Source organism: Triticum urartu, chromosome 7A, assembly GCF_056163025.1.
Source record: "Triticum urartu cultivar PI428250 chromosome 7A, HENAU_Tu73, whole genome shotgun sequence".
Classification (NCBI taxonomy): domain Eukaryota; kingdom Viridiplantae; phylum Streptophyta; class Magnoliopsida; order Poales; family Poaceae; genus Triticum; species Triticum urartu.
In genome coordinates this window covers 187159481-187231569 of record NC_141879.1, presented here as the reverse complement: position 1 = coordinate 187231569, position 72089 = coordinate 187159481, and the positions used below count along the sequence as shown (strand labels likewise).

The 72089-nt window shown below is 44.4% G+C and overlaps 2 protein-coding genes and 1 long non-coding RNA gene across 6 annotated transcripts; all 3 read right to left on the bottom strand.

The window, feature by feature from the left end:
* Positions 1-33959: 33959 nt before the first annotated feature.
* On the bottom strand, positions 33960-39843 carry LOC125524521 (uncharacterized). Its single transcript, XM_087532363.1, has 4 exons — positions 39427-39843; positions 35823-36246; positions 35068-35358; positions 33960-34214 (listed from the first exon to the last, which is right to left on the bottom strand). Exons 1-3 carry the CDS (start codon positions 39841-39843, stop codon positions 35351-35353), a joined length of 849 nt encoding a protein of 282 aa, XP_087388489.1. The 3' UTR covers positions 33960-34214; positions 35068-35350.
* Positions 39844-62420: 22577 nt separating this feature from the next.
* LOC125528768 (uncharacterized) lies at positions 62421-67384 on the bottom strand. Of its 4 annotated transcripts, none has more exons than XR_007292469.2 (6): positions 66930-67384; positions 66268-66344; positions 65876-66070; positions 64681-64765; positions 64110-64208; positions 62421-63975 (listed from the first exon to the last, which is right to left on the bottom strand). It is a non-coding gene; the product is annotated as an uncharacterized LOC125528768 (long non-coding RNA). The 4 variants fall into 4 exon arrangements; XR_007292468.2 differs by lacking the exon at positions 64110-64208 and having other exon boundaries at positions 62421-62983; positions 63897-63975; positions 66930-67382; XR_007292467.2 differs by lacking the exon at positions 64110-64208 and having other exon boundaries at positions 62421-62906; positions 63897-63975; positions 66930-67382.
* A 926-nt stretch (positions 67385-68310) lies between these two features.
* On the bottom strand, positions 68311-70066 carry LOC125528767 (3-ketoacyl-CoA synthase 5). The gene has a single exon (XM_048693206.2). It carries the CDS (start codon positions 69968-69970, stop codon positions 68507-68509), a length of 1464 nt encoding a protein of 487 aa, XP_048549163.1. The 5' UTR covers positions 69971-70066; the 3' UTR covers positions 68311-68506.
* Between the last annotated feature and the right edge of the window lie 2023 nt (positions 70067-72089).

The following is a 72089-nucleotide window of genomic DNA, read 5'->3' as shown; positions in this document are numbered from 1 at the left end:
CCCTGGCTTGTCACCGCGAAGATGCAGCCTAGATGGCGCACGGCGTCTTCGAACGTGTAGGGGTACAAATCTGCCACCGCCAACATGCGCCAGCCTCTGCCGTTACTGCCTCTTGCATTGATGGCAATCCTTATGTCGAACACCGCGATGAGATAGTAATCATCGTAGCCGCGTTGCTTTGTCGGCGGGTCCGCAATTGCTATCTTCTTCAATCTCATGTAGGCATCATCATACGTATTCAAGCCCAGCCAGTCCGGAAGGCCGATCCCAATGGTGGAGAAGGGGTCTAGCCGAACGGCCACACTGCTGTGGATGTTGTGCAAAATGATGGTGGTATCCGGTCGGAGGTATGCAAGCCAATCTTCGTTGGCACCAACCCAGACCTATATATAAGATGGCGGGCAATGGAGAAATTATGGGATGGAAATGGAATAACTAAGTACTACATGATCAAACTCCATTACTAACCTGCTCATCGGACAAAATCCGACTACCTCTCAACGTCGGCAACTCTAGTGGAGTCAACGTGCAACCATGGCCAGGAGTGGTGGACTGTTCGAAGGATTGTCCCATAGAAGAACCTTCTCCTCGAGGACACATGGAAGACCAACAAGCATGGCCTTTTCCCAAACCTTTTTAAGCACCGTCTTGAAAAAGTTGGTGCAGGAAGCACCGAGTCTTGCGGCGGTGAGGACTTTGGAGCGGCGTGCGATTTCTCCCAGAGGATCGTCGTCCAAGGTCTCCCAGCCCTGCCGAGGAGGAGAACCGCCTGGCAAATCCATGGGAGCAGCGACGAACTGCCTTCTCTTCAGGGGGAGGGGAACTGGCGAGGAGGAGATAAGAGCGTCCGCAGGGCCTCGTCCCTTCCAACTATAGATCGTTCCTTAGCGAAGGGGTGAGTCTATTATTTACTACTAGTACTAGCATTATGGGACATTATGGGATTGCATTATGCTATAAATAATAGCACTAGTAAGAAATTTTTGGCACTAGCTAGTAGTTTTTGGCGTGGATTAAGAATTTTTTGGTATGTTCTTGCTATTTTTTGTACACGCCAACTAGTGTCAAAAAACGTCTTACATTATGTGACGGAGGACTGCGTACTCGTACTGTAGCAGTACTAGTACTACTTTCTCAACTAGTAGTGTGATGTACTGTACTTCTAGTATAGTGCACTAGTTTTGAACTCTTGAATCTCAGGGCCAAGGAGCTATAGTTGGAAGTGGAGGGTACTATGTACTGTTCTCTAGAACCATCGTTGTTCTATCAATGCAGCGAAAGTACACCTACATAGTGGCCTAGTGGGTACTCTCGGTGCTCTATTCAGCCGCTCCTCTCACGTAGCTGGCCTACTCAGCTGCTCCTCTAATGCACACACTAGTAGCCTGCTTATCAGTGACGGTTATTGCGGGGGCAGAACATTTGAGTTATTTGATACAGCGAGACTAGGCTTTTCGCTTCCATTTGTGGAGGTGTAATGGATCTCATCAAACTTTGTTAGTAGTTCCTTCTTTATGAATGAGATGAAGCAAAGCTTTTGCCTCCGTTTCAAAAAAACACATCAAGAGGAATTTCTTTTATAGTAGAGCCGATAATGGAGTGAAGTCCATGCGTGCAACGCCACAAGCTACAGAGTAGTAGTAGAGTACTTTACGTACATAGCCATATTTCACAGTTCCCAATGCCTCGCCAGGCTTTTCTGGCTCCTCGGGCTTAATTGGGAGGCGCTAGTTTAAATATGCTACTAGCTGATGAGGAACCTGCAAGCGAGGTGCGGCTAGGGCGAGCACGCGAGCCACGAGATGCTGGGGAGTGAAGGAAAACCCGCTCGCATGGCTAGGCTATCCAGTGCACCCAGATTGTGGTGTCGCACATCCGTTTGACTTCAAAACTCAAACTACCCGTGTAAAATATTGGCTTTCTGCGAAGTTACTATTTTAAAAAAAGGCCACCATGCGTTCGGCCGGGATCGAACCCACAAAACGAGGTATACACTCCCGCGACCACTGGTAGTACTCGTTGGAGTACAACGCAACCTAGAATCGCCTTTTGTCGCTAGTAGTACATTTTTCCTTACAAGAAACCCCTAATAATGCAAGAAACCACTAATAATGCCAAGAAACTACTACTACCACTTGCATACGTGGCAGACTTAAGATAAGACTACCTTATCAACCATTGTACATGCTCTTAACAACCAGCCCTACTAAGAAACGACTACTCTACAAAGTGCCGTTATAGGCACGTTTCACCCCATGGCCCTGTTTGGATACATTTGTTGTCAATCTAACCCTGCCATCCAAACACCACTTTGGTTAGAGTTAGTTCAGGGTTAGAATCTAACTCTAACCTCTGACTTAGAGTATCCAAACAGGGCCCATGTCGCCCATTAAGTCAACGCCTTCTATTCGACCGGGCGTTATGACTTGTGGGACCTACATGTCAATCTACACAAAAATCCCCGAGTAACCTCCTACCTACGGCCCGTCCACCTAGTCATCCTCGGCCATGGGATGCAGGCATGATGCTACCGCCACCGGCAAAAGGCGAGGTCAAAACCGCCAGCGGTGTGGAGCCCATCTTGCGGCAGCCCGGATGCCAGCTCCGTCCGGCGCTCGCAGCCGCTAGCTAGCCAAGATAGCTCCGTCCAGCTGCTTGTCTGCAAGGTTTGCTAGCTAGATTGGCACGGCGGCGCGGCGGCTTGCTCGCACATGCCGCGCTAAGGCCAGCCATCTGGCTTGAGCGAAGGCCAGCGCGGCGGCTTGCTCGCTCGTGAGTCACGCTCGGGCCAGCCTGCCAACCCGTACGGAGGCCAGCGCGGCGTCTGGCCCGTCCGGCGGAGCGGCGGCCAACTCGCTCATCACCGGCGCCACCGACGAACACGCATCAGTACTATTTGAAGTAATGTTTAGGAAAAATAATGATTTGAGGGGGAATAACAGGATAGTAAGGTCAGATGTGGGTCCCTCGTGTAAACGGCCAAACAAAATGTGTTGGTTTAAGCTACCTCGTCAGCACGGACGTGTGGGCCAACCCTGTCATAAATGGGTTTAAACTAACCTAATCGGTACCCCCTCTGTCCCATAATATAAGATGTTTTTGCAAGCTAAACTAGCTTGCAAAAACGTCTTACATTATGGGACGGAGGGAGTACTGGGTAGTAGTTTTTGGCATGGATTAAGAAATTTTGGGTATGTTTTTGCTATTTTTTGTACAATAGATTCTTCCTAGGGCTGGTTGAAAGTGGTAGTTTTTTTTGTTAAATACTCTACATATTGTAAGTAGGAGTGAAAGTTAAGCTTTGGAACCCAATAAGCAAGGCTAGTTACATAGTGCATATGTGTACATGATTGAAAGTAAATATCAACCATGAGTGACTAATATCTTGATGGAAAACTCGAAACTATGGAATACTAGGAAAAAATTGCATGGTTGGAAATACTAGCAAAGTTCATGTGCGTTGCAACGAATCATAATTAGAATAATACTTATTCAAAAACTTGATAGAAAACACTCTTAATTTTGATATACATATATCACTAGAGATATATTATGTTTCAATTAGAATATATTCCTTGGGCTGTTTTGGTGAGGTCAGGGAGGGATGTGGTTGGTTTAAGATACTAATTATGGGTTTTTCTGCAAATTGGTAGACAAGTGGGATGTTGGTGAGAAAAGGCAACAACTTACCTCACAGTCGTTAGATGTAGATCTAATGGTCACAAACGACGGATGGCAAACACACCATCATCACCAACTTAGTCTTCTGTAGGAGTACTAGCAAGATTCATGCATTGCACGGAACATCAAGATGCATTTTTTTATAAAAGACTTGTTGTGATTGACCCATGCGGGAGTAATCCCATGTGTAAAAACTAATGATATCTCAAGAAATAGGAGATAAGGTGAAGAGGAGTGGGGCGTGGTGGTGATTGGTGGTCGGACTGAGCGGAGGCATGGGGATTGACGACGCCGGCAGCGGCCACCAGGCTAGTTTGTTCTAGAGGCTTCCTTTCTTAATTTCTCAACAATGAGGTTGTTGGAGATAAGGATGAACGAGGGAAGGCCTTGTCTGCAAATGTGGAGAGGGGTGCGGGTATCTATTAGTTTAATTTCCATCTGTCAGATATAGATCAGATGGTCTATATTGCTAGATGGCACGTGTACCATCATCACGAACTCGGTTTTTTTATAAGAGAAGAAATATAAGTATGGAGATACAAACGTATTATCGATACTTGTTTCCGTAAACTAGCAGCTACATTCTATTCAACGCCTTAGCATGTGAGGCCTTAGCACATGACTTCTCGACTGTGTAAAATAAAGGTTTTTCCCGTCGCTGATAAGGAGGGGGTGACGGCGGCACGCTTTTTGGCTTGCTCTAGTCCTAGTAGTCATACTAGGTGGTCTAAGCACGTGTAGATTTAATCTTTTTCACGTCTCGTGTTTGCCATACTGCCACGACTGTTGATTAATATATAGACGGTAAGTTATTCACGGGGAAACCCTTGTTAAGCGTGTTTGCGAGAGAGAGAGAGAGAGAGAGAGAGAGAGAGACAGTGTGCGTGTGTGATATGTCTAGAGGCTGAGGATAGAGAGAGATATGTACATGGGGCTTTGTGTTGTGTAACGTGGAGACACATATACATAATTAGAGAGTGAGTGTGTGAGATACACATGCGGACATGGGGAGAGATGAGGATCCAGATTAATGGGTGTTTGTGCGTGTCTGTGTGTGTTTGTGCGCGCATTTGTGTGTGAGAGGGAGTGTGTGTATGTGGAGTAGAGAGACCACTAATGATGTAAACCTAGTATAAGGGAAGGGGGAATGGTGTGACATGTGTAGTAGCGGGATAGCATGGGTGCGGGCGGGGGAGCAGACTATTTGGAAGAGTCATCGAGTGTGTGTGGGAGAGGGGTGTGAGAGCGAGCGAGAGAGAGAGAGAGAGAGAGCTAGCGACAGAGAGAGAGAGGAAGAGAGAGGGAGTTTGTGTCCATAAATGGCGTATAGATAGGGAGACAATGTTGATGTTGTTTGAAATTGGCCTATGTACGGAGACGCAAGGGAAGCGAGTCATCCTATGTGTGATAGGGACTTCATGAGAGATCTAGAATAGATGGTGTAGAGAACAATGTGCGAGATCAAGAACGATGATACATTAGGGAGCTATGGAAAGAGTCACGACATATATGTATGCATGGAGGAGCTGGGGCGGGTCCGCATGTGGGAGAGATAGAAAGAGGAGAGTGGTGCAAAAGGAGACAAAGTGTGCTTGTTTGCAGTGGGGGTGGTGTGTGAGGTGAGTGTGCGAGAACCACATAACTAGGGAGATAGACGTTTGGGGGCGACATTTTGTGTGTATGGGAAAGATACACTCTACATAGTGTGTGTGCTTGGGAAAGAGAGATGCCGGGAGACCTAGATAGAGAGTGGGGGAAGAGATGTGTGCATGCCCAAGAGACAAAGTGATAGAGACCTATATTGGGGTCCGGACTTTAGAAGAGAGAGGGGTGTTAATGTGCTTGTGTGTTGGTGTTTGGGGGAGAGAACGATTTCTCCGTGTGTGGGGGTGGCTTCAGATAAAGATTAGGTGTCTATATTTGAGGGACTTTAGCATAATTGAGATATACATGGTCAATAGTGTGTGCACTCATGATTGATCAATTTTTTTCACAGTTTGGACTATGAGATAACGATACTTTTGAACATGCGTGATATACCTTGATGTACCAGAATTACAAACCTAAGATTGGAATTTTGGAATTTGACTCCATCATTAGCTTTCGTAATTCATTTAAACGGAGGTACATTTTTAAGCCAGGATTTTTTGATTTCAAATTCATATATCAAACCTAGAGATATACACATACGGGCATGTTCAAACTTTATAATCATCCACTTTATTCATACACATACACATTTTTGCTTTTGTCATCATATTTAGGATAAACACATTTGGAATTTCATTTGAATTGGACTGTATGATGGTATTTGCTTGTAGTAGCTCAATGATCCATATTTGAATTGACTGGACAATCTAATTTTCGAGTTGGAGACATTGATTTTCAAAACTTGCACTTTTTTGCGTGCAAAACAAACAAATTCTCGGCCATGATATCATAGTCGGCCGCACAAGAGCAGAATATAATTTCAGGCGCCAAAAGCTTTCAAACTTCCCGCTCACATCGAAATATCTCGCGCCCGAAAGTTTAGCCCTGCGATATTCCTGTTTTACCCCTGCCACATGAACGGAAAAGGGCTGCTTTGGTAACTCCATTGTTTTCCCCTCTTTGCCCCCAACATTCTTCCCTAGAGCCCCTCCCCTTCCCCTCCCCGACCCCCCAACCATGGCAAGCTGCCGAATCAAGTCCTATGCCGCAGCGGTGGACCTCACACCCAGACGGATCAACCTTCCGCACCTTGGAACCTCCAACTGCCAACTCACCACTTTGCCGGAGCCGCTTCAGCGACTGGCTTGCCACCGCTCCAGATCTCCTTGACCGCCATCATGGTCCACCGCACCGAATCTGCTTAACCGGCGCCCTCGTCCACCACGGTGTAGGCCCTTCACTGACTCCCACGTTCGTCCCTTCGCTGGCCCTTCATACAAGCCCTCGTCCGCCGCAACAGATCCGCCTCACCGAAAGCACTGTACAACGCGCCCGCCGAAGCCTTCGTCCACTGCACCGGACCCGCTCCACGGACGCCATGTTCAACTCCACCGGCCCTGCTTTACCGATGTCGCAGCCTCATTAGGTTACTTCGATTTATACTCCTTCATTTTTGCTATTTATCGTGCAACTGTTCACTTACCACAGATGAGCTTTCTTGTATGTCGACAGGCGCCGCAACCGTAGCACCGGAGCCGCTTCAGCGACAGCGACAGCCGGCCCAAACTCAACCGCAACACGAGCACCATCGATGATCCTTAGCTATCAAGTATGCCAACGATACCCATACGCCGCTAAGAATCAGGTACTATTATCCAACGGCCGGCGCCTACGTTCACTTTCTTAGCATAAGCACCGCACCTTTGAATTTCTTCAGGGCATCATTCAGTTTTTCATGAGACGCGTTATTCTGCTTGCACCTGTAGGGCCATACTTCTGGTAGTGAACATGTGCTAAATTACATACCAGTGCACATATAGTTAATATGCTTTAGTTTTGTCCTAAGTATTATTGTACTTCCTAGATATCACTGCCTACTATTTTACTTCTTGCATGCCAAATTTATGATAATGGTGTTGTTCTGATGCCACCTGTTGGTTCCATCAGACTGCTTCATGTTCTCTATGCTTAATTACACATCAGCAAACTAGCATGTGATTCCACTGGTTTTTGTTCGTTTTACCCTACATTTTCTGATGCTAGCTATTACATCACTGCTTCGAGCCTCTGTTCATTACTTTTTTGTGTGCTCTTGATCTTCCCAAGTTGCATGACTAATTTGATGCTTCTATTAATTATGGAGCTGCCAACCCCATCAAGCAAAATATTTGTTCTTTGGGGGCTGGCACCTCGAACAAGCATAAAAATAGAGGGAAGCAAATATATTGTCGTGTATGCACACACCCTTCTTTCATTAGTTTAGATGAACCATTGATGATCAATTCAAACCAGTGCATGTGATTAAAATTAATTTTGCCTAAATAGAGGGTGCAGAATAAACTACAACAAGTAGATTTGCAACCACGGGATGCTGACGATATCTTCAAAGAACATTGCAACAGCAGCGAGGCTTCACAGCAACATATGGTAAGCCAGTGTGTTTTAGTACATGTGAAAGGTAATGCGTGTGGGCTACATTCTTGGCTTGTGCCCTCAACCTGTAAACCTACGGAATAACAAATAGTTCAGTTGTCTGCTTTGCTATATTGCTTGATTCGAATGCTTGTTTGTTACTTGTTACGCTATACCTGAGTTTCCAATATGTCAGCAGTGCCTGTTGTACTATCGCAAAGAAATGCATGCCTAGTTCATTTGAGTCCTTAACTTTTCCTCTGAACTTCATCACAAGACTGTCTTCGTAGTTTATATGAGGCCACACTATTAAGTGCTTTCTTAGATTATTTCAACTACTTAGATGCCTTGGCAACTTAAATATAGTGGTGGTACACTCCCTTTCAACTAGGGATGTCAACTGGGTCACGTTTAATCCCAATTAAAGTCCACTAGTGGTATGATAGTTCAAAAGAGTTTTTGTTTTTGAGAAAAATGAACCAGGGAGCTAGCAAAAACTAACTAGATGGGACTAGAGGATGTCGTTTATTTGCCACTTACATCCCTAGTTTTATCTTACCATTTTAATTTCTTTTCGGCTGATGCTGCTTCGAACCATTTAAATATAGCTTTCCATGCTCAGCAATAATTCGTATGTCATTTAGCATGTAAGCTTACTGCCTAGATCATGTGATAACTATCTCTTACTTATGTCCAGCGGAAACCTTTCAGGATGTCGTTCACACTAGGACACAATGTACAGCCCCAGAATCTATTTGTGGAAGCAGTGGGCCATCCATGTTACCAGATGGTAGCAGTTCAGAGGCAACACCGCCGGAGAGCAGTCTGAGCATAGATATTATAGTTCTTGAGGCTCTACTAGAGGCAGGAACAGATGGTGTGGCTGCCATGAATGAGGTAATCTCGATCTTGAAGCTGGAAATTATGCAATTAGCTGCACGCATTATGCAAGCAACCCAAGAATTGGAGGAAGTAAGAATGTTGCATTTGAAGACGGAGGAGGTCCTGCTGCTTCTGCTATCTGAAGCCCAGGGTAATCCCAGTTCTTCTTTAGATAGCAGTTGAAATTGTCATTAGATTATTGTAATGTGTTGTAATGATCCGAATTTTTTAGGCGAGGTAATCCTCAGTACTTGTATGATTTACATAAGGTGAACTGTTTTTCGTGTGAGCATATTGTATTGGATGAAATAACTGTTCGACTCAAAGTGTATCCAACCTACTAAATTCGAAGATCACGGAATTTCTAAATCATAATCATATATAAAGGTGGAATAAATCTTTGTTGTGGTTTTGAAGAAATAAATAACAAAACGTAGAATTATTTGTGGATATTCATAATCGAATAAAAATTGGATTTGGATTTAGTTGCCAGGGCCCAGGGCAAACGTGAATGCTAATTCTTCCAAATTTTGAACGAAGCGGCTAAACACCCACTATCATTTGTGGGCTGACCGAAGCAAGTGTTTGCGAGATGGAAATTAATGTCTACCCCTGACACTTGACATCCTTATCGACCGGATTTACACTGCTGTCGATAGGGGTAGACTAGTAACTTCAATCAGACGTGACACAACGACCTCTGAGGTCATTCAGACACGGTGGACGCCAAATGTGGGCGGCAAAACACATTTGATTCAAGCTCGTCTGAAAGACATGTGTCTCTCCCTCCATTTCCCCATTCATCCACGGTGGGTGGCAAAACAAACTCTCCTTGTCCGAAATTGATGTAGGCTAATATTTTAAATAGGGGCAGATGTGTAACTTCCCTCAGACGTAACACAACCGCCCTACCTGTTTGCCCTGTTCATACACCGTGGGCGCCAACCGTGGGCGGCAAAACACCCTCTCCTCGCCCGAAATCGTTACCGGAAAATATTTGGGAGATGCGAGATTACCGTCCTATCCCCAATCGATGTGATGTCCAAAATTTTAAACGGGGGATAAGTTCATAACTTTCCCACATTCCAGACAAGCGCGTCCCAAAGTTTGAGATCCCCCCTCCCCCTCCATTTCCCCATTCATACACCGTCGGCGCCACGACAACCTCCCCACTGCAGCCAGCCTCCTCCGTCCGCCACCCGATCCTCCACCTTGCCGGAGCTGCTACCCCTACCCCGTCATCCACTGCAAGAGATAAACGTCTCTCATCCACGACATCGGACCAGGATCCTTTCATCGCGTCGTCTCGCTTCATCGGCGTCGTTGTCCACCTTGTCGTTGCTGGTCCTATGACCGCCTCATCCACGGCAACAGGATTTATCCCCCGACCCGGCCGTCTGCCATCTAAAGTCTTCTTCCCCGCCGCCAACAGCCATCGCACCCGCAGCACCCTCAACGTATCAGCATGGGCCTACACGGCGTCGCAAGAGAGGTGGTACTCTTCCATATGTGCTTAAGTTATTGATCTCACCTGGAAAATAGATCTTAAATTGTTTACTGTACTTTTCTTGTCCGTACCAAATCGTAGTGGCTAGTTGAATGCAAACATTGGTTGCGAAGTAGCTTTGTCCGGTTTGCACCTTCAGATCCGCCATGTCACGGTCACTATACTCGTAAAGCTTATGGTTTCCCCCCTTTATATTCACTACCATCATCGTAGGTGCTTCACTGCTTCATGTCGTGCTAGCACTGCTCCTCAAGACCTCAACCCATCAAGCGAAACAACATGCCACTCATAATTCCAAAGCTCACGTGTTGAAATACGAATCTGATATGATGCTCATATTACTAAAACAGAGAACGTTTAATTGGTCACCTAATGTTCCTATATTCGTTTCAAAAATCATGTGCGCCACCCACTGGTCCAGCTAGTTCCACTTTCCTGATTTTACTCTTGATGCTTAGGGTTTTCCCCTTTTATCTACTCTACTATGATGTGCGTAGGTGCTTTCTGTCGTACTAGCATTACTCCACCCTTCAAGCTAAACAACACAACACTCAAAATTTCAAAGCTTAGTTGTTCAAATATGATTGTGATATGATACTGATATTTGTTAATAGACACATTTAATTGGTTAGCTAAAGGTCCCACTTGAGTTTCCAAATGCATGTCGCGACATATAGAGAGACAGTAGAATTGCATTTCTTTGTCACTTGTTGACTGTACTTTCTTGTCCATACCAAATCTTAGTTGTTATTTCAAAGAAAACATCGGTTGCTAACTACCCTTTGCGCGGTTTGCAGATTCAGATCTGCCACCCCACTGCCATGGTCAACACTATACTCATCATGCTTACGGTTTCCCCATTTTATGATGATCACGATCAGCCTACGTGGTTCGTGTCGTAATAGCACTGCTCCACCCATCGAGCCAAATAAGCTTAGTTGTACAAATTCAAATATGATATTATGCTGATATTAGTAAAACTGAGAGATGTTTAATTGGTCAGCTAAATGTTCCTACTTTAGTTTCGAAATGCATGTGAGCCACATATGGAGATACCAGAAGGAATACTATTTCTCTATGCGCTCTGGTTCATCATGGGTGGCCAACCGACATTGTATAGAAAGCCTTGTAATATCTTCAATCTGCTTGCTCTTCTGCTCTTCTGTAAGATGATCCTCTTCTCTTGCGGTCGACTGGTCAGGTCGAGTTATTCTTCCTTAGTATATTTTGAATCTGTCAGATCAGGTCGACTTGTTCTTCTTTACTATATGTTGAAGCTGTCATCTGCGAAGTATCATCACTTTTGGAGCTCTCATATTTTGAGTAGTAGGCCACATTATATTAATGCACACACCAAATTACAGCATGCTTGGCACCTCTTAGAAGAATTGCAGAGACAGCACAAAGGGGTTTACAGGGAGGAAGTATTGGATTAGAATCACTTCTGCATTGCAAAGATAATCTCACTTGTTTTTATGTTTTCATGCATGTTAGGTATTGAACATTATCAAAATGAATATGAGAATGGGCGAACGAGAGGAATATTGCGAAACAATCCATTGGCTAACAAACTTGGCATGGTGGAGGATGGCCTATCTTATTCACCCATCAAGGTGCATGCTCTAACTTGGCAAGGTTGTATTGGTCGCACATATTTTGCATCTGACCTCTTGCATTACTTCTACTTTGTTACACCATCTGCTTAGTTTAAGCATCATATATGAGTATATGCCATACCTATCCATTTTCTGTACCTATTCCATGTGTTGTCATACCATGTTTTTCCAGTCAAATGTTGTTCTTTTGTAATAGATGTCCAAAAGGAAGAGGGTAAGTGCGGATCCTCAAGGAGTACAAACTAGCTATTTGGAAAAGGTAGTGGTACATGTTAAATCAGATAGATCAGCAGCCACAGAAAACACAGGCCCAACTGTACCAGACTTTACCCCTACTCCAGTGGCCAAACCCCTATTAGAACTGCTGAGAGCCCAGCGTCCGGTACTGTATATGATATCAATTCAAATTTGAAATCCTAAATTTCTGCATGTGCCTTACCTTCTCTCTTGTATGAAAACTAATTTCAGATGAATCTCCTTGCTCAAAGGATCATAGGATCTCACGACAATACTGGGCTCTGCATTACTCTTGTCAGTACCTCTTGCCCTTTGTCAGCATACTTACACTCATTGCTATTTGATTATGTAGCATCACTGTAAATGTTTGCTTCTTTATCCTCCCTTTTCTTGAAATTATAATATCTATATTTACTCTTAGATAAATGTAGAATTAACACAATGGTTATGAAGTTTTGGATTGCTCATGTAAGTACCTGTTGTCATGTACTCCCTCTGTATCGAATTAATTGTTGATTAATTGGATGTATTTAGAACTTAATAGTGCTAGATACATCCATTTGAGCGACAAGTAATAACGGACGGTGGTGGTATTATTGTACATGCATAGCAAGATAGTTGATTGTCTAGCATTACTCTGCATCTTATCTGCCCTGCCCTCCGCTTTCTCCAAATTATCATATCTACATTTACTCTTACCAAAATGTTGAATAAAGCCAATGCCACTACACACGTTGATGTCTGCATTCCTCTTGTCAGTACCTTTTGCCTTGTAACACTATACTTGATTAATTGATATTTGATTATGTATCACCAGTCTGCACCCGAGCTTCATTATCCTCTATTTCTTCCAATATTATTTGATCTATATTTACTCTTTGCAAAATGTAGAATAATGGCAACGCTTATAAATACTTTTCTTTGGGGAATTTATTGAATTATCCTTCCATCAACATGGAGAAGGGCTTTGTCCAGCCCGTGTTAACATGTAATGAAAGTTCATCCCTCTCAAGCCTTCAAACTTTGTTCTAGTATAGATTTGGATAGGCATCATTTCCTCCACTGCTATTTATATCTGATTGGATGTTTGCAACAACTACCAGTTTTAAATTGTAGTTTTAAAAAACATGTTCCTTATGCAGAACAGATCCATTTATTTGCTTATATAATTGTGAAACCTGTTATGTGTCTCCTTGTTTCTCTTTCAGAGTCATATCTCTTATGCCAGGCAGAACTTTAGGAAAGATATTGAGCCAAACCATCTTGAGGACAGCGAGATGACCCCCAAGGTCCTGTATTGATGAAGACAGTGAGTTGAAGCTACTCACCACCAGGTGTGAGACAACCTCTGTGCAGTCACAGCCTCAATCAGTTCGACTTCTTCAGTCTCAACTTAAAGTGGAAAGGCTTGCTTCAGCTCAGCTCCGACTTGAAGTCAAAGATGTAATGAAGATGTCAGGGGACTGCCTTGCGCACTATGGTGCCATACAGCTAGGGATGAAGCATCTATCGTTGACACAACTGAAGTCTCATCAGCTTGTTCGGCTGCTTGCGGGGCCTGACCTTGCCAGGTCTATTGCCTTCTGAAGTGCTCTCAATTTTGTATATTCTTTTGCCGGCGTGTTTATATGCACTGGTGGCGACCTTTGATGCCCAGTGTATGTAATCTGCGGTCATGTTGTGCTTTATTATCACCGGTAGCGAACTTTGATTCCCAGTGGATGTAATATGTCGTAATTTCTTTATTGTATAGTATAGGTTTATTCTTTGGTCGGTATGTTGTAATTTAGGCCGGAAGGTTCAGTGGATCTCAGTGTTCTAGGTCTTCAGGCCGGCCCGTTACTCATATGGGCCAAAACGTGGGCCTATAATCATCTTGGGCCATTAGCAGGTCTAAACCTATATTTACTGTAGTGACACTGGGCCTCCTACGGGCCGTAGAAACAATGGGCCTTCTACGGTCCGTAGAAACAATGGGCCTTCTACGTGCCATAGAAACAATGGGCCTTCTACGGGACGTAGAAACAATGGGCCTTCTACGGGACGTATCATCAATGGGCCTTATACGGGCCGTATGATCGATTGGCCAAACATGGGCCAAAAACAGATCGCACTATGGCCGTAAATGGGCTAGAGTTGGAGTCGTCCGTTCATGGGCCGACCATAACGGGCGGTCGTTAATAGGCCATATTTGATGACGCTATGAAAACAGCCCAGCGTATTAACGGGCCACAAATGGGCCGACTGTAACCACGGGCTGAATTTGGCCCATAAGCAGAAAATGGCAGTAACGAGCCATAAGTAACCGAATGCTGGAAATGAGCCCAAGAATAGATGGGCCCTGAGAAGGCCGAAAGATAACATGGGCTGCAAACGGCCCAATGGCACTACAACAAAACAGACTTTAAGTAACACAATCATGTAACACATACAAAAATGTGTGATAAGGTAATTTCCAGTAACATCTCATTTTGTGTTGGATGGAAGATAGTAACACATACTATGGCCCAATTCTTTTGGCCGATTCTCCCAAAATCTGGATAATCGACCCTCCACCCAGCTTCTCTCAGAATCTTGAACTCATATTTTTTTGACAATCCTAGCTGTTTACATCCTAACTAGCTAGGATTGTAAAAAAGATATGGGTTCAAGATTCTGGGAGAAGCTGGGTGGATGGTCGATTCTCAAGATTCTGGGAGAAACGACCAAAAGAACTGGGCCTATATAAGGCCCCAAAATGTGGTACAGGGGTATTTAACAGTAACATATAAATATGTGTTAGTTGTTAGGGAACGTAGTAATTTCAAAAAAATTCCTACGCACACGCAAGATCATGGTGATGCATAGCAATGAGAGGGGAGAGTGTGATCTACGTACCCTTGTAGACCGACAGCAGAAGCGTCAGCACAACGCGGTTGATGTAGTCGTACGTCTTCACGGCCCGACCGATCAAGCACCGAAACTACGGCACCTCCAAGTTTTAGCACACGTTCAGCTCGATGACGATCCCCGGACTCCGATCTAGCAAAGTGTCGGGGAAGAGTTCCGTCAGCACGATGGCGTGGTGACGATCTTGATGTACTACCGTCGCAGGGCTTCGCCTAAGCACCGCTACAATATTATCGAGGATTATGGTGGAAGGGGGCACCGCACATGGCTAAGAATATGATCACGTGGATCAACTTGTGTGTCTAGGGGTGCCCCCTGCCCCCGTATATAAAGGATCAAGGGGAGGAGGCCGGCCGGCCCCTATGGCGCGCCAAGGAGGAGTCCTCCTCCTAGTAGGAGTCCGGAGTAGGACTCCTACTAGGAGGGGGAAAGAAGTGGGGAGGGAGAAGGAAAGGGGGGCGCCGCCCCCCTCTCCTAGTCTAATTCGGACCAGGGGGAGGAGGCGCGCGGCCCACCTTTGGCTGCCCCTCTCTCTCCACTAAGGCCCATATGGCCCATTACCTCTCCCGGGGGGTTCCGGTAACCCTCCGGCTCTCTGGTTTTCTCCGAAATCACCCGGAACACTTCCGGTGTCTGAATATAGCCGTCCAATATATCAATCTTTATGTCTCGACCATTTCGAGACTCCTCATCATGTCCGTGATCACATCCGGGACTCCAAACTAACTTCGGTACATCAAAACTCATAAACTCATAATATAACTGTCATCGAAACCTTAAGCGTGCGGACCCTACGGGTTCGAGAACAATGTAGACATGACCGAGACACGTCTCCGGTCAATAACCAATAGCGGAACCTGGATGCTCATATTGGCTCCTACATATTCTACGAAGATCTTTATCGGTCAGACCGCATAACAACATACGTTGTTCCCTTTGTCATCGGTATGTTACTTGCCCGAGATTCGATCGTCGGTATCTCAATACCTAGTTCAATCTTGTTACCGGCAAGTCTCTTTACTCGTTTCGTAATACATCATCTTGCAACTAACTCATTAGTTGTAATGCTTGCAAGGCTTATGTGATGTGCACTACCGAGAGGGCCCAGAGATACCTCTCCGACAATCGGAGTGACAAATCCTAATCTCGAAATACGCCAACCCAACATTCACCTTTGGAGACACCTGTAGAGCTCCTTTATAATCACCCCGTTACGTTGTGACGTTTGGTAGCACACAAAGTGTTTCTCCGGTAAATGGGAGTTGCATAATCTCATAGTCATAGGAACATGTATAAGTCATGAAGAAAGCAATAGCAACATAATAAATGATCGGGTGCTAAGCTAATGGAATGGGTCATGTCAATCACATCATTCTCCTAATGATGTGATCCCATTAATCAAATGACAACACATGCCTATGGTTAGGAAACATAACCATCTTCGATTAACGAGCTAGTCAAGTAGAGGCATACTAGTGACGTTTGGTTTGTCTATGTATTCACACAAGTATTATGTTTCCGGATAATACAATTCTAGCATGAATAATAAACATTTATCATGATATAAGGAAATAAAATAATAACATTATTATTGCCTCTAGGGCATATTTCCTTCAGTCTCCCACTTGCACTATAGTCAATAATCTAGATTACACAGTAATGATTCTAACACCCATGGAGCTTTGGTGCTGATCATGTTTTGCTCGTGGAAGAGGCTTAGTCAACAGGTCTGCTACATTCAGATCCGTATGTATCTTGCAAATCTCTATGTCTCCCACCTGGACTAGATCCCGGATGGAATTGAAGCATCTCTTGATGTGCTTGGTTCTCTTGTGAAATCTGGATTCCTTTGCCAAGGCAATTGCACCAGTATTGTCACAAAAGATTTTCATTGGACCCGATGCACTAGGTATGACACCTAGATCGGATATGAACTCCTTCATCCAGACTCCTTCGTTTGCTGCTTCCGAAGCAGCTATGTACTCCGCTTCACATGTAGATCCCCCCACAACGCTTTGTTTAGAACTGCACCAACTAACAGCTCCACCGTTTAATGTAAACACGTATCCGGTTTGCGATTTAGAATCGTCCGGATCAGTGTCAAAGCTTGCATCAACGTAACCATTTACGATGAGCTCTTTGTCACCTCCATATATGAGAAACATATGCTTAGTCCTTTTCAGGTATTTCAGGATGTTCTTGACCGCTGTCCAGTGATCCACTCCTGGATTACTTTGGTACCTCCCTGCTAGACTTATAGCAAGACACACATCAGGTCTGGTACACAGCATTGCATACATGATAGAGCCTATGGCTGAAGCATAGGGAACATCTTTCATTTTCTCTCTATCTTCTGCATTGGTCGGACTTTGAGTCTTACTCAATTTCACACCTTGTAACACAGGCAAGAATCCTTTCTTTGCTTGATCCATTTTGAACTTTTTCAAAACTTTGTCAAGGTATGTGCTTTGTGAAAGTCCAATTAAGCGTCTTGATCTGTCTCTATAGATCTTAATGCCCAATATGTAAGCAGCTTCACCGAGGTCTTTCATTGAAAAACTCTTATTCAAGTATCCCTTTATGCTATCCAGAAATTCTATATTATTTCCGATTAGTAATATGTCATCTACATATAATATCAAAAATGCTACAGAGCTCCCACTCACTTTCTTGTAAATACAGGCTTCTCCAAAAGTCTGTATAAAACCAAATGCTTTGATCACACTATCAAAGCGTTTATTCCAACTCCAAGAGGCTTGCACCAGTCCATAAATGGATCGCTGGATCTTGCACACTTTGTTAGCTCCCTTTGGATCGACAAAACCTTTCGGCTGCATCATATACAACTCTTCTTGCAAAAATCCATTCAGGAATGCAGTTTTGACATCCATTTGCCAAATTTCATAATCATAAAATGCGGCAATTTCTAACATGATTCAGACAGACTTAAGCATCGCTACGGGTGAGAAGGTCTCATCGTAGTCAATCCCTTGAACTTGTCGAAAACCTTTTGCGACAAGTTGAGCTTTGTAGACAGTAACATTACCGTCAGCGTCAGTCTTCTTCTTGAAGATCCATTTATTCTCAATTGCTTGCCGATCATTGGGCAAGTCAACCAAAGTCCATACTTTGTTCTCATACATGGATCCCATCTCAGATTTCATGGCTTCAAGCCATTTTGCAGAATTTGGGCTCACCATCGCTTCTTCATAGTTCGTAGGTTCATCATGATCTAGTAGCATGACTTCCAGAACAGGATTACTGTACCACTCTGGCGCGGATCTTACTCTGGTTGATCTACGGGGTTCAGTAGTATCTTGTTCTGAAGTTTCATGATCATTATCATTAGCTTCCTCACTAATTGGTGTAGGTGTCACAGAAACTGGTTTCTGTGATGTACTACTTTCCAATAGGGGAACAGGTACAGTTACCTCGTCAAGTTCTACTTTCCTCCCACTCACTTTTTTTGAGAGAAACTCCTTCTCTAGAAAGTTTCCGAATTTAGCAACAAAAGTCTTGCCTTCGGATCTGTGATAGAAGGTGTATCCAATAGTTTCCTTTGTATATCCTATGAAGACACATTTCTCCGATTTGGGTTCGAGCTTATCAGGTTGAAGCTTTTTCACATAAGCATCGCAGCCCCAAACTTTCAGAAATGACAACTTTGGTTTCTTGCCAAACCACAGTTCATAAGGTGTCATCTCAATGGATTTTGATGGTGCCCTATTTAACGTGAATGTGGTCGTCTCTAGAGCATATCCCCAAAACGATAGCGGTAAATCAGTAAGAGACATCATAGATCGCACCATATCTAGTAAAGTACGATTATGACGTTCGGACACACCATTACGCTGTGGTGTTCCGGGTGGTGTGAGTTGCGAAACTATTCCACATTGTTTCAAATGTACACCAAACTCGTAACTCAAATATTCTCCTCCACGATCAGATCGTAGGAATTTTATTTTCTTGTTACGATGATTTTCAACTTCACTCTGAAATTCTTTGAACTTTTCAAATGTTTCAGACTTATGTTTCATTAAGTAGATATACCCATATCTGCTTAAGTCATCTATGAAGGTGAGAAAATAATGATATCCGCCACGAGCCTCAACATTCATTGGACCACATACATCTGTATGTATGATTTCCAACAAATCTGTTGCTCTCTCCATAGTACTGGAGAACGGTGTTTTTGTCATCTTACCCATAAGGCACGGTTCGCAAGTACCAAGTGATTCATAATCAAGTGGTTCCAAAAGCCCATCAGTATGGAGTTTCTTCATGTGCTTTACACCGATATGACCCAAACGGCAGTGCCACAAATAAGTTGCACTATTATTATCAACTACATCTTTTGGCTTCAACATTATGAATATGTGTGTCACTACTATCGAGATTTAATAAGAATAGACCACTCTTTAAGGGTGCATGACCATAAAAGATATTACTCATATAAATAGAACAACCATTATTCTCTGATTTAAATGAATAACCATCTCGCATCAAACAAGATCCAGATATAATGTTCATGCTTAACGCTGGCACTAAATAACAATTATTTAGGTCTAATACTAATCCCGAAGGTAGATGTAGAGGTAGCGTGCCGACTGCGATCACATCGACTTTGGAACCATTTCCCACGCGCATCGTCACCTCGTCCTTAGCCAATCTTTGCTTAATCCGTAGTCCCTGTTTCGAGTTGCAAATATTAGCAACAGAACCAGTATCAAATACCCAGGTGCTACTACGAGAATTAGTAAGGTACACATCAATAACATGTATATCACATATACCTTTGTTCACCTTGCCATCCTTCTTATCCACCAAATACTTGGGGTAGTTTCGCTTCCGGTGACCAGTCTGCTTGCAGTAGAAGCACTCAGTTTCAGGCTTAGGTCCAGGTTTGGGTTTCTTCTCTTGAGTAGCAACTTGCTTGCTGTTCTTTTTGAAGTTCCCCTTCTTCTTCCCTTTGCCCTTTTTCTTGAAACTAGTGGTCTTGTTGACCATCAACACTTGATGCTCCTTCTTGATTTCTACCTCCGCAGCTTTCAGCATTGCGAAGAGCTCGGGAATAGTTTTATTCATCCCTTGCATATTATAGTTCATCACGAAGCTCTTGTAGCTTGGTGGCAGTGATTGGAGAATTCTGTCAATGACGCAATCATCTGGAAGATTAACTCCCAATTGAATCAAGTGATTATTATACCCAGACATTTTGAGTATATGCTCACTGACAGAACTGTTCTCCTCCATCTTGCAACTATAGAACTTATTGGAGACTTCATATCTCTCAATCCGGGCATTTGCTTGAAATATTAACTTCAACTCCTGGAACATCTTATATGCTCCATGACGTTCAAAACATCGTTGAAGTCCCGATTCTAAGCCATAAAGCAAGGCACACTGAACTATCGAGTAGTCATCAGCTTTGCTCTGCCAGACGTTCATAACATCTGGTGTTGCTCCAGCAGCAGGCCTGGCACCCAGCGGTGCTTCCAGGACGTAATTCTTCTGTGCAGCAATGAGGATAATCCTCAAGTTACTGACCCAGTCCGTGTAATTGCTACCATCATCTTTCAACTTTGCTTTCTCAAGGAACGCATTAAAATTCAATGGAACAACAGCACGGGCAATCTATCTACAATCAAACATAAACAAGCAAGATACTATCAGGTACTAAGTTCATGATAAATTTAGGTTCAATTAATCATATTACTAAGGAACTCCCACTTAGATAGACATCCCTCTAATCCTCTAAGTGATTACGTGATCCAAATCAACTAAACCATGTCCGATCATCACGTGAGATGGAGTAGTTTCATTGGTGAACATCGCTATGTTGATCATATCTACTATATGATTCACGCTCGACCTTTCGGTCTCTGTGTTCCGAGGCCATATCTGTATATTCTTGGCTCGTCAAGTATAACCTGAGTATTCTGCATGTGCAACTATTTTGCACCCGTTGTATTTGAACGTAGAGCCTATCACACCCGATCATCACGTGGTGTCTCAGCATGAAGAACTTTCGCAACGGTGCATACTCAGGGAGAACACTTCTTGATAATTAGTGAGAGATCATCTTAAAATGCTACCGTCAATCAAAGCAAGATAAGATGCATAAAAGATAAACATCACATGCAATCAATATAAGTGATATGATATGGCCATCATCATCTTGTGCTTGTGATCTCCATCTTCGAAGCACCGTCGTGATCACCATTGTCACCGGCGTGACACCTTGATCACCATCGTAGCATCGTTGTCGTCTCGCCAATCTTATGCTTCCACGACTATCGCTACCGCTTAGTGATAAAGTAAAGCATTACAGCGCAATTGCATTGCATACAATAAAGCGACAACCATATGGCTCCTGCCAGTTGCCGATAACTTGATTACAAAACATGATCATCTCATACAATAAAATTTAGCATCATGTCTTGACCATATCACATCACAACATGCCCTGCAAAAACAAGTTAGACGTCCTCTACTTTGTTGTTGCAAGTTTTACGTGGCTGCTACGGGCTTAAGCAAGAACCAATCTTACCTACGCATCAAAACCACAATGATAGTTTGTCAAGTTGGTGTTGTTTTAACCTTCGCAAGGACCGGGCGTAGCCACACTCGGTTCAACTAAAGTTGGAGAAACTGTCACCCGCTAGCCACCTTTGTGCAAAGCACGTCGGGAGAACCGGTCTCGCGTAAGCGTACGCGTAATGTCGGTCTGGGCCGCTTCGTCCAACAATACCGCCGAACCAAAGTATGACATGCTGGTAAGCAGTATGACTTATATCGCCCACAACTCACTTGTGTTCTACTCGTGCATATAACATCAACACATAAAACCTAGGCTCGGATACCACTGTTAGGGAACGTAGTAATTTCAAAAAAATTCCTACGCACACGCAAGATCATGGTGATGCATAGCAACGAGAGGGGAGAGTGTGATCTACGTACCCTTGTAGACCGACAGCGGAAGCGTTAGCACAAAGCGGTTGATCTAGTCATACGTCTTCACGGCCCGACCGATCAAGCACCGAAACTACGGCACCTCCGAGTTTTAGCACACGTTCAGCTCGATGACGATCCCCGGACTCCGATCCAGCAAAGTGTCAGGGAAGAGTTCTGTCAGCACGACGGCGTGGTGACGATCTTGATGTACTACCGTCGCAGGGCTTCGCCTAAGCACCGCTACAATATTATCGAGGATTATGGTGGAAGGGGGCACCGCACACGGCTAAGAATATGATCACGTGGATCAACTTGTGTGTCTAGGGGTGCCCCCTGCCCCCGTATATAAAGGATCAAGGGGAGGAGGTCGGCCGGCCCCTATGGCGCGCCAAGGAGGAGTCCTCCTCCTAGTAGGAGTAGGACTCCTACTAGGAGGGGGAAAGAAGTGGGGAGGGAGAAGGAAAGGGGGGCGCCGCCCCCCCCCCCTCTCCTAGTCCAATTCGGACCAGGGGGGAGGAGGCACGCGGCCCACCTTTGGCTACCCCTCTCTCTCTCCACTAAGGCCCATATGGCCCATTACTTCTCCCGGGGGGGTTCCGGTAACCCTCCGGCTCTCCGGTTTTCTCTGAAATCACCCGGAACACTTCCGGTGTCCGAATATAGCCGTCCAATATATCAATCTTTATGTCTCGACCATTTCGAGACTCCTCGTCATGTCCGTGATCACATCCGGGACTCCGAACTAACTTCGGTACATCAAAACTCATAAACTCATAATATAACTGTCATCGAAACCTTAAGCGTGCGGACCCTACGGGTTCGAGAACAATGTAGACATGACCGAGACACGTCTCCGGTCAATAACCAATAGCGGAACCTGGATGCTCATATTGGCTCCTACATATTCTACGAAGATCTTTATCGGTCAGACCGCATAACAACATACGTTGTTCCCTTTGTCATCGGTATGTTACTTGCCCGAGATTCGATCGTCGGTATCTCCATACCTAGTTCAATCTCATTACCGGCAAGTCTCTTTACTCGTTTCGTAATACATCATCTTGCAACTAACTCATTAGTTATAATGCTTGCAAGGCTTATGTGATGTGCACTACCGAGAGGGCCCAGAGATACCTCTCCGACAATTGGAGTGACAAATCCTAATCTCGAAATACGCCAACCCAACATTCACCTTTGGAGACACCTGTAGAGCTCCTTTATAATCACCCCGTTACGTTGTGACGTTTGGTAGCACACAAAGTGTTCCTCCGGTAAATGGGAGTTGCATAATCTCATAGTCATAGGAACATGTATAAGTCATGAAGAAAGCAATAGCAACATAATAAACGATCGGGTGCTAAGCTAATGGAATGGGTCATGTCAATCACATCATTCTCCTAATGATGTGATCCCATTAATCAAATGACAATACATTTCTATGGTTAGGAAACATAACCATCTTCGATTAACGAGCTAGTCAAGTAGAGGCATACTAGTGACGTTTGGTTTGTCTATGTATTCACACAAGTATTATGTTTCCGGATAATACAATTCTAGCATGAATAATAAACATTTATCATGATATAAGGAAATAAAATAATAACATTATTATTGCCTCTAGGGCATATTTCCTTCATTAGTATCATTGTGTTACATATGTTTTCACATAGTAACATATAAGTATGTGTTGGTGGTATATGTTACGAACTTTACGATTAGTAACACATAATCATGAGTTGATCATAGTGTTACAAGTTATATTATATGGGGAAATAGAAATACTAAAATCAACTATATACAGAGATCACGAATACCTTCACACATAGAGCCCACGTGCCAAAATGTTTTTTATATAAATACGTTTTATATAGGTAAATAAAGTTTTCATTCTTTGGGCAATATGGTACAAAAACAATACAGTTTGGTACTAAATACTTGTACAGAACTATTTCGATATGGTTGCAGTAAATATCATATTAACCATACTTTTACGCGGTTTTTTGGATGACTTGATGACCATCAATGCAAATGTACATTTGAAAATGATCATGTCAAATTAACAATTTAACGCTGGTACTCACGAAGGAGTGGAAGACCAACAACAAACAATTTCACTTTTGAACATGGTTTTAAAAACCATACTAGACCGCTGGTCCGACTAAAACCCGGAATTGAGGCCTCGTTCAATTTTTTTAGGTGCGCCAGTCTTTAGCAAAAAGCTAGTAATAAAATAACAAGAAAATCATGTGTAAACTAGGAATTGAACAATTGACCTTCAGGCACTGCACGTCCAACAGCCCTACCAACTAGGCTAGCCATAGTTTGTGATTCCATAGTGGATTATAACCAATAAGGCCCTGTTTGATAGCTCAATATTTTCTAAGTATTTTAAAAATACTACAGTTTTTAGGATTATCATGGTTTTAATTACTTTGAGTTGTTTAACAACCACTCAAAAATGTGGTATTAATACTACAGTTTTTCCAATACTGCGGTATTTTCTCTGCGTAAAAAAAAGAACTCCAGACCTCTTTTTTAAAAACAGAGCACGCGAAAAGAACAAGCCCATCGTTATCTTCGATCGCTCCCAAGCCGTCGTGGATGCCCTGTTGTCCGTGGAGCTCGTCTTGACCGGGCGCCATGAACAAATCAAGGATAGGCACTACAATGTGGTGCGTACAGAGTAGAGTACCGTAGTCGATGGGAAGGAGTAGGCTGCTAGACTTGTATCTTTCAACGGCGCAACTACCTCGACGGCGACGCAGACGAAGGCCAAGCCGTTCAGTTCACCAGCGCTTCGCTGTGTGGTGCGCTGGCGGCACTGCTGTCTTGCCGAGCGTTAGCTCCTGGTGCTCCAAGACGCGAAAGAAAACCAAGCCGCAGCCACTCCCGTCAACACGCAGCTCCGCCGCGAGGTGTGACGCGGTGTTGTCGGTGTACTTTGGTAAATGTACACTAAGAGCTTGTGCATTGCATTTAGCTTGGCCGTTCGGTTCAGTTAGTGCATGGTTGTACAAGTTTGTGCACGCCGGTGCTCTGTGCGCCCTTCATCAGTTTGTAACTAGCAACGCATCGTCTGTAACTGGTTCAAACGGCTAGCTAGTTAATATTACGTCGATGCATGCACTCTTGTCAAACACATCCACTGTATTCTAAATACTTCAAAAATACTCTGTTATGTCAAAACTGTAGCATTGGGTACCTACCGACTATATTAATGTAGTTTTTCGATACTTTAGTTTTTATAATCTTTGCTATCGAACATAGCCTAAGATTTATGTGGTTGGAATGAAGTATCTTGACCTCAGCACAAGTGTAGGTGGTTCACTCTTAGAAAATGTATGTTGGAAGTGTAGGCATGTTCTAATGGCTCTCTCCACGAATGAAGAGTGGGTGGAGGGGTATATATAGCCTCCACAGAAAATCTAACTGTTACACATAAATCACCAAACTCGGTGGGACCGAATCATACAACTCGATCAGATCGATTTAGTTCATAATGTGACCGTTAGGGTTTTTGGTGGGACCGACATGTCAACTCGGTGGGACCGATATCATTAGGGTTAGGGTATAACATAATCTCGGTGAGACTGATTACACAAACTCGGTGAGACCTATTTTGGTAATAGACTAACCAGAGAGTTGGTCAGTCAATCTCGGTGGGACCGATTCGCTCTCTCGGTAGGACCGAAACGTCATGAAAGGGAAACACAGAGTTTGCATTGCAATCTCGGTGGGACCGATCGCTCATCTCGGTTGGACCGAAACGTTACGAAGGGAAACAGAAAGATTACAATCCCATCTTGATCAGACCGAGATCCCTATCGGTGGGACCGAAAAGACTAGGGTTTGTGGCAGTGGCTATGTCAAGTGAACTCGGTGGCGCCGGATAGATCAAATCGGTGGGGCCGAGTTTGACTTTTGGTTTGGGATATATTTGGATATGATAAAGTGGTTGAGGGTTGTGAAGCATATCACTAAGCACTTTGAGCAAGAACCTCATTAAGCAACACCTCATCCCCTCTTAATAGTATTGGCTTTTCCTATGGACTCAATGTGATCTTGGATCACTAAAAATGAAATGTAGAGTCTTGTGCTTTGAGCTTGAGCCAATCCTTTTGTCCTTAGCATTTTGAGGGGTCCACTTTCTAATCCATGCCATGCCAATCATTGAGCTTTTCCTGAAATATTTATCTTCAAGTAGCATTAGCTCAATGAGCTATATGTTGTTAGGAATTACCAAAACCACCCAGGGATAGTTGCACTTTCAATCTCCCCGTTTTGGTAATTGATGACAACATATAGATCAAAACTTCGACAAATGATTATAAGATTGAAAAACATCGTCGCTTTGAGAAGTATGTGATAAGCAAGAGCTCCCCCTAAATTTGTGCATTATTTAAAATTTGATTTTGAATGCAAATGCACAATCGATTAGGATCATGGGTTACTCTTCCATGTCACATACATCTTGGTGGAGCGCTCAAAATGATAGAAATTAAAAGCATGCACTCATCACCAAGCAAGTGAATGATCATATATGGAATATAAAGGATAGCATCATTCAACCAAACATTAAGGTAGCATATGATCAACCACATGATCATATAAGTATCTCACGAGTACATAAAGTATCTCACACAAGCACACAATAAAGTAGTTCAACCAAAATAGCAAGAGAGATAAAAAAACTCTCTCGAAGCCTATGATCTATACATATTTCTCCCCCTTTGGCAACAAGTTACCAAAAAGTTTGAAAATGCATAGTGTTATACGTCTCTCAGGCTTGGTCTTCGGTAGGTGGTGTAGGTAGAACTCCAAGGACGAAGGCTTCTGATGAAGTAGTTGGAGCTGATGGAGTGGGTGCTGGAGGTGGCACTGGAGCTGTAGCTGCTGGTGTTGACACTGAAGCTCTAGCATCTGAAACTGGCACTGCAGCAGACCTTGGACCTCGTGGCACACGCTTAAAAGCATCAGTGGTTGCTTTTCCTCTCCTCTCCTCTGCTTCCTCCTGAAGCTGCTCAACTGCAGTCTGAATCTCAGTCACCTTCAGATCAAGATCATAGAATTTTGTTTCCACAATCCTCTCCAGGCTCTCCTGATTCTGAGTCAGGGTGGCCAAGCCCTTCTCAATCCTTAGTATAGCTTGAATCAGATAGCCTAACTAATCTTGCTTGCTCTTCAGGAAGACTCGAGATGCCTCTTCAACACTTGGCATCTGGGAAGCTTTCTTAGCCTTTTCCTTGGCTCTCTTCTCCTGGAATTGAGCTGATGATGGTTCTTCCTCATTCATCACAATAGTATTGTCTTCAAACTCAGGATATAGAGGTAGATGCTCCTTGTCCAGCAAGTAAGTCCATGTGCCCATTTTAGAGTTGATGAGCTCCTGAATGTGTGGAGCATATCCACAACTCCTCTTTTGATCAGCAACAGTCCTTTTGATCGTTTCTACAATCAAGCTCATAACTTTGAACTTCTGGGGGACATAAAAATTTTGCAGCATGTGGATGGAGTGTCCTTGGATCATCTTGTGATCTCCTGACTTGGGTAGCAATGTGTGCCTTAAGATCCAGTTAATGGTAGGCAGACCAGACAACAGATAGTGTATAGATCCAAACTTATGAGTTTCTAAAGCCTTATCAGGGATCTCCTTGTACATGTTTGCCATTGAGTTGTGGTCTTTCTTCTTGGTGGCATACACATCCAAGTCATCGTCATGTTCCTTTGGGGCGTTGATTAGCTTGGCCCATTCATCAACTGTGGACTGGTACCTAGTACCCTCAGACATCCAAACTATCCTCCCATCTGGATAGAAGTGGGCAGTGGAGTAGAACTGCATGATCAAATCATCATTTCATTTGGTGAACTTTTGTCCAACGAATTCATCTACTCCACAAGCCTTAAAGCTGTCATACACTCAAGGGAAGTGATCTTCATTTTCCCGGATGAACTCCCAATCCACTCATTTCATGTCACACACTATGGGTTTCTTGTCAAGCAGAATGGTCTCATAGAAATCTTGTTGTTCCTTTGTATGGAACCTGTAGTCAACTGCAGTCCTCCTCCTAACAGCATAGGGATCAGACTGTCTACACAACCTCAATCCTGCATCTTTCCTGATGTGCATGTCCTCAGCGACTGGGTGAGCATCATTGTGGTCAGGAATTTTGGGCTTCAACTTTCTCAAGACAAGAGAATCATCATCTTCTTCTTCAGCTTCAGGCACTGGGGCCTTGTTCTTCTCAGTAGGTATACTCCTGGTGTTCCTCTTGGGTTTTGGGGGTTTCTGAGCAGCAGCCTTGGGAACAGACTTGGGCTTAGATGGAGCAGCCCGTGACTTGATTGCATCTCCCATAAGCTTCTGAGCCTTAGGAGCTGGTGTAGCATCCTCTTCCTCCTCCTCTTCTTCTGAATCTCTCATAATGGAGGATCTACCAAGTACTCTGGCAGTGGTCTTCTTGACCCTTTCTTTTCTTTTCTTTCCTTCTCCAGCAGCCTCTCCAGATGGCTTGGAGGTTTCAGCAGTTGAGGCTCTAACTTTTAAGGTTGGCACCCTCTTGGCAGGGGCCTTTTTGTGCAATCCAGGCATAGTTGATGCAACTGTGCCATACTCTTTCTTCAGCACCTTTTTCTTGGAGTTGACTTCTTCCTCAACAGCCACATGATCCTCATCCTCAGAATGTGAGGTCTTCTGCTACCTCTTGAGCACTTGCGTTGGTTTTCCCTTGAAGAGGAAAGGGTGGTGCCGCAAAGTGGCGTAAGTATTTCCCTCGGTTTTGAGAACCAAGCTATCAATCCAGTAGGAGGCTACGCGCCAGTCCCTCGCACCTACACAAAACAAATAAATCCTCGCAACCAATGCGATAAGGGGTTGTCAATCCCTACACGGTCACTTACGAGAGTGAGATCTGATAGATATGATAAGATAATATCTTTGGTATTTTCATGATAAAGATGCAAAGTAAAATAAAAGCAAAGTAAAAAGCAAAGTATTGGAAGATTTAATATGATGAAGATGGACCCGGGGGCCATAGGTTTCACTAGTGGCTTCTCTCAAGAGCATAGGTATTTTACAATGGGTGAACAAATTATTGTTGAGCAATTGACAGAATTGAGCATATTTATGAGAATATATAGGTATGATCATGTATATAGGCATCACGTCCGAGACAAGTAGACCGACTTCTGCATGCATCTACTACTATTACTCCACACATCGACCGCTATCCAGCATGCATCTAGAGTATTAAGTTCATAAGAATAGAGTAACACCTTAAGATGACATGATGTAGAGGGATAAACTCATGTAATATGATGAAAATCCCATCTAGTTATCCTCGATGGCAACAATACAATACGTGCCTTGCTGCCCCTACTGTCACTGGGAAAGGACACTGCAAGATTGAACCCAAAGCCAAGCACTTCTCCCATTACAAGAAAGATCAATCTAGTAGGCCAAACCAAACTGATAATTCGAAGATACTTGCAAAGATAACCAATCATACATAAAAGAATTCAGAGAAGATTCAAATATTGTTCATAGATAAACTTGATCATAAACCCACAATTCATTGGTCTCAACAAACCCAGCGCAAAAGAAGATTACATCAATAGATCTCCACAAGAGAGGGGGAGAACTTTGTATTGATATCCAAAAAGAGAGAAGAAGCCATCTAGCTAATAACTATGGACCCGAAGGTCTGAGGTAAACTACTCACACTTCATTGGAGAGGCTATGGTGTTGATGTAGAAGCCCTCCGTGATCGATGCCCCCTCCAGCGGAGCTCCGGAACAGGCCCCTAAGATGGGATCTCGTGGATACAAGAAGTTACGGTGGTGGAATTAGGGTTTTCGCTCCGTCTCTGATCGTTTGGGGGTACGTAGGTATATATAGGAGGAAGAAGTACGTCGGTGGAGCAATAAGGGGCCCACGAGGGTGGAGGGTGCGCCTGGGGGTAGGCGCGCCCCCCTACCTCGTGGCCTCCCTGTTGGTTGCTTGACGTAGGGTCCAAGTCTTCTGGATCTTGTTCGTTCCAAAAATCACGTTCCCGAAGGTTTCATTCCGTTTGGACTCCTTTTGATATTCCTTTTATTCGAAACCCTAAAATAGGCAAAAAAACAACAATTCTGGGCTAGGCCTCCAGTTAATAGATTAGTCCTAAAAATAATATAAAAGTGGATAATAAAGCCCAATAATGTCCAAAACAGAAGATAATATAGCATGGAGCAATCAAAAATAATAGATACGTTGGAGACGTATCAAGCATCCCCAAGCTTAATTCCTGCTCGTCCTCGAGTAGGTAAATGATAAAAACAGAATTTTTTATGTGGAATGCTACTTGGCATAATTTCAATGTAATTCTTCTTAATTGTGGTATGAATATTCAGATCCGAAAGATTCAAGATAAAAGTTCAATATTGACATAAAAATAATAATACTTCAAGCATACTAACTAAGCAATTATGTCCTCTCAAAATAACATGGCCAAAGAAAGTTCATCCTTACAAAATCATATAGTTTAGTCATGCTCCATTTTCGTCACACAATAATGCTCCCATCATGCACAACCCAGATGACAAGCCAAGCAATTGTTTCATACTTTAGTAATCTCAAACTTTATAAACCTTCACGCAATACATGAGCGTGAGCCATGAATATAGCACTATGGGTGGAATAGAATATGATGCCCATCAACGAGGCTAATCAATGAGCTATGGAGATGCCCATCGATTGATGTCAATGTAAGGAGTAGGGATTGCCATGCAACAGATGCACTAGAGCTATAGATATACGAAAGCTCAACAAAAAAAACTAAGTGGGTGTGCATCCAACTTGCTTGCTCATGAAGACCTAGGGCACTTGAGGAGGCCCATTGTTGGAATATACAAGCCAAGTTCTATAATGAAAAATTCCCACTAGTATATGAAAGTGACAACATAGGAGACTCTCTATCATGAAGATCATGGTGCTACTTTGAAGCACAAGTGGAAAAAAAGGATAGTAGCATTGTCCCTTTTGTATTTTTTATTTGGCCTTTCTTTTTCTTTTTTTATTTGGCCTTTCTTTTTTCTTTTTTTGGCCTTTCCCTTTTTTATTTGGCCTTTCTCTTTTTTGGGGGACAATGCTCTATTAATGATGATCATCACACTTCTATTTATTTACAACTCAAAGATTACAACTCGATACTAGAACAAAGTATGACTCTACATGAATGCCTCCGGCGGTGTACCGGGATATGCAATGAACCAAGAGTGACATGTATGAAAGGATTATGAACGGTGGCTTTGCCACAAATACTATGTCAACTACATGATCATGCAAAGCAATATGACAATGATGAACGTGTCATGATAAACGGAATGGTGGAAAGTTGCATGTTAATATATCTCGGAATGGCTATGGAAATGTCATAATAGGTAGGTATGGTGGCTGTTTTGAGGAAGATATAGGGAGGTTTATGTGTGAAAGAGCGTATCATATCACGGGGTTTGGATGCACCGGCGAAGTTTGCACCAACTCTCAATGTGAGAAAGGGCAATGCATGGTACCGAAGAGGCTCGCAATGATGGAAAGGTGAGAGTGCGTATAATCCATGGACTCAAAATTAGTCATAAAGAACTCACATACTTATTGCAAAAATCTACAAGTCATCAAAAACCAAGCACTACGCGCATGCTCCTAGGGGGGATAGATTGGTAGGAAAAGATCATCGCTCGTCCCCGGCCGCCACTCATAAGGAGGAGAATCAAAAGAACACCTCATGTTTTAAATTTGTTACATAACGTTTACCATACGTGCATGCTACGGGAGTTGCAAACTTCAACATAAGTATTTCTCAACTTCACAACTACTCAACTAGCACAACTTTAATATCACTACCTCCATGTCTCAAAATAATCATCAAGCATCAAACTTCTCTTAGTATTCAACACACTCATAAGAAAGTTTTTACTAATCTTGAATACCTAGCATATTAGGATTATTTAAGCAAATTACCATGCTATTTAATACTCTCAAAATAATCTAAGTGAAGCATGAGAGATCAATAGTTTCTATAAAACAAATCCACCATCATGCTCTAAAAGATATAAGTGAAGTACTAGAGCAAAACTATATAACTCAAAAGATATAATTGAAGAATATAGAGTATTCTAATAATTTCCGAATCATGTGTGTCTCTCTCAAAAGGTGTGTACAGCAAGGATGATTATGGTAAACTAAAAAGCAAAGACTCAAATCATACAAGACGCTCCAAGCAAAACACATATCATGTGGTGAATAAAAATATAGCTCAAGTAAAGTTACCAACGGAAGTAGACAAAAAAGGGGATGCCTTTCGAGGCATCCCCAAGCTTTGGCTTTTAGGTGTCCTTAGATTATCTTGGGGGTGCCATGGGCATCCCCAAACTTAGGCTCTTACCACTCCTTGTTCCATAGTCCATCAAATCTTTACCCAAAACTTGAAAACTTCACAACACAAAACTTAAAGTAGAAAATCTTGTGAGCTCCGTTAGCGAAAGAAAACAAAAGACCACTTCAAGGTACTGTAATAAACTCATTATTTATTTATATTGGTGTTAAACCTACTGTATTCCAACTTCTCTATGGTTTATAAACTATTTTACTAGCCATAGATTCATCAAAATAAGCAAACAATACACGAAAAACAGAATCTGTCAAAAACAGAACAGTATGTAGTAATCTGTAGCTAGCGCAAGATCTGGAACCCCAAAAATTCTGAAATAAATTGTTGGACGTGAGGAATTTATCTATTAATCATATGCAAAAACAATTAACTAAATAGCACTTTTCAAATAAAAATGGCAGCAGTTCTCGTGAGCGCTAAAGTTTCTTTTTTTACAGCAAGATTAACAAGACTTTCCCCAAGTCTCCCCAACGGTTCTACTCGACACAAACACTAATTAAACATAACTCAAACAGAGGCTAGATAAATTATTTATTACTAAACAGGAGCAAAAAGCAAGGAATAAAAATAAAATTGGGTTGCCTCCCAACAAGCGCTATCGTTTAACGCCCCTAGTTAGGCATAAAAAGTAAGGATAGATCTAGGTATTGCCATCTTTGGTGGGTAATCCATAAGTGGCTCTCATAATAGATTCATAAGGTAATTTAATTTTCTTTCTAGAAAAGTGTTCCATGCCTTTCCTTAATGGAAATTGAAATCTAATATTTTCTTCCTTCATATCAATAATTGCATCAATTGTTCTAAGGAAAGGTCTACCAAGAATAATAAGACATGAAGGATTGCAATCTACGTCAAGAACAATAAAATCTACGTGCACATAGTTCCTATTTGCAACAATAAGAACATCATTGATTCTTCCCATAGGTTTCTTAATAGTGGAATCCGCAAGATGCAAGTTTAAAGAGCAATCATCTAAATCACGGAAACCTAACAAATAATACGAAGTCTTTAGAATCGTGGAAACACTAGCACTCAAATCACACAAAGCATAGCATTCATGATCTTTAATTTTAATTTTAATAGTTGGTTTCCACTCATCATAAAGTTTTCTAGGGATAGAAACTTTCAACTCAAGTTTTTTTTCATAAGATTGCATCAAAGCATGCGCGTAGTGAACGAGTTGAACCAGCAGTCCGGCCGATAAAAACCTAAACCGGTAGCCTCAACGGTTCAACTGTCAATGCGATTTTTTAGAGTAGGCTTAAGAATTGTAGAGCCGTACAACTATAGCATCAATCAACCACTAAACAACAGTCTAGTAGACCAGTATTGTACTAGCATGAAACCGAAAAAAGAACATTGTTCCAGTGCTAGTAATATTTTTTTTCAGAAGAAGGCGGACACACTCCAGCCAGTACAGCCTTTTTTCAGAAGAACACCCACACACTGGAACCAGCACAACACAAGAATTGTCCGTAGCAGTAAGCAAACAAGCAGTAGTTAGGCAGTGTACATCGCCTAGTTGACGGGGTGGCAAGATGGCTAGGGGCCATCTGTAAGTGCAAGCACAAAAATCACACACGCACAACGCCTAGCACCTAGCTGTAAGTGCAAGCCACAGAAGTCACACACACAAAGGCTGGTTTACAACAACAAAGAAGAAACCATCGAATCAGACGTCCAGGTTTTGACACGAAACAAAAATCCCAAATTAATCAAAACGTCAATTTCGAACAACATAAGTTTAGTTTACAAGACGGTAAATCTAACATAAAGTGTATCTATCTCCAATGACAATCTGTCATACATGAAGCTTAACTTAGTAACAATTTTCTGAAATTTTCTAAGCTTCATGTTTGAAGAGCAAAAACTATGCAAACATATAAAAGTCCACTAAAAGAACGCATAGCTTCATCTGCCAGTTTAGAACAATCCTTCACCTTCACTTGCAAAAATTTCCTGCAAAATAAGAGTCAGGTTATTTTCAATACATATATGGACTGTAATTATAATATATTGTCAACTTAGTGCTTTATGATAGAACATGAGATTTCTTAGTTGGTGCTAAGTTCATATTTGTCAAGTACATATAACATGTATGATCCAGCACACATACGCTTTACTGCACAAACTAGACAGAAACACAAGAGGGCCAGAAAAAATAGTATCGTACACCAAACATACCAGGAAAACAACATATATCTCTAGGAAAAAATAGTATCGTACACCAAGATTGCTAAAACTGTAGTTTTTTGAAAAAATACACATTTATTTCATTTGTTCCCTTGCAGTTCTTCAAATAGAAAAATAGTCTTATGATGATATATATACATGTTTCATCATCAGCTCGGTTTATCTCATGATTTAGCCCTACTAATTACCTTGATTATAAAAGAACCAAGTGCACACACACATCCAAAATACGCATCAACCATGGAAATAATTATATTTTAGAAATATAGAATGGCAAAAAAATGTACGCGATGACGTAATAATAACAACCCTAATGATGCAAAGCATTTTAAAGTTTCACCATCACTAATTCCACGTTCTTTTGCTTCGCCGTGATAGAAACTGTAGAGTTGATATCTCAATACACATTATAGTAAAAAAACGCAAAGATAGAAGGAACTGAGAGTCAGAGAGTGACATATATCGACCATCCAAACATCCAATAATCTAGTAGGTTCCGCTTTAAATTGAAAATCAAATCGTGTTAATATTGATCAATCATTGATCACTGTGAGCTGAGTTGACTGGACACCGTAAGCCAGGTAATGCATGGAACATGAATAGGCAAAAAGGAACATACCTTTTGGGACACAAGAATCCTTATGTAGCCTCTTCCTCTCTGTCAGCGTCGCTTCTGGTACTCGACTACTTGATGATGGGAAGTACCTGGCCGTCGTCCATGCCCAGGCAAGAGAGGCAGACTTGGCTTGGCTCGGTTTGGTCAATTGATCGAACATCTCGTAGGCGAGCTGAGCACGAAGCAGGCAGCAGGCGAGGTGGTGAGGTCGCTAAAGGAGCTTGGAGCAGGAGCGGGGCGAAGATTTGCTGCTGGAGGAGGCCAGTGTTGTCAACGCCGCCCCTGTTCACGTACCTGCAGCAGAAGAGCAGCATCGCTCATCATATACACTAATAATCTCTAGTTCTCTGTCACAAAAAGGACAAAATGAGATATAAATCACCGTATCACCATATACTTCATCACATCACCAACACTAAATAGCAAACCAGAATCAGTACTCAATCAAATGTAAGTCTTTCTCATAGTCATTCGTAAAAAAAAAAGTCTTTCTCATAGTCTCAAACAAGTCTTCCTCATAAGCTCAGAACACCAAATAGCAACACAATAAAACTGAAATATAAATTACCAAATACCAATCTCTAATTCTTTTCCCCAATCTCTCTAATTCTTTATCAACTATTGTCATCAGGTCAGCAAAAGCAACACAGTTTAGTAGTTCTAGTTCACAAACTTCACAAGTTGACGTATCACATATGAATGCTAGGATAGAATAGAAGAATTGGTAATCAGAGTGGAGAAGGAAGAGATCATATTACCAGCGTCGGTGGTCCTGGCGTCCTGGTCGGGAGCGGAGGAAGGCGACCATCGGTCGTCCTGGTCAGGAGCGGAGGAAGGCGACCATCCGTCGTCCTGGTCCGCTAGCTGGAACTCCTGGTCCGCAGTGTGTAGCGGAGGGAGGGCTGGAGTAGCTGGACCTGCAGCGGCTGGATGGCTGGACGCTGGAGACCAGGCGGCGGCGATGGCGTCCCCTGGACGGCTGGGGTCGCTTGACCAGCACGCAGCACAGCGGTGGCGCGGCCGCACGAGGAGGCATCGGAGCGTCCGTCCTGGGCTCCTGGCGGCGCGGGGCGGCGTCGCCGTGCCGTGCAAGGGCGGCGGCGGAAGGGGCGGTGGCGCCCTATAGTGGAAGGGGCGGCGGCGGAAGGGGGCGAAAGTGTCCACCGATTCGGGGGAAACCCCCTAGATTATCCACACGAAAATAAATCAGACGATGGGCTTTTGGACCGGTTCGCTCGTTTTTGGGCTTTTGGACCGGTTCGCTCGTTTTTTGGGCTTTTGGACCGGTTTGCTCGCTTTTTTACCCAAAAAAAAATCATGCCCGGAACGGTCCATGAAGATTAGCCAATTGCCAATGTCACCGGTTCCGGTTTTTTCTCGGTCCTGTCCTTTTTTCAAACTACTATAATCCAAGGTAATAGTGGGGTGGCTGCGATGTCCCATACTCCCGACGTTTGTCTGTCTTCTTTTGTTAGTGGACTCGACTGGCCGGTGTAAAGTCAATCTGTTACCTCCTGGGTCATAGGATCAGGTAGCGACACTACTCACTGGTCAATGCAACATCATCATGCCCATCGTCGTTGTTGTGGCAACCGGCTGTCACCCTCTCGCATCACTGTCATTGCAACATCGTCGGCAGTCGGTCACATCTCAAGCATCCCGTCGACACCACTTTGTAACACCCCCACATGTGTTCTCAGCACCCATCCAAAATCGCCCACCACGATGGTCACAACTTTATCCCATGCCGACCATAGCTCTCATGGGCACTCGCATGGGAGTGACATGATCTTGGTCGAGGCGATCGATCAGGAGCAAGATCTCCCCATATTCTCTGTCGGCCTGTTGCCATGGAGGGGAAGGAAGGAGGAGACTGGATCGATGTGGCAGCCCCTCAGATCCATCGTTCCAAGGTATTTGAAGGTTGCTTCGAATGTCCATTGTTCAACCATATGCGTTGCTACGTCATTCTTCATGAGCAATAGATTAGTTTCTTTTGTTGGGAGTAGGTGTGGTTCCATATTCTCCAACGCTAGCAAGAGTTATGATGACACCACAACAAGGAGTCCATCTATGATAGTTTCGTCGAGGTCTATTCCGATCACTGCTATCAATGTTCACCATCATCTATGGTTAGTACAACCATCGTCGCCGAGGTTCTGGGTGCCGCTAGCTCTCGTGAGGTAGAGAAGCATATGCTCCATTTGGCCGGAGGGATAACAGATCAAGGACACAAATGAATATCATGAGTTGTCGTCAACCTCAATGTTTTTAATATCAATTGGATCGTAACCTCATGCTTAAAGTACCTTGACCAGACAACATCACAATTAAACTTATAGTTTGATCTCTTGTTAGCAAGGGTACACAACGCACATCCTCTTTTCGCCCAAATTAAACTAAATGTCTTAATTCCGCCTCACCAATTTTATCACAAACACGACTCAGTGAATATAAAAGCAAATGTTGATTCTGAATCACAGCCGCCCTCCGGGAATAGTGTCGCTCCCATTGCAGCAGCGACATCGCTCCCAAGGACGCGACAATGCCGCACGTTGGTCACGACAACAACATCGCCCATCGTCGTCGCTCCGGAAATTGACCGCTGATTGTCATGACAACACCGGCGTGCCCATCGTTCCACATCAGGATATCCCGGTCACAACAGCGCTAGTGCCCATGGCAGACCCTCCCCTGCACTCCCATGAGACTTTGTTATATGTTATCTTGCACATGTTATGTAAATACACGTGAGAATGCAAATCATAACTTTATGCTGGTCTATCATCGCCAATGCTTCTTCTCCAGCAGGCGTTGAGAAGCAAGTGGGGAGCGTCTTGTATAGTTTTGTGCCGTCTACTGCTGATTCGCGTGGTGGTGACAATTTCCAAAAAAATCTGGTTTCAGCACTGGTTTGGGGGATGCAGGCAGGCAAATCTGGTGTTCTTCATCGATTTTGTTGGCTGAAAACATCGAATTTGAGGCCCAAGGTGCACGGGGTTGAACCCCGACCGGGGCTCCACAGCAATATGTACTCTATTGTTTTGCGGTGGTGCTTTCTTCGGATCACAAAGCAGTGATGCGATGGTGCTCCGAGGGTTGTTCAGCGCGTGGTGTTTGTCTCCTAGTCCTCCGGCGACGGTGTTACCGGTGGATGGTGACAAGCAAAGATTTGGTTATGCAATCACCCCCCCTCAATGATTTATTTGTAAATTTCTTTTATGTGGGGTGTTTTTTGTTATGTGCCCTGACGGTTGTCCTCTCTGGAATTGTCTAGCCTGAACTACATGTGTAAATGGGCCATTAATGGGTATAAAGTGATACACTGTTCATTACGGGCCAATTTCACCACGGGCCGTTAATGGGCCAAGAGTAAGGGCCTCACATGGGCCGAAAGACGTCATGGGCCATACATGGGCTGTAACTTAAAATGGGATGGAATCATATTGGATGGCCCAGATGACGCTACTGGGCCTAATTCGGATAGGTTGTAACGGGCCCTGGGTTAGCGGGTTGTAAATGGGCTACATGCGAACAGGCCGTTAACAGGCTTTCCTTGGGTCGGCCCGCCACCTTTTAACCAAGTCAAACGGGCCGGCCTTTTCACAGAAATGGGCCTCTGTTCGGTCATGCCACGTGTCGACGTATCATAGGCGCCTTCGGTCCAATGAGTGGATGACAACTGTCCCAACGGTGAGCCGACACGTGTTTCCTCCAGCCAATGATGATTTTACACGTGGAAAATCCCCATTGGTCGGGGCTGTTAGTGGGTTATCGGATCCAAAATCGGACCCGGTGACTTAACGGTGTTCCGTTACGGTGGATGCCACGTGTCGGTCACCCTTGACGAAAGCACTTCTGTTACGCGTGATTTATCGTCATGGAAGTGGACACTTCCGTGATGATAATTTTGGTAATGTCATGGAACACTTCTACGACAGCACAGGTATGACTATCTTGATTCTGTCATAAAATCGTCATGGATGTACATGCATGACAAAAAACGCGACCTACTGTGACAAACACGTATCATCACGGAAGTGTATTTTTTTGTAGTTTCACCGGTAGACCGTTTGTCAAATTTCGTTCCATTTGGAGGTCATTTGATGCCCCAACGGTCTGCGAATCCCTCCTTCTCTTTGCAGCCCAGCACCCCTCCATAACAGCCCACTAGACCATCTAAACCCCCGCCATGCTCTCCGTTGTTGGATCACGATCGTGTGGGCGAAAAACGCACCTCAATATTCCTCTTCTAGCTCCCTCTACCCATAAATAGGTCCTCCCCGTCCAAATCGCAGTCCAAACCCTAGCCCTCTTCCTCCTCGCGCTGCCGGACATGTCCGTCGTCACCCCGCGTCCAACCGGAGCGTGCCACGTGGCCCCGCCGCCGTCTCCCACCACGCCCCGCCGAGCCAATTGCGGGCCCGCGTGAGCCCGGCCGCGCCCGCCGCCGCGCCCCGCGAGCCTGATCGCACCGCCGCCCGTCCTCCTGCTCAACCCGCCCCCGTCCGGCCCCTTCTCGGAGCGCCGACCCCGCCGGCCGGTCACCGGAGGAGTCGCCGCCCCGCACCCCTGCTCCCACCATCGCCCGCCGCCGCCAAGATCTGCGCCGGAGCGCCGCCCGTGCCCCGGTCCGGCCTCCCTGCACCGTTGTTTCAACTCCGGTCGCTGGATCTGTCCATCCCCGCCTCCGTTGCACCTCCCCGTGCCGCGCCGCCGCCGCCATGTCTCGGGATCAAGCAGGAGCTCGTCCCACTCGCTTCGCTCGCCCGACCGCATGGCCTGGCCTGTTGCCCGTGGGTCACGCCGGGCCCAGTGTCATTGGCCACGTGGGCTGCCTCATGCCCAAGGCCCGCTGCAGCATTCCCGCCGGCCTTCCCGATCTCCTCCTCAACTGGGTCGAGCCCATGGATGAGCAGCCCTATTCCTCGCTCTGTGCACAATATAACTATGTGACGCTCAGTGCTGATTTCTACTAAGTCTTTCCGAAATCATATCATGTGTGCATTTTGCAATGATCATAACTATGTGCATGTGGCTCTGTTTGGCATGTATGATATGTCAAATTGTTCATCTCTGAATGCTCCAGATGCTAGTGTCATTTGCATGCATGTTACTGTCCATCTTGATGTCTCAATCATCATTCCAAGAGTGGTAAGTATTATAAACTGCTGAAGTTTGGCATAACTTGTTGTTTTGTCTTTTTCATAGCATTTTGTGTGTTTATCTTTTGAGGATCATTTCAACATGTTTTAGGAGCATCTTAATGCCATCTTTACAATGATGCAATCAATGTATTTTTATGTGCCTTGTGGTGACTAGCACAAGCTTGCAAAGTGTGCTACTTGATATTTGCTGTTTTCTAAGACTTGGTGATTTTTGCAAGTCTGTAATTGTTACATTGTTTTCTGTTAACTTCATGATGCCATGTTGTGAGCTTGTTATTAATTAATCTATGCCTCTTTTGGATATGCTCCAGTTACATGATCTGAAGTATGCTATGAGTACTTTGTCCACATGCCAAGTTTGTTAATTTTGGACTTAATATCACCTCTATTCCAAGCTTGCAAACATGCTATGCTAATGTTGCTGTTTTACACTTGCTGAAACGGTTACAACATTCAAACTTGTCTTGATGGTTCCCACTAGTCCATGAGTCAAATGTATATGATGCCTTGAGGTTATTTGCTCCTTGTTATGTGTACTTTGATTCCATGCCCTTGGTTGCCATATAACTTGTTGTAGCTTGTATCTTTCTTGCTCTCGAGTTGCCATCATGCTAAATCTGTCAACCCGTTAACAACATGTTCCTTTTTGCAATTATCATAGTAATTACTCCATGCATCATATGAATTTGTGCCCTTGGACTAATTTGAAGTATATGATGTCTACTACATGCCCATGTCTTTAGCATCATTACTAAAGTTGCTATGCTTGCTGTTATGTGCCTCCAAAGTCAGCATCATAATGTATTGTTTTGCATTCCCCGATTTCCTCTAAGTCTGAGAATCATCTTTTATCAGAGCATCTCCAACAGCCGCGCCAAACTAGTGCCGCACCGCAAAATTGCCCATTTTAGCGCATGGAACCAGTATAGTGGCTCCAGCGAGCGTGCAAAAACTGCGTGTGTGGCATATCTAGTTCAGCGCGCGGGCTGAAACTCCATCGCGCGCCGCTTATTTGCTGCGCCCGCTCCCGCGCGCTGGACTCTCGCACGCTCGCTCGCAACTCACCCCCCTCCAGCCGCGGCGCCGCCGGCACCGGCGCCATCTGGCGACCGTTCCGGCGCTTCCCTGGCCAATCCCCGCACCGCGACAGCTTCCTCCGCCCCCCTCTAGTCACCGCCGCCCCTCACGCGCGTCCGTCCTCCGACGAACAGCGCCCAGGCGCTCATTGGCGCTCGGCGCCCGCAAGGTGTTCGACAAAACGCCTGCAAGGTATGTATTGCTCAAACTTCATGAATTTGGTGCATGTTGATTGTAGTTTTTATAGCATAGTATTGAACATTGTAGATGAGTTCGTCGTATGATTCTTCCAAAGAAGAATTTGATATGGAAGAGGGGAGGATCTTGCAATGATCCTAGCTATGCACATCAATAAAAAACCGAAGCATGGTGGTTCGGTTATGGGTCGGCAGAAAATTTGGAGGGATAGGATTGATGCCCACAACAGATTGATCAGGAATTATTTTGCGGAGAATCCCACATACCCGGAGTCGTACTTTCGTCGCCGGTTTAGGATGAGCACCGAGTTGTTCAGGCGCATTATAGAGAAACTAGCGAGTCATGGCCGATTTTTTCAACAAAGGAGGAATGCCGCCAGAGAGCTCGGGAATAACACCTTTCAGAAGATGACAGTCGCTTTGCGTATGTTGGCATACGGTATCCCGGCTGATTTAGTTGATGGTCACTTGGCTATGAGTGAGACCCAAGCCATCATATGTGTCAAGCGGTTCGCAGTCGGAATTGTGCAAGTGTTTGGCCAAGAGTATTTGAGATCTCCCAATGCTGAAGACGCCACAAGGCTATTGGAGATGAACAAAGCTCACGGTTTTCCTGGTATGCTTGGCTCAATAGATTGCATGCATTGGAGTTGGAAGAATTGTCCAAAGGCATGGCATGGGCAATTCCACGGCCAAAAAAAGGGTTCCACTATAATCCTTGAAGCGGTGACTGATTAAGAGACTTGGATTTGGCATGCATTCTTTGGAATGCCTGGATCTTTGAATGACATCAATGTTGTCAACCGGTCACCACTGATGAATAAGATTGCAAATGGTGATTTGCCACCGGTGCAGTTTGTAGCAAATGGTCGTACATACAACTATGGCTATTATCTAGCGGATGGCATCTATCCAAAGTGGCAAACCTTTGTGAAGACGCTGAAAAGCCGGAAGGTAAGAAAAATCTTGATTTCCACAATGCTCAGGCGGCAGCTAGAAAATATGTGGAGATAGCTTTTGGGATTTTGCAAGCCCAATTTGCTATTGTGAGAGGACCGGCTAGATTTTGGGATCCGAAAATGATTTGGTACATCATGCGCGCTTGTGTGATCATGCATAACATGATCATCGAGAATGAGCGTGGCCAAGATGTAGACTACTCTTAGTATGAGCTCTTGGGACATCCCGTGCGAGTGCGGCGGAGGGTTGAATGGGTGGCCCGTTTTGTTGCCTCCTATCATGCCATTCGACGTCCCGCAGCGCATGATGATCTTCAGAAGGATCTCATTGAGGAGTGGTGGGCATGGAATGGACGACAAAGAGCATCATGATTTGTGCATTCGATATTGTATTGTCGAACTATTTGTTCCGTTTATTGCACTATTTGTTGTATTGAATGATAAACTGTTTGTTTGAGTTGTAATAACGAAATTGAACTATTTATTTTCATTTGTGTTTGATCTTTTTGCTTCTGTTTCGGAATGCATATGTTGTTTGTGCGAGAGTCGCGTGATGTCTACTACACAACCTTCTTCTTGTAGACGTTGTTGGGCCTCCAAGTGCAGAGGTTTGTAGGACAGTAGCAAATTTCCCTCAAGTGGATGACCTAAGGTTTATCAATCCGTGGGAGGCATAGGATGAAGATGGTCTCTCTCAAGCAACCCTGCAACCAAATAACAAAGAGTCTCTTGTGTCCCCAACACACCCAATACAATGGTAAATTGTATAGGTGCACTAGTTCAGCGAAGAGATGGTGATAAAAGTGCAATATGGATGGTAGATAAAGGTTTTTGTAATCTGAAAATATAAAAACAGCAAGGTAACTAATGATAAAAGTGAGCACAAACGGTATTGCAATGTGTTGAAACAAGGTCTAGGGTTCATACTTTCACTAGTGCAAGTTATCTCAACAATAATAACATAATTGGATCACATAAATATCCCTCAACATGCAACAAAGAGTCACTCCAAAGTCACTAAGAGCGAAGAACAAACGAAGAGATTATGGTAGGGTACGAAACCACCTCAAAGTTATTCTTTCCAATCAATCCGTTGGGCTATTCCTATAAGTGTCACAAACAGCCCTAGAGTTCGTACTAGAATAACACCTTAAGACACAAATCAACCAAAACCCTAATGTCACCTAGATACTCCAATGTCACCTCAAGTATCCGTGGGTATGATTATACGATATGCATCACACAATCTCAGATTCATCTATTCAGCAAACACATAGAACCTCAAAGAGTGCCCCAAAGTTTCTACCGGAGAGTCAAGACGAAAACGTGTGCCAACCCCTATGCATAGGTTCATGGGCGGAACCCGCAAGTTGATCACTGAGGGAGTCTTGGATTAGGGGGTGTCCGGATGGCCGGACTATACCTTCAGCCGGACTCCTAGACTATGAAGATACAAGATTGAAGACTTTGTCCCGTGTCCGGAAGGGACTTTCCTTGGCATGGAAGGCAAGCTTGATGATACGGATATATAGATCTCCTACCATTGTAACCGACTTTGTGTAACCCTAACCCTCTCCGGTGTCTATATAAACCGGAGGGTTTTAGTCCGTAGGACAACATACAGAACAACAATCATACCATAGGCTAGCTTCTAGGGTTTAGCCTCTCCGATCTCATGGTAGATCTACTCTTGTACTACCCATATCATCAATATTAATCAAGCAGGACGTAGGGTTTTACCTCCATCAAGAGGGCCCGAACCTGGGTAAAACTTCGTGTCCCTTACCTCCTGTTACCATCCGGCCTAGACGCACAGTTCGGGACCCCCTACCCGAGATCCGCCGGTTTTGACACCGACATTGGTGCTTTCATCGAGAGTTCCTCTGTGTCGTCGCCGTTAGGCTTGATGGCTCCTACGATCATCAATAGTGATGCAGTCCAGGGAGAGACCTTCCTCCCCGGACAGATCTTCATCTTCGGCGGCTTTGCACTGCGGGCCAATTCACTTGGCCATCTGGAGCAGATCGAAAGCTATGCCCCTGGCCGTCAGGTCAGATGTGGAAGTTTAAACTACACGGCTGACATCCGCGGGGACTTGATCTTCGACGGATTCGAGCCACTGCCGAGCGCGCCACACTGTCACGACGAGCATGATCTAGCTCTGCCGCCGAACAGTGCCCTGGAGGCCGCACCCGCATCGGCGTCGACCCTTAATTCGGAGCCAACTGCGCCGATCGAGGATGGGTGGTTGGACGCCGCCTCGGGGGCTGCGATCCCAACGGCGATTGAGCCGAACACCAGCCCCGCACTCCGCGAGACTCGTGACTCCAAGGAGCCGGACCCCTCTCCGAACTCCGAACCCTCCGCGCCCCTGCCGATAGAATCTGATTGGGCACCGATCATGGAGTTTACTGCCGCGGACATCTTTCAGCACTCGGCTTTCGGCGATATTCTGAAGACACTAAAGTCTCTCTCTTTATCAGGAGAGCCTTGGCCGGACTACGGTCAGCAAGGTTGGGATACGGACGATGAAGAAATTCAAAGCCCACCCACCACCCACTTTGTAGCCACTGTCGACGATTTAACCGACATGCTCGACTCGACTCCAAAGACATCAACGGTATGGACGCCGATGAAGGAGACAATGAAGAACCAGCGCCTATTGGGCCCTGGAAAGCCACCTCGTCATATGACGTATACATGGTGGACGCACCAAATGATGACGACGAGGAGCGGAAGGACGCACCGAAGGCTTGTTCCCTCGAAAAGCAGTCAAAGCGGCGACGCAAGCGCCGCCCCAAATCCCTCCTCGACAGAAATAACGATCACACAGACCCAGCGCTGGAGCAGGGCGAACCGCTGCCGGACAACCGCAATCCGGATAATCAAACCGAACAAACAAATTCTATCAAGGATAATGGTCCGGACGACATAACGCCGGACAGGCACCCGGAGCAGCAGAATGCCCGTAAAAGGCTTGTTGCCACCGCGAGGAGTCTTAAAAAGCAGAAGCAAAGGCTCAAGGTTGCACAAGACACACTCCAAATCAGATGGAGTAAAATACTCAACATAGCAGCGAGGTACGACGACAATCGCTCCTCCAAGAGCTACCCAAAGCGGAAGCTGCTACCTGAATTCGATGAGGAGGCCTCAGACCCCCCACAACCAAATATCAAAGCAGCCACCTGGCCGGATAGACGACCCCTCTGCCAACACAGAGCGGCATACAACGCCACTCACAATACAACACGCGACCCATGCGAGGGCTCGCACCCAAAGGACGACGCAACAAGATCCATCTATGGACCACGCAAGCGCGCCCCAGCATAGAATGCAACACAACAAACATCCGAACAACGTGGTACACCCAGCTACAGGGGTGCCGCACACCCCCTATGTTTCACCGATGAGGTGCTGGACCATGAATTTCCAGAGGGATTCAAACCCGTAAACATAGAGACATACGACGGAACCGGGGTCTGGATTGAGGACTACATCCTTCATATCCATATGGCTCGAGGAGATGATCTCCACGCCATCAAGTACTTACCCCTCAAGCTCAAAGGGGCAGCTCGTCACTGGCTTAAAGGCCTCCCCGAAAGCTCCATTGGAAGTTGGGAAGAGCTCGAAGACGCCTTTCGGGCAAATTTTCAAGGGACTTATGTCCGACCTCCGGATGCGGATGATTTGAGTCATATAACTCAACAGCCCGGAGAGTCAGCCCGAAAGCTTTGGAACAGGTTTCTTACTAAAAAGAACTAGATTGTCGACTATCCGGATGCCGAAGCCTTGGCAGCTTTTAAGCATAGCGTCCGTGACGAATGGCTCGCCAGACACCTCGGCCAAAATAAGCCGAGAACGATGGCCGCATTAACAAGCCTCATGACCCGCTTTTGCGCGGGTGAGGACAGCTAGCTAGCCAGATGCAGCACCAGCGACCCCAGTACATCTGAAGTTAGAGATGGAAACGGGAAATCACGGCGCAACAGCAATAACAAACGCCGGAATAAAGAAGACAACACGAAGGGCACGGCAGTAAACGCCGGATTCAAAAGCTCTCGGCCAGGTCAAAAGCCGCCCTCTAAAGGAACCAGGGATGAACTGTCCAGCCTCAACAAAATTCTGGACCAAGTATGTCAGATCCATAGTACCCCTGGTAAACCTGCTAATCATACCCACAGAGAATGTTGGGTCTTCAAGCAGTCCGGCAAGCTCAACGCCGTACACAAGGGGGAGGATACACCAAGTGAAGACGAGGACGAGCCTCCCAAGCAAGACACTGGGGAACAAAAGAAATTTCCACCAGAAGTCAAAACAGTAAACGAGTTACACGTGATAAGGGAAAAAACAACGCGGCACTCCCAGGAAAATATACCCAAGTGCCTGTCACCGCGAAGTTCTGCCACTGGTCGTCTCAACCGATCACTTTCGACCATCGCGATTACTCAGCAAGTATCCGACGCGCAGGATGGGCTGCTCTGGTATTATACCCAGTAATTGGCGGATATCACTTCACACGAGTCTTGATGGACGGTGGCAGCAATCTAAACCTAATATATCAGGATACAATCTGCGGGATGGGGTTAGACCCAACAAAAATTTGCCATAGCAATACTAACTTTAAAGGAGTAACGCCAGGCCCAGGGGCTCGTTGTACGGGCTCCCTCCTACTACAAGTTATATTCGGCTCCCCCGATAACTTCCGTCGTGAGCATTTAACCTTCCACATCGCTCCGTTCCAAAGTGGCTATCAAGCACTGCTCGGACGCGAAGCTTTCGCTCTCTTTAATGCAATACCACACTACGCCTCCCTCACACTCAAGATGCCCGGTCCACATGGCATCATTTCAGTGAACGGAAATATCAAGCGATCTCTGCGCGCGCACACTAAAGGCGCCCGGATCAGCGAAAGCATCCAATAGGTCGTCAAGACCTCAGACACAACTAATCAAGTCCGGCGCCGTTATTTATACCGAATAAATGGTCACACCCCTATTTGTCAATACAAGGGGCTCAACGCGCGTAGACAAGTGGCAATTTCTTCTCATCTTGAATTATACATGGTTTCTTTAAAAACTATCTTTTTGCACGACAACTTTTTCACCTAAATTCCTCTCTTTTACAGACGATCATCGTGCTACACCCGTCCAGGATACGACACAACAGAGACACAGGCGCAGACGTGCAGCAGGGACCCGCTCCAAGGATTCTTTTTAGATTAAGACCCTGCATAAACCTTTTTTACTGTCTCTTGTTGATACATATCCACCGTTGAGAAGGATGCTGACGTCTTGGCATGTGACCACGCCAGAACAATGCACGTACCTGGACACAAGGGGCTTCTTACAAAGGCCATTATTTAGGCCCGGTTTATACCACAAAGACCGAATACCTTAGGGAGTGTTCGGCATCGCGAGTTTGGCCCTATATGCATCAGCTCCGAATCATTGTCTTTGGTCAAATGTTGGGTTTGCCCGGCTCCTGTGTTTTGGTGCCTTACGTTCCGCTTTACCGGCTAAGGTAGCACCAGGAGAACTACTGCGATTGTGCCCTGGTTCATCCGGACGAGCACCTCAGTAGAGAAAGCCGAAAACTGACTGTCATGATATAGCGTGAGACTGGTCAACCACTCGATGACCTGTTGGAATGTTAGAATTCCTCCGCCTTAACAAAGGGCCGTTTTCCGGCCAGGCATGTACGCACCCCGGGATCGGGAGAGTGCGGATCCACCAGGGGCTATCTAGTAGCCCCACTATCAAACTCCTATGGCTAAGTGAAAGTGCTAAAGCATTATAGTCCGGTTGCCTCGCTCACTCCGTTATCACCTCCTTAATAGGACCAAGACATTGGGTTAAGTGTGAACGCGTGTTTTTTGCGAGCACCTCCGCATTATATGCGTGGGGGTTGAAGCCGACGGCTGCAATCTTTCAGGTTATACACATGTATACATAAACGGCCGCCTAGGAGGCATCATAGTACTTTCAGGCAAAAGTATAAAAATAGCCTTATAAAAATTTATAAAAGCATTTCGCTTACAATGAGATTACATATCACTCAAACATAATATCTTTTGAGCACTGGGTCTCTATCAAACGAGCACCCTCAAGAACTTCTTCAAAGTAGTGCTCAGCAGCCATTCGACCTATGGCCGAATCCCGCGCTGCAACAGTGGTAGCATCCATCTCCGCCCAGTATGCTTTAACACGGGCAAAGGCCATCCGTGAGCCCTCTATGCACGCCGACCTCTTCATCGCATTAATGCGCGGCACCACGTCAAGGAACTGCTGCACCAAGCTGAAATAGCTGCTCGGTTTTGGCCTTTCCGGCCATAGCTGATCCACAACAGACCTCATGGCGAGTCCGGACAACCTATTCAGTTCGGCCCATTCGGCTAATTGGTCAGTCAATGAAAGTGGACGCTCGGGAGAATGGAATTGTGTCCAAAACAACTGGTCCACTTCACAGTCCGCCTGACCCTGGAAGTACTTGGTCGCATCGGCAGCGCTCGCCGCCAAATCCATATACACATCCTCCGAACTCCACAGCCGATCCAGAGAGGCATACCGTGGATCTCCGAACTTCCTCCGCAACATAAAGGATTTCCTAGCTACAATATCCCCGGCTTCCCACAGCTCCTCCTTCTTTGCCCTCATAGCAGAGCGGATGTCTTTTCTCGTCGCAGCAGCCTTCTCAAGGTCCGATGCCTTCGCTAGGTTTTCCTTTTCAAGAACCCGGCAACGGTCGGCGACGGCTTTTAATTCTATGGCCATCTTGGCCATCTTATCTCGGCTCTCGCCATGCGCGGCCTTCTCGGCTTTCAAGTCTTCGACCGCCTTCAAAGCAGCCGCATTACCAAACCTTGCTTGTTCCTTGGCTCGGGCAAGTTCTGCCCGCAAGGCTTCAACAGTGGCAACTCCATCTGCAGTCACAACATATTAAAGATACTGGCATCATGCTGCTCTTACTATGTGGCTTCAACCAGATAATGACACTTACCCTATGCTTCGTCAAGCCTTTTGTTAACAAGCTCGATGTCCGCGTCTGCCGCATCCAACTGCCATTTTAAATGGGCAAACTCGCTAGTCCGGCTAGCCACCGGAGATTCCATCACCTGCACATAGAGACAGTATGGTTATTACCTGGGAATATGATCCTCTATTCGTCGTCGTTTCCGAAGACAACCAGAGTCTCAGGGGCTACTATCTACACAGGGCACACCTAGCATGTGCAGGACTATCATACATTATTTTACATACCTCAAAGCCTGTCAGTAGACTCATAAAAGCTTCATGCAATCCGCTTTCGGCGGACGAGATTCTCTCCATCACCGTATTCATCAGCACACGGTGTTCATATGAGATGGCCGCTCAACTCCCTCAGAACATCCGATCGCACACCAGACGGTGCCGGACTCTTTTGTCCGCTCTCTTCGGGAGCCGGACACTGGGAGCTTCGGGGGTCAATGGGATTATCTTCTGGCCTCACCGGACTCGGAGAGGCCCTCCGCGACGACACTTCGGGGTCGCCCGCTTCTGGAGCGGAGGAGTCCGGAGGAGGCGTTTCGCTCTCCATCATCTCTGGAAGAAGATCCCTCGAAGACGAGCTCATTTGAGAGGGGCTAAGGCCCGAACTGCAAAGATATATGCGGTGGTTATTTTCTCAGAAGAAAAAGATGGCATACCTGTACTATTAAAGTATTTCGGGTCACTTACGACTCACTGGAGAATTGATCCCCCCGCGGACTTTGTGCGGCAAAAGCACCCCCAAGGTAGGACCCTCTGTGGGAGAATTCTTCTCCCGTTTGGAAGCTTCGGCTTCCGAATCCCCGGGCGCAGTCCTTTTCCTCCTCCGGTCGTCTTCCTTCATGGAGACGCTCGCTCCCTCGGTTAGAATGGGCAGTGTTGGGGGCCCGCGTCCGCCCGTATTATCCTCCCCAGTATCTTCCTTCAAGGGCTCCAGGCAAGGTGCGACCTGGAGCATCTTTTCCAATACCGGATTGTCCAAACCCTCAGGGAGGGGGGCCGAACACCGAATCAACTTCGCCTTTGTTAGCCAGTCCTGGTCAAAAAGCGAACTCTCAAAAATAACTTCGTAACAAATGAGAGATAGTATGTTCGGCCAGAAGATTCCTTACCTGTTCGGCGGCGCGGTTACTACTCAGGCCCACGTCCTCGGTGATTTCCGGACACTCTACCTGAGGTCCGAAGAATGACTTGTACATCTCCTCGTGCGTCAGGCCGAGGAAATTTTGAATGACACGCGGTCCCTCGGGATTGAACTCCCACAAGCGAAGGGGCCGACGTTTGCAAGGCTGGACTTGACGAACTAGCATAACTTGTATTACCGCAACCAAACTGAAATCTCCATTGAAGAGATCTCGAATGCGGCTTTGCAGTATAGGCACGCCCTTGGCTGGACCCCAGCCCAGACCTTTGCTGATCCATGACATTAGTTGTGGTGGAGGGCCCGAGCGGAAAACAGGGGCGGCCGCCCACTTGGCACTTCTAGGAGCCGTGATGTAGAACCACTCATGTTGCCACAATTCAGACACCTCTGGAATGGAACCTTTGGGCCATGGAGCTCCCGTCATCTTGCATATTGAGGCACCTCCACACGCTGCATGTTTCCCCTCGATCATCTTTGGCTTTACTTCAAAGGTCTTGAGCCACAGGCCAAAGTGAGGGGTAACCCGGAGGAAGGCCTCACACACGACAATAAATGTCGTGATATGAAGAAAGGAGTCCGGAGCTAGATCATGGAAATCTAGCTCGTAATAAAACATCAAACCCCTGACGAAAGGATCCAGAGCAAGGCCTAGACCTCGGAGGGAGTGGGAGACGAACACGACGTTCTCATTGGGTTCGGGGGAGGGGACGACCTGCCCTCGGGCAGGCAACCGATGCAAAACCTTGGCGGTCAGATATCTGGCCTCCCTCAACTTTTTGATGTCTTCTTCCGTGACGGAGGAAGGCGCTCATCGGCCTTGAAGGCTAGATCCGGACATGATTGAAGGTTCGGAGCACCTGACCTGAACTTTGGGTGTTTGAGCTTGAGGTGGGGGAAGGATTCGATTGAGCACGGGAGGGAAAAAAAAAGCCTTGTCCCTTTATAAATAGGGTGAATATCAAGCGTCCTCTCCATGGCCGTTTGGACTTGCCTATAGTTTAGGAGTCCTAGAAGCGGTTGGGTTACCCATGCCCGTATTGATGAGAATCCCGGAATAAGGGGACACGGTCTCTGCTTCGACGAGACGTTCCAAGGAAACCGCCTCGCATGACACGCTGAGGTGGGACAATAAAACGATTCGAATAAAGGCTTGGCCGTGGTGTGATGTCACACTACGGAATACGTCAGCAGATTAGATTTGTGTAAATATTATTCTCTCTATGGCAATATGTAGAAACTTATTTTGCAGAGCCGGACACTATCTTTGTGTTCAAAATCTTCTATGAAGTACTTGGAGGAGGAACCCGCCTTGCAATGCCGAAAACAATCTGCGCGCTGGACTCGTCGTCATTGAAGCCCGATTCAGGGGCTACTGAGGGAGTCCTGGATTAGGGGGTGTCCGGATGGCCGGACTCCTGGACTATGAAGATACAAGATTGAAGACTTCGTCCCGTGTCCGGAAGGGACTTTCCTTGACGTGGAAGGCAAGCTTGGCAATACAGATATATAGATCTCCTACCATTGTAACCGACTTTGTGTAACCCTAACCCTCTCCGGTGTCTATATAAACCGGAGGGTTTTAGTCCGTGGGACAACATACAGAACAACAATCATACCATAGGCTAGCTTCTAGGGTTTAGCCTCTCCGATCTCGTGGTAGATCAACTCTTGTACTACCCATATCATCAATATTAATCAAGCAGGACGTAGGGTTTTACCTCCATCAAGAGGGCCCGAACCTGGGTAAAACTTTGTGTCCCTTGCCTCCTGTTACCATCCGGCCTAGACGCACAGTTCAGGACCCCCTACCCGAGATCCGCAGGTTTTGACACCGACAATCACCAAAACATACATCAAGTGAATCAATACAATAACCCATTGTCACCACGGTTATCCCACGCAAAACATACATCAAGTGTTCTCAAATCCTTAAAGACTCAATCCGACAAGATAACTTCAAAGAGAAAACTCAATCCATTACAAGAGAGTAGAGGGGGAGAAACATCATAAGATCCAACTATAATAGCAAAGCTCGCGATATATCAAGATTGCACCACCTCAAGAACACGAGAGAGAGAGAGAGAGAGAGATCAAACACATAGCTACTGGTACATACCCTCAGCCCCGAGGGAGAACTACTCCCTCCTCATCATGGAGAGCGCCGGAATGATGAAGATGGCCACCGGAGAGGGATTCCCCCCTCCGGCAGGGTGCCGGAACAGGTCTAGATTGGTTTTCGGTGGCTACGGAGACTTCTGGCGGCGGAACTCCCGATCTATTGTGCTCCTCGATCGTTTAAGGGTATATGGATATATATAGGCGGAAGAAATACGTCAAGGGAGCCACGAGGGTGGAGGGCGCGCCCCCCTGCCTCGTGGCTCCCTCGTTTCTTTCCTGATGTGCACTCCAAGTCTATCGGGTAGCTTTCCTTCCAAAAATAACTTCTCCAGAAGGTTTCATTCCGTTTTGACTCCGTTTGATATTTCTTTTCTTCGAAACACTTAAACAAGGGAAAAACAGGAACTGGCACTGGGCTCTGGGTCAATAGGTTAGTCCCAAAAATAATATAAAAGTGGATAATAAAGCCCAATAATGTCCAAAACAGAAGATAATATAGCATGGAGCAATCAAAAATTATAGATACGTTGGAGACGTATCAGCATCCCCAAGCTTAATTCCTGCTCGTCCTCGAGTAGGTAAATGATAAAAACAAATTTTTTGATGCAGAGTGCTACTTGGCATAATTTCAATGTAATTCTTCTTAATTGTGGTATGAATATTCAGATCCATAAGATTCAAGACAAAAGTTTAATATTGACATAAAAATAATAATACTTCAAGCATACTAACTAAACAATCATGTCTTCTCAAAATAACATGGCCAAAGAAAGTTCATCCCTACAAAATCATATAGTTTAGTCATGCTCCATTTTCGTCATACAAGAATGCTCTTATCATGCACAACCCCGATGACAAGTCAAGCAATTGTTTCATACTTTAGTAATCTCAAACTTTATAAACCTTCACGCAATACATGAGCGCGAGCCATGGATATAGCACTATGGGTGGAATAGAATATGATGATGGGGGGTATGTGGAGAAGACAAAAAGGAGAAAGTCTCACATCAACGAGGCTAATCAATGAGCTATGGAGATGCCCATCGATTGATATTAATGGAAGGAGTAGGGATTGCCATGCAACGGATGCACTCGAGCTAAAAATGTACGAAAGCTCAACAAAAAAACCAAGTGGGTGTGCATCCAACTTGCTTGCTCACGAAGACCTAGGGCACTTGAGGAGGCCCATTGTTGGAATATACAAGCCAAGTTCTATAATGAAAAATTCCCACTAGTAAATGAAAGTGACAAAATAAGAGACTATATATCATGAGGATTATGGTGCTACATTGAAGCACAAGTGTGGCAAAGGATAGTAGTATTGTCCCTTCTCTCTTTTTCTCTTATTTTTTTGGGCCTTCTCTTTTTTATGGCCTTTCTCTTTTTTTGGGCCTTCTCTTTTTATTTTTTATGGCCTTTCTTTTTTTATTCCTCACTGGGGACAATGCTCTAGAAAATGATGATCATCACATTTTTATTTATTTACAACTCAATGATTACAACTCGATACTAGAACAAAGTATGACTCTATATGAATGCCTCCGGCAGTGTATCGGGATTGCGATGAATCAAGAGTGACATGTATGAAAAATTATGAACGTTGGCTTTTCCACAAATACGATGTCAACTACATGATCATGCAAAGCAATATGACAATGATGATGCGTGTCATAATAAACGGAACGGTGGAAAGTTGCATGGCAATATATCTCGGAATGGCTATGGAAATGCCATAATAGGTAGGTATGGTGGCTGTTTTGAGGAAGATATAAGGAGGTTTATGTGTGAAAGAGCGTATCATGTCACGGGGTTTGGATGCACAGGCGAAGTTTGCACCAACTCTCAATGTGAGAAAGGGCAATGCACGGTACCGAAGAGGCTAGCAATGATGGAAGGGTAAGAGTGCGTATAATCCATGGACTCAACATTAGTCATAAAGAACTCATATAGTTATTGCAAAAATCTACAAGTCATCAAAAACCAAGCAATACGCGCATGCTCCTAGGGGGGTAGATTGGTAGGAAAAGACCATCGCTCGTCCCCGACCGCCACTCATAAGGAGGGCAATCAAAGAACACCTCATGTTTCAAATTTATTACATAACGTTTACCATACGTGCATGCTACGAGACTTGCAAAATTCAACACAAGTATTTCTCAAATTTACAACTACTCAACTAGCACAACTTTAATATCACTATCTCCATATCTCAAAACAATTATCAAGTATCAAACTTCTCTTAGTATTCAATGCACTCTATATGAAAGTTTTTAGTATATCTATCTTGGATGCCCATCATATTAGGACTAGTTTCATAACCAAAGCAAACTACCATGCTGTTCTAAAGACTCTCAAAATAATATAAGTTAAGCACGAGAGTACATCTATTTCTTCAAAACAAAACCACCACCATGCTCTAAAAGATATAAGTGAAGCACTAGAGCAAATGACAAACTACTCCGAAAGATATAAGTGAAGATCAATGAGTAGTCGAATGATTGTGAAACTATATGAAGACCCTCTAACATTTAAGAATTTCAGATCTTGGTATTTTATTCAAACAGCAAGCAAAACGAAATAAAATAAAATGATGCTCGAAGCAAAACACATATCATGTGGTGAATAAAAATATAGCTCCAAGTAAAGTTACAGATGAACGAAGACGGGATGCCTTCTGGGACATCCCCAAGTTTAGGCTCTTGGTTGTCCTTGAATATTACCTTGGGGGTGCCTTGGGCATCCCCAAGCTTAGACTCGTGCCACTCCTTATTCCATAGTCCATCGAATCTTTACCCAAAACTTGAAAACTTGACAACACAACACTTAACAGAAAACTTGTAAGCTCCGTTAGCGAAAGAAAACAAAACACCACTTCAAGGTACTGTAATGAACTCATTATTTGTTTATATTGGTGTTAAACCTACTGTATTCCAATTTCTCTATGGTTTATAAACTATTTTACTAGCCATAGATTCATCAAAATAAGTAAACAACACACAAAAAACAGAATCTGTCAAAAACAGAACAGTCTGTAGTAATCTGTAACAAACTTCTGAAACCTTAAAAATTCTAAAATAAATTGCTGGACCTGAGGAATTTATTTATTAATCATCTTCAAAAAGAATTAACTAAATAGCACTCTTCAATAAAAAATGGCAGCAAATCTCGTGAGCGCTAAAGTTTCTGTCTTTTACCGCATGATCGCAAAGACTTTCCCCAAGTCTTCCCAAAGATTCTACTTGGCACAAACACTAATTAAAACATAAAACCACATCTAAACAGAGTCTAGATGAACTATTTATTACTAAACAGGAGCAAAAAGCAAGGAATAAAAATAAAATTAGGTTGCCTCCCAACAAGCGCTATCGTTTAGCGCCCCTAGCTAGGCATGATGATTTCAATGATGCTCACATAAAGGATAAGAATTGAAATATAAAGAGAGCATCATGAAGAATATGACTAGCACATTTAAGTCTAACCCACTTCCAATGCATAGGGATTTTGTGATCAAACAACTTGTGAGAATAAGAATCAACTTGCATAGGAAAGCGAAACAAGCATAACTTCAAAATTTTAAGCACATAGAAAGGAAACTTGATATTATTGCAATTCCTATAAGCATATATTCCTCCCTCATAATAAATTTCAGTAGAATCATGAATGAATTCAACAATATAGCTATCACATAAAACATTATTTTCATGATGCGTAAGCATAGAATTTTTATTACTTTCCACATAAGCAAATTTCTTCTCATGAATAGTAGTGGGAGCAAACTCAACAAAATAATTATCATGTGAGGCATAATCCAATTGAAAACTAAAATCATGATAACAAGTTTCATGGATATCATTATTCTTTATAGCATACAAGTCATCACAATAATCATCATAGATAGCAATTTTGTTCTCATAATCAATTGGAACCTCTTCCGAAATAGTGGATTCATCACAAAATAAAGTCATGACCTCTCCAAATCCACTTTCATCAATATAATCATCATAAATAGGAGGCATGCTTTCATCATAATAAATTTTCTTATCAAAACTTGGGGGACAAAAATATCATCTTCATCAAACATGGATTCCCCAAGCTTGTGGCTTTGCATATCATTAGCATCATGGATATTTAAGGAATTCATACTAACAACATTGCAATCATGCTCATCATTCAAATATTTAGTGCCAAACATTTTAATGCATTCTTCTTCTAACACTTTGGCACAATTTTCCTTTCCATCATACTCACGAAAGATATTAAAAAGATGAAGCGTATGAGGCAAACTCAATTCCATATTTTTTTGTAGTTTTCTAAACTAATGCTAAAACAAGAAACAAAAAGATTCGATTGCAAGTTCTAAAGATATACCTTCAAGCGCTAACCTCCCCGGCAACGGTGCCAGAAAAGAGCTTGATGTCTACTACACAACCTTCTTCTTGTAGACGTTGTTGGGCCTCCAAGTGCAGAGGTTGGTAGGACAGTAGCAAATTTCCCTCAAGTGGATGACCTAAGGTTTATCAATCCGTGGGAGGCATAGGATGAAGATGGTCTCTCTCAAGCAACCCTGCAACCAAATAACAAAGAGTCTCTTGTGTCCCCAACACACCCAATACCAATGGTAAATTGTATAGGTGTACTAGTTCGGCGCAGATATGGTGATAAAAATGCAATATGGATGGTAGATAAAGGTTTTTGTAATCTGAAAATATAAAAACAGCGAGGTAACTAATGATAAAAGTGAGCACAAACGGTATTGCAATGTGTTGAAACAAGGCCTAGGGTTCATACTTTCACTAGTGCAAATTCTCTCAACAATAATAACATAATTGGATCACATAACTATCCCTCAACATGCAACAAAGAGTCACTCCAAAGTCATTAAGAGCGGAGAACAAAGAAGAGATTATGGTAGGGTACGAAACCACCTCAAAGTTATTCTTTCCAATCAATCCGTTGGGCTATTCCTATAAGTGTCACAAACAGCCCTAGAGTTCGTACTAGAATAACACCTTAAGACACAAATCAACCAAAACCCTAATGTCACCTAAATACTCCAATGTCACCTCAAGTATCCGTGAGTATGATTATACGATATGCATCACACAATCTCAGATTCATCTATTCAACCAACACATAGAACCTCAAAGAGTGCCCCGAAGTTTTTACCGGAGAGTCAAGACGAAAACGTGTGCCAACCCCTATGCATAGGCTCATGGGCGAAACCCGCAAGTTGATCACCAAAACATACATCAAGTGAATCAATAGAATAACCCATTGTCACCACGGTTATCCCACGCAAGACATACATCAAGTGTTCTCAAATCCTTAAAGACTCAATCCGACAAGATAACTTCAAAAGGAAAACTCAATCCATTACAAGAGAGTAGAGGGGAGAAACATCATAAGATTCAACTATAATAGCAAAGCTCGCGATACATCAAGATCGCACCACCTCAAGAACACGAGATAGAGAGAGAGATTAAACACATAGCTACTGGTACATACCCTCAGCCCCGAGGGAGAACTACTCCCTCATCTTCATGGAGAGCGCCGAGATGATGAAGATGACCACCGGAGAGGGATTCCCCCCTCCGGCAGGGTGCCGGAATGGGTCTATATTGGTTTTCAGTGGCTACGGAGGCTTCTGGCGGCGGAACTCCCGATCTATTGTGCTCCTCGATCGTTTTAGGGTATATGGATATATATATATATGCGAAAGAAATACGTCAGGGGAGTCACGAGGGGCCCACGAGGGTGGAGGGCGCACCCTAGGGGGTGGGCGCGCCCCCTGCCTCGTGGCTCCCTCGTTTCTTTCCTGACATGCACTCCAAGTCTATCAGGTAGCTTTCCTTCCAAAAATAACTTCTCCAGAAGGTTTCATTCCGTTTCGACTCCGTTTGATATTCCTTTTCTTCAAAACACTAAAACAAGGGAAAAATAGGAACTGGCACTGGGCTCTGGGTCAATAGGTTAGTCCCAAAAATAATATAAAAGTGGATAATAAATCCCAATAATGTCCAAAACAGAAGATAATATAGCATGGAACAATCAAAAATTATAGATACGTTGGAGACGTATCATCGCGCACGTTGCATTTTTGCGCACTGCTGGAGCTGCACGCGCGCGCTGCATTTTAGCGCGGATACTGGAGCCAGCGCTGCCCGCCACGCCAAATCAGGCGATGGGCGCGCGGCAAAGTAGTTTTTAGCGCGCAGCGTGTTCGGCGGCTGTTGGAGATGCTCTCATGTTGCATCTTCTCTTGTTGATTTCCATTGATCTAGGGGTTATATGGAGATGCTTAGTAATCATGTTTTGTCATGTTTAACATGTACTTTAATGCTATGCTTTTGTTTGCCATGATCTTGCACTATATCATCTGTGTTTCATGCCTCCAGCATATCAACATGTTATTTCTGCTCACATGTATGCCCTGTTTTTTCACTAAGTCATAATATGTGTTATTAAGTTGTTTTTTACATTGATCATGTTGGATTAATCCTGATGCCTATGAACTTGAACCTTAATATTATTTGGAGCATGTTGTCTGTACTTTGAGTACATGTCAAGTTTATGTCCATATGTTTCCTGTAGCATGTTTTTTCTTTGATTGAAAATTGCTTAGTTGCTGTTTTGGGGAGATTGAGTTTGAAACTTGTATGGAGTGTATGTGTTGAACCGTGGCTCCGTTTAGAGCATACTCTACATGAAACTTGCTTGGTTTTGCATGTATTTTCATGTTACCTTGTTGCATCCATGTTTTGAAGTGTTTGTGATGTTGTTTTACTTGCATTTGCATCAATGCCATGTTTAACTTGTTTGTCTCATATCTTCTAGGTCGTAGCTCCGAATTAAAGGAACTTTGTATGTAACTTGACTAGAAAACACGTGTAGATCATCTTGGTGCACTTTAACTTGATGTTTAACAACTTTAACATAATGTTTTGTTCAAATCAGGACCAATTTTGAAGATTGCATATGAGGACTTACCGGAATTGTTATATGTTGTTTCCGACCTCATTTAAACTTGCTTTGATGTGTTGTTCTTGTATGCATCATCTCTTGCCATGAGTAGCATCATATAGCCTTGTCATGCATCATACTTGGTTGAGCATCATGTCTTGTGCATGCTTGTGTGTTTACCATATTGTTTGCTTCTTTCCGGTTGTGCTCCTTCTCGATAGTTCCTGTTTCGTTGCGATTGTGAGGATTCACTCGTCTACGTGGGATCGTCTTCTTCATGGACTCATTCTTCTTCCTAGCGGGATTTCAGGCAAGATGACTGTCACCCTGGATCGCACTACTATCTTTGATATGCTAGTTGTCTCGATGCTATCGCTATGTCGCGCTACCTACCACTTGTTTATCAAGCCTCCCAAATTGCCATGATAGCCTCTAACGTTTTTAGCCTTCCTAAGAAACCGTTGTTTGGCTATGTTACCGCTTTGATCAGCCCCTCTTATAGAGTTGCTAGTTGCAGGTGCAGTTGCAGGTTGTTCCATGTTGGGACATGGATATCATGGGATATCACAATATCTCTTATTTAATTAATGCACATATATACTTGGTAAAGGGTGGAAGGCTCGGCCTTATGCCTGGTGTTTTGTTCCAGTCTTGCCGCCCTAGTTTTCGTCATACCGATATTATGTTCCTTGATTTTTGCGTCCCTAACACGGTGAGGGTTTATGGGCCCCTCTTGACAGTTCGCTTTGATAAAACTCTTCTAGCAAGGACCAACATTGCTTTTAACATTTGCCATAATAAAAACTTGAACTAAATAATTAATTGGCATAGGGCGTCATGAACCCAAGGATTCTTTCTACATACAGGGGGGCAGTGCCGATGGTGTTGGTCCCAAACTAGAGTCGTGTGCGGCTTCCCCCGGGGAAACTCGGGTCTCAGTTGCTGTATGTTGTGCTCATCTGGACGTGGCCTGAGACGAGATACGTGCGGCTACTATCAGGGTGTCGGCACGCCGGGAGGTCTTGCTGGACTTGTTTTACCATTGTCGAAATGTCTTGTGCATCGGGATTCTGAGTCTGATCGGAGGGTCCCGCGATGGAGGATTGTCTCCACGGATCGTGAGCTTGTCATGGGCTAAGTTGGGACACCCCTACAAGGTTTAAACTTTTGAGAGTCGTGCCCGTAGTTATGTGGCAGATGAGAATTTGTTAATATCCGGTTGTAGAGGACTTGAAGTAAACTCGATTAAAATACACCAATCGCGTGCGTAACCGTGACTATCTCTTTTCGGGGAAGTTCGAGAGGAGAACACGGTTGGGTTATGTTTGAACGTAAGTAGTTCAGGATCACTTAGTGGTTGTTACTAGTTTGCGACCGTTTGCGTAGTTTCTCATCTTACTCTTGTATTCATAAGTTAGCCACCATACAATGCTTAGTCAATGCTTAGTCACGTGCTGCAACCTCACCACTTTACCCCTTCCTTACCCATTAAGCTTTGCTAGTCTTGATACCCATGGTAATGGGATTGCCGAGTTCTCGTGACTCACAGATTACTACAATAACAGTTGCAGGTACAGCTAATGCGGTGATCATGAAGTGAGAGCGATGTTTACTTGTTTTGGAGTTCTTCTACTTCTCCTTCGTTCAGGGGATAGGTTCCTGGTCGGCAGTCTGGGCTAGCAGGGTGGATGTTGTTTGAGTTTCTGTTTATGTTTCATCCGTAGACGGATGGTGTTCTCATGTATGATGTTTGATGTATTATGTGACATTTGTATGCCATTTGTATGTATTCCCCAACTATTATGTAATGATACGATATAATGATATCCACCTTGCAAAAGTGTCTCCAATATGCGTTTCTATCCTTGGTGGGACCTTCAAATTCCTTTAGGATAGAGTCGCATATTAGGCGTGACAATATGTATATTAAGTCTCATGTAAAATCACAATATGTATATCAAGTCTCATGTAAAATCACATCACAACGGATATTTACGAGTATTCATTCAAATTTATCCCTGTGATTGGCTACATGATCATACAAAGGGTTCAAGTGTGAAACAAATGGCCTGGAAAAAAGAATATAACCTATTCTTTCTATTTACCTTTTTGTCCACTACAAAAGTATGGCTAACCTAAAATAAAAGAAAATTTTGAACTTGGCCTAGCATCTACTCCCTACGTGCCACAATATAAGATCGTTTTTCAAGCTAGTAGCAAGAACATGTATTGCTATTAGGCACTACCCTCTCAAAGCACAAAAATACTATCCAAATCTGCTGGGAATACAATCCTACGCGGGAATCATGAGGCAGAGGCACGGACCAGATTGCGGGAGCATGTGGCTCCATGAGTCAAAATGGATTTCCGTATTCATTATACCTTGAAGAATCTAGCAGTGAGTTCCTGGAAGATGGTACACGCTCGAGGGCTCGATGCAAACCAGCAACGGAGATCAGTGTGGCCATCATGGCATCACCATACAACTATTAGGCACTACCATCTCAAAGCGGAATACAATATTCTTTATACTTAAAGAATCTTGCGCCGAGTTTCTGGAAGATTGAACACGCTCGAGGGCTCGACGCAAACCAGCAACAGAGATCAGCGCGGCCCTTGTAGGATCACTGTTCACCCATGACTTGACGCAAAGTAGACCGCAATGATTGCTAGCGTCAGCCGATTCCGAGTGGTAGCTAATGATGAGTGGATGACAGTGGCGACGATGGGATTGAATCATAGAGGGTTTTGACCGCTTGAGACCTTAGGCGACCTTATACATTTTTTTAGGATTTGGGACTCCGGACGCGACTAGCCAGCAACCCTTGGCTGCTAGCGGTCTAGAGCACACACCCTAAAATTAGTAGTGGACCTTTCCCCTGATCCAGCTGGCAAATCCAAAAAAGAAAAAAACAGTCCCCTCACGCACATGGCCCCCAGGGGCGAGTCTGTCACAATATTAACTACTGTCCCTACTGACATTAGCCTTATATAGGCTCACGCCAACGCACCAAATCGTCCTTCCCTTTCCCAGTCACAGGCCCCCAAACCTCACCCCCTTGACCTCCCCTTCTCCATCTGTTCCTCTCCTCCATTGCCACAACTGTTGCCCTCATTTTGGTGGCCATGGACCTGAGAGGTGAGCTTCCATCTTGTTGGGCCCTCTCAGATGCTTCTCTTTTACAAATGCCGCTTCTCTTTTACAAATGCCCGTGGAACGAAGGATTTATTAATGAGGGAATATACAACAACATGGCAGTTAATGTTTGTGAAACTGCAAAAAAGAACTACTAAGACATTACACATGCAAAATAATGTGTTTTTTGGGCAAATTGGTATGATGTGCATGCAAGTATGGAATGATTTCCAGGCAACTCTAACTGAAAACACAGGGAAACCCCTCTCTTGAAATTACTATTCTAGTTTATGCTTCAATTTTTTGCAAGTATCTGCAGAGTGTTGTAGGTTGCGCGAAGCTGTTGTTTTTTGGTTGATCTTCAAGCTTGTCAAAGCTTTTGGGCAAGTTGTGTATATGTGTAGGCAATCCAGGAGAAAAAAATGCAGGCAACTCATGTTTCTTGTGTGGTAGAAAAAAAATTAAGGAAAAAGGAGGTGTTGAAAATTACAGGGTTTGGCTTTTACTAGTGAATTTTGGGGCAAAATTTCTTGTTGAACTACAATTTGCAGTAGCTGCTGTGTTTCGTTGTGAATTTTGCTACTGGGTTTTGGGCAATGTATCTATCTGGGGATTTGCTCTAACTGTAGCTGATGTGCTGGTTGTGTTTCTAGCTGTTCACATATCTAGGCAAGTTTCTATAATGTTTGGGCAAGTAGGGAATGGTTTAGAGGCAACTCATGTTTATTTAGTTGTGTGAATGAAAACAAACATAACCCTCTTGAAGTTTTGGTTTTAGCTTGTGCTTTGGATTTTTGACAGGTATCTCCTAGGGCTGATGTGTATACAGGTGAAAAAAAGAGATTGATTTATTGGCCACCCATGCTTAAAACCCCAAGAAGCAAAAAACAGATAAAAATGTTTCACCTTATATGGATTTCTTCTAAGCAAAAACTTGCATATAAAAATTCAGGCAAAATTGACCCATATTTTGCTCGTGCAATGTTTAACTAACCAACCCACACATCAAAATTCAGCAAAAGAAAGAGAAGGTTTGATTTTTTTTTCTCACCTTGTTCATCCAGATTGCAACTATTTTTCCAGTGTTTCCCCCTTGTTTCTTACGCCGTGAGCAGCGAGTATTGATTTTACTACACCAATTGCAAGAAAAGGAATTAGTGAGCAACTATAGCGGGTTTTTAAGCAAATCAAGTATTGACAAAAAAGCTAGTCCTGTGAGAACCCGGACTCCCTTTGTGCTCGAGTTCTGCAAGCCAAATATTACCCGAAGACATCTATCCCTGAGGCGGTACCAGTGACTGGTTGCCTCACACTGCAGCAATCCATTGTATCAACGGTTGCGGATCAAGCAAAACTTGGGAACCTGTTCCGGGAGGCAAAGTACCAGTTGAGGCTAGGATTTTTGGAGTATAAAGTTCTTTTTCAGTCTCGTGAATGTAATGTTCCAGCCCACATGTCGGCAAGGCATGGTGCGGGAATGGCTTTGGACAGTGAGCGTGTTTGGCTCACTAACCTGCCTCCTGATGTAATTAGTGTTGTGGCAGGCGATCTTGCCGCGCGCACTAGCTAATGGAATGGATAGTGTTCCAAAAGAAAAGGCTAGTTCTGTCAGTACATGAAAACTATTTTGTATTCCTTTCTCCAACTACTGACTGTCGTACATCCAGAGAAACCCCTTGATGCTTTTCTTAAATTGGTTTTTGTACTAGTACTGTGTTGAGAAAAAAAAGAGCAGCCAACTTCTAGGATTTGTTTAAGAAAAATCACTGTTGGTAGTAAGCAACTCCACTTATTTGCTGAAACAAAAAAGTTGGATATCTTTGTGCGAAGCTTACCAGGAAGTGGATGTTGAACCTTCTTGCTTGGGTGTGTGCACAAAACCTCAAAAATGTTGCTTTGACTTTAGAATTTAGTGAGGCCCTGTAAACAGAACAAACAATCTGTTTAGGCAAGAACGTCTACAAAATCATATTTACGAAACTTAGGTGATTTAGGCAAGTACTATTTATATGTAGACAACTTATCCTATTGGAAAACACAACTTTTGTGCAAATAAAATCAACTTTTTGCTAAAAATAATCGCTGGGCAACTCGCGCCAGCCTCTTTAGTAACTTACTATCATACATTGGGCAAGTTTTGGACAAAATAAAACCCAATGTTCTCGGGAGCGGATCTTTGGGCAACTCACGCCAGCATCTCTAGCAACTAACTATCATGCGCTGGGCAAGTTTGGACACTTTCGGCTCAAAACATTGACGATTCCAGTCCCCCGCATCTCGGCAGTGGATCTTTGGGCAACTCACGCCAGCATCTCTAGCAACAAACTATCATGTGTTGGGCAAGTTTTTGGCACTTTCGTCTCAAATCATAGACGATTTCAGCACCCGCATATCGGGAGCTGATCTTTGGCAACTTACGTCGGCATCTCTAGAAACTAAATATCATGCATTGGGCAAGTTCTGGACACTTTCGGCTCAAGTCATAGACGATTCCAGCCCCCACATATCGGGATCGGATCTTTGGCAACTTACGCTAGCATCTCTAGCAACTACCTATCATGCATTGGGAAAGTTTTGGACACTTTCGGCTTGAGTCATCGATGATTCCATCCCCCCATCTCGGGACAGGATCTTTGGGCGACTTACACCGGCATCTCTAGAAACTAACCTTCATGTGTTGGGCAAGTTTTCAAGAATTTCTGCTGAAATCATACACAATTCTAGCCCCCCACATTCCCAAGTCGCAAACCACCGCCGCGCTCAAAATCATCGATTCGCCATAAACATGGGACCCCCACACCCCTCTTCAACCTCCCTATTCCGCCTCTATCACATAGAATTGTAGATGTGAGTAGAAAAACACATGCTTAGGGGGGCGATTTTGAGATACTTTCAAAAACGACAAAGACATACACAAAAAAGCTAAGTTGCCACGCATTAGTCACATAAATTGAGAAAAAAAAGACTTGCTATCATCCAGCCCTTGAAGAAAAAATGTGTGTGGAAACTACAAGTGCATGCATAAATTACCTCATTTTCGCATGTGTTCCGTCATTTTGGCTTTGATTCCTCCTCTTGTGTGACCTCCCTGGCTTCTTAATCATCATCTGGTGCACTTGCATTGCTATCTATGTCTAACGAGCGCTTCCCATGACAAATCACCTCTTTAGTGCACCTACACTTGTAGCCAATTATAGTCGGGTTTTGTTGTTGAGATGGGTGTGCCTGCATTGGAAAAACAAAAGGTGCTCATTTGTTTAGTAAATACAGTAGCATATCTCGAACATGAGAACACCACCGACACCGTGCCACCCCATATTATTGAAGAAAAAAACACTACTAAAAAAACAAAAGGAACAACTCCGGCCCCTTGCCTCCCCTTCCCTCTCTTTAATTTCAGCCGAGAGTAAAAACGTTGTTACCTCTATTTCTTCTGGACCCTCTTGGTTAGCTTGTAAATCCTGACCACCACTTTTGCTTGCTTCAGACATTGTCGATCCTGCAACAATATAAAACTTAATAAAATCAAAAAATGTATTTCAGGTTGATGAAAAACCAAACTATCATTATAACACTATAGTATCCTGTTGATAAAATGATTAACAGACTGGATCTGGCAACTATTTTACAAGTCCAGGCAACTCATGTACTCACTTCTGGCAAAAATCCCACACACAAAAACACATGGATTAAACATGAGAAAACCCACTGGCAGAATTCCACATCATGAAGGCAACTGTGGGTTCAGAAAACCAGGCAACTTGTGTTCGAACGCTGCGCAACATTTCTAGTTAAGGCAACTCGAATAGCATTAATCAGGCAACTCCTACGCAATACTGAAGCAACTCATGCAACTAAGTTAGCATGAAGTCAGGCAACTCCTACTACAAATTTCAGACAAAATCCCATCTCGGAAACAAACGAATCTGCCAAAAATCCCTTCCATGAACATCTGATTCACCCGTAACACAATCTCGTGAACAAAACACCATGAGGGATGAACCCCGTCCCTCTCTTTGTGCGCATGATTCCCTAACCTGAACAGAAAATGGAAATCGGGGGGGTGCGTGGAGCTGGACCTTACCTCAAGCAGCGGCGACTCCACCGCCAGAAACGAAGTCGTCGCCGACGACCTTCGCCACGCTCACCGGGTCTTCTGTAGTCCCCGTGCGCACCTCCGAAGCACGCACGCTCGAACGCAGCCTCGCCGCGCGCGCACCACCGCAGCTGCTCGCGCTATCCGTCACAGCCTCGCGCGCCTCCCCACACAGCCTCGTGCACCTCCGCCGCGGCCTTCTCCAGGCGCACCTCTGCAGTGCCCCGCGCGCGCCACAGCAACCCCGCGCACCTCCGTCGCGCGCGCTCAAACACCACCCATACCCTCTCCGTCTCCGGCAACCGGCGGCAAAAACATGATTTATGCCGACAACCGGCGAGCAAGATTTGGGGCGAGCAAGGAGGAATGGATTGGGATGGGGGGATACAGTGGCGCTCTCCCTGGGCGGTTTAGAAAACTACGCCAACGGCATCGAGAACGTGGGATAGTGGTGGGCCCCCTAGGTGAAAACATGTCGTAACAAGCCGCACCGAGAGCACGAAACGTCCGCCCCTGGATCGCGCGTGCGGGGCGATCGAACGGTTGTCGCTGTGAGTGCTGGCTCGCCACAACGAGCACGCATGCACTTTTTAGGATTTGGGACTCCTAGATGATTACCTCCTCCAATGAACTTTCCAAAAGTAAACGTTGATGCTGCAGTGGGGAGGAACAGATCTCACGGGGTAGTGGCAGCAATTAGCGGAAACCAAGACAGAGTGTTCTAGGGAGCATTTACAGTTGTCTTCCCTAATATATCATGTCCGACTACACTTGAGGCTATGGCAGTGAGAGAGGCAATGGCTCTGTTAGAGGATCTACATAATCAACATCTACATGTGGTATCCGATAATAAGATCGTGGTGGACGAAGTCAAGAGTGGAAGTTGTGCACGATATGGTGCAATCATTCGGGAAATTAAAGAAAGTACTAGGGTATTTATTTCATGCAATATAGCCCACGAATTTAGGAGCTCAGATTATGAGGCTCGCAGTCTAGTGAAGAATGCATTAACGCTAGGGGCTGGCCGCAATGTTTGGTTAGGCCAGTCCGACAAACTTTCTTTCATCCATGTAAACGTTGTGACGAATTAACAAAGTTTTGCGAGATTGTCTAAAGATACATGTCTGGATGTGTTTTATGTTGTATTGCATTATTGGTCCACAAACATGATTTATTTCCTATTTATAACCTCAAAACAATTACTCCCTCTGTAAATTAATATAAGACTTTTTAGATCAGTAGTTGTTCTGTCCTACCATGCAACGAATAAAATATCAGTTTTGCTTTTTTTAAGGTAAAATATCAGTTTTGCTCAGTCGACTGAGACTTCGCTATGTCTCAGTACTCAGTAGATGCTATATTCCTTTGATATTGCATGAAGATTCGTACAATTTTTTCTTTTCAGTTTTCTTCTTCTTTTGAGACTTGGTTAAGTCTCATTCGACTGTGGCCTAACCACCCATAAAATATAATAATTACACCGTGAAAGTATTGTTCGTTGTTGCAATAACAAATCAATAATAGTATTGTACGAACTGAGTCGCACTTATACGTGCATGAACCTTTTAGCCTACTTCCGAGATGTTCAGAGGATACAGATGAATAGAATCAGCCCATGGCGCACCAACAATTGTGTTGCCGGGAGACCTGATGCACTGCCAAACGGCGCTGTTGCACTTGAAACCAGAACCAAACCCGACCATCCATACCCGATCGCCCTTGCGCGTCCGCCTCTTGGCCTCCATGTATGCAAGCTCATACCACAATGAACTGCTGGACGTGTTTCCGAATCGGTGCAGCGTCATTCGCGATGGCTCAACGTCCTCATCTGATAAGCATAAGCTAGTTTGCACCGCGTCGATCACTGCCCGGCCACCAGAATGGATGCAGAAGTGCTGGAAGGCCGTGCGGAAATCAGGGACATATAGCTTGATCTTTCTCCTCAGCACCTTCCGTGCAATGAACGAGATCGCAAACAGCAGCTTCTCCGAGGGCGGGAGGACGAGGGGCCCTATTGCCGTGATGTTAACCGTGAGCGCTTCGCCGGCGACTGCCACAAGGTCCTTGGACAGGTATGCTCCTGTTTCTCCCACGTCGTCCTCTTTCATGGACAAGCACAGGTAAGCTCTGTCTTGCGCGGCGGTGAGCGTTCGCACGATGTGCGTGAGCCGGAAGCGGGACACGGACCTGGACGTTGACAGCAGCACCGCGGCCGCGCCCATGCGGAACAGGGCGGCTGGCAGCAGCATCGCCCGGTTCTTGCCGGTATAGTTGAGGAGAGAGGTGGTCTCCGTGGACACCATCAGGGCGCGCGCGCCCCGCGGCGCCACCTGCAGGAGGTTCCTCGCGACCTCCAGGGAGATGACCCCCGCGCTGCACCCCATCCCAGAGATGTGCACGCTTCGGATGTCCGCTCTGAGTTGGTACTTGTTCACGATGATGTCTGCCAAGCTCGGGGTCGGGCAGAAGACACTGCAGTTGGTGACGATTATGTCGATGGCACCAGGACTTATGCCCGTCTTGGCGAACAGATCGTCCACGGCTGCAAAGATCACCTGCTCCGCCTCATCGCGGCTTCCACTTAAGCAGCAGCGCGGGGGGATATAGTGCAGCGAAGGGTGGAGGTAGGTCTGGTCGCCGAGGCCCGAGCGCTTGAGCATGCGCGTCATGAAGTGGACACCGCCATCATCGAGGTACGGCAAGAAGCGGACATTCTCCACCAAGGATCCTATGGAGACGCGGCAACTAGATTTAGGCCTGCAGCAAGAGTAGTCGACGAGGTAGACGCTGCGCGGGCGACTCATCAGGTAGAAGGTGGCCAAGGCGAACGGGAGAAAGACGGCCAAGAAGACGTGAACCTGCCGCAAGCCATGGAGCCGGGAGAGGATCTCCTCGGGTCCGAGCTGTGCGGCTTCACGGAGAACGACGATGGCTGTGAGCGGTACGGCGATGACGACGAGGAAGTTGTTCACGACAAGCTGGAACGAGTGTTTGAGGTGCTTGTTGACACGGCGTGGTGAGATGACCATGTTTCTGAAGCGCCCGCGTCGTGATGGTGTCGTGGCTTTGTTGTTGATTCGTAGGTGATGAAGGTGTCGGAACTTAGGAGATTTAAAAGCACGCCGCAACGTTCACGCATGCATCTGTTTATGTCATTCCATTTGCGTTTGTAGTTGACTAGTTGTAGCCCATGCTGTCACCATTACAAGAAACCATTCTCACTCAAAGTACATGCACCATCTTGTGACAGATGTCATTGGTGACTGTCACATCCTGGCGTCTTCTAGACGGACCCCTTCTAGACTCGTGGTCTCGTGGATACGAACTTCATTATTTCCTAATTCTCATGTTTCCAATCTAACCGAACACATGATAATGTGTCTTGGATGAGCTGTTGATGTCTATCGGAGATTAATTCATCTGTCCTACCAAGAACATTATAGCTCTTTAATCAGTTGTTGGTGGGTGGCAATATGGGTGAGAGTGATCTATGCACTAACGCGTTTCTTTGTTCAGGAAAAGGAGCGACAATTTTGTATGCTCTGCGATGGAAGGACAAGAGTGATTTTCAAGTACATCAGTCGTAAATGTGCATGACAAACAACATTATTTCTTTCCTATGGGCATTCGTGGACCAAAATCGGAAAGCTTTAGGAGAGCTGGCCATCTAACCAGATGTATCAAATAAAAGGGCACACAATAATTTTTATTAATATTAGGAATTTTGTTACATAAAAAACTTAACCGACCCTAATCTACTGTTCATCGGAGTCCGGCGCTTGGCCGTCATCCGTCAACATCATTGATGATGGAGGTGAGGTCGCCAATCGAACCAGACGACAGGAGCGCAGATGCCCGGGCGGGGCTTTTCTTTTTGAGAAACACGAGGGTGCGGCTGTGTGGGACGTGGAGTTTCTTAGGTGGAGCTCAAATGAGCTCGGGTAAACAGTCTTATAAAAAAATCAGAAAAACTGAAAAAAATCTGAATTATTTTGTAGCAAATATTGACAAAAGTTCTAAAAGCTTTCAAAGATTTGTCATGAAATCATATTTTTGGAAGTCATGCAAAAAACAAAATCGATACTCTGAAAATGTTATTTTCAAAATCATTTTGGAGCACTGATTTTGATTTATTTTTTGCCATGACTTCCACAAATATGATTTCATGATAAAAAATTGAAGCTCTTAAACTTTTGTCAATGTTTGTCAAAAAAATCATATTTTCAAAATTTTGTTTGAATATTTTTGAATTTACTGTTCACCCGAGCTCATTTGAGAAGGTGAATTTCCGGCTGTGTGCCGCTTGTTTAGACACCCACACACACCTCGCCAGCGGGAGCCCGAACTGGGCCGTCCCAACAACCACCTGCTACGTTGTGCTGACATCATGCTTAATTATTATTTTTTTGCTTTCCTTTATATTTCGAATATTCTATATATATTAGAAAAATAATTTACATAAAATTTTGAAAAATGTTAATCTTGCATTTGAAAAAATCAACGTTTATTAAAAATATTTTTATGTATACAAAAAACATATAAAATTAATGAAAATAGTAAATATTAATCATGCGTATGAGAAATTTTGTGACAATTAAACATTTCACAAAACAAATACATCTGAAAATGCTTATAAAATGTAAAAAATGTCCATGTAATTCAATTAAAATGTGGCGTACAATCAAAAAATGTATGTCACATTTGAAAAGAAATCTTTGCATGTTTCAAAAATGTGTTCATGACATTTAAAAACAATTGTACGACGTACAAAAATGTGCAGAATTCAAAAAATGATTTTTTATCATTTGATGCTTCAACATGTATTTAAGAAAATGTTTAAAACATATCTAAGAAATATATTCAAAACAATTTTTTGTAAAAATATTAAACATTTATATTGGAAAAATGTTAAACATGTATCTAGCACCGTTGGTGGGCGTGTGGAGGTGTGTCTCCGGCGGGTCTATCTTTGATGGATTTGCTCGGATATAGTGGTTGTTCGTCTACGTTCGTGTGTCCTCGGATTTGATCTTTCTGATCTACGTTATTCTTCATCTGCTGCGGTAGCTGTTCTGGTGCGCAGGTCCTACGGGGCCTTAGCACGACGACTTCCCGACTCTCTACTACAACAAGTTGTGTCTGACTCCG

What these genes read in the sequence shown, in the direction of transcription:
- LOC125524521 (XM_087532363.1), bottom strand. Translation starts at nt 39,843, where the DNA reads ATGCGGTCGGGCGAGCGAAGCGAGTGGGACGAGCTCCTGCTTGATCCC. An exon ending in GGGCCACGTGGCACGCTCCG is followed by an intron (nt 36,247 to 39,426) that starts GTTGGACGCGGG and finishes TGGATAATCTAG; the next exon opens with GGGGTTTCCCCCGAATCGGT.
- LOC125528767 (XM_048693206.2), bottom strand. Translation starts at nt 69,970, where the DNA reads ATGGTCATCTCACCACGCCGTGTCAACAAGCACCTCAAACACTCGTTC.